This window comes from Mercenaria mercenaria, chromosome 12, assembly GCF_021730395.1.
Source record: "Mercenaria mercenaria strain notata chromosome 12, MADL_Memer_1, whole genome shotgun sequence".
Classification (NCBI taxonomy): Eukaryota; Metazoa; Mollusca; class Bivalvia; order Venerida; family Veneridae; genus Mercenaria; species Mercenaria mercenaria.
This window is the reverse complement of record NC_069372.1, coordinates 80,817,333-80,889,421: the sequence shown is the minus strand read 5'-3', so window position 1 is coordinate 80,889,421 and position 72,089 is coordinate 80,817,333. Positions and strand designations below refer to the sequence as shown.

Genomic DNA, 72,089 nt, shown 5'->3' with positions numbered 1-72,089 from the left:
ATATTTACAAATGGTTCTTACAGTTACACTGATATTAATAATTATATAAGGGAAACATTAATAAGTAATGATGATTATGAATTTGATAAATCAGACATTGCTCCAATAAGTTTGGAATTTGATTTAAGTAGTTTTAAGATTTTGATTTCAATTAAAGATAATTTTATGTTAGATTTAAGAATGTCAAATTTCCATACATTGCTTGGATTTGAGAAAAAAGCATTGAGAAATACTGAATGGGGAACTACAACACCAAATATAACTAACTCTGTGGATTCAATTTATATTCATTGTGATCTTATTGATAATTCACTTGTTGATGGTAATTTCAGTGATAATATCTATGCTTTAAGTACTGCAGATTTAACAAGAGCTTATCCGTTTACAAAAGAACCACAAAGAGTTGGATATTCTGAAATTAATAAAAATATTATAAATTCAATAAGAATATATATTACAGATATATTTGGTAGAATAATTAATTTTAATGAGATTGAGACAAGTTTTACATTAATATTAAAAGAAATTAATTAAAATTTAGTTTTATATAATGTATAAGAAAGTTTATGATAAAAATAAAGGAATATTTATTTATGTTGATGCTCACACAGGAGAAGAAAATATATATGGTTTGGGTATCTTTGACACTTTAACGAAATTGTTTTCAAGTGGAGTTGCATCTTCAATTAGCACAGCTGGAATAAAAGCTCTGGAAACAGCAGGAAAAGCCGCGTTAGAAAGTGGAACAACAAAGGTTGGAATGGAAGTTGGAAATTTAGCTGCTAATAAAATTGTTGAAAAATTTAAAAAGAAACCTGCTCCGGCAGTTGGTGATTTAATTGTTAAGGAATTACAAGAAAAGAATAACAGTAAAAATAATAAGGAGGAGGATATTAATATGAGAATAAATAGAATATTGTCAGGATCGGGGACGCGTAAACGTATTAACAGATTAATTTATAAAAAAATAAAATATTATATAATATATACATGTTTAGAACAAAACAATATTGTGAAAGATACGAACTAACTCCTATTCAATTAGATACAGCTTTAATATCTGTCTTGGGAAATAATGTTAAGCAACAAAAAAACGGATATCACTTTACAATTAATGATAGAAGCTCATATAATTTATGAAAGATTTACAAAAGTAAGATGGTCATACCTTCGGGAAATGATAACACAATCAACCGATACACAACAGACGAATATAACCTTTAGAATAACAGCTGGTGTAACAAAACCACAACATGTGTTTGTTTATTTACAACGACCTAATAAAAGTAATGCACAAAGACAGAATCCGCATTTATTAGATACATTTAAAGCTAATGCAGCAGATGGTGATTGTACATTAGAATCTTGTCGTCTTGAAGTTGGTAATGGTGTTTTTTATCCCGAAACAGAATACACAAGTATATCAAGAATATATGATGATGTGATTAATTATTATTATAAACAAAATAATAAGACCACTGGAAGTCTGCTAAATAGATCAAACTTTTATAGTTTATTTGGATTTGTTCATTTTAATTTGGAATATAAAAAGGAAGTAATAACAGAAGATCCTAAGCATATTACATTAACAGCTAAGTTAAATGTTGCACCAGCAGCTAATATTCGTGTTTATGCAATTGTATTGTATGTGGAAACAGTTGAAATAAATACTGTTGGAAATGAACTTGTTATTGTTTAAATAAAATAAAATAAAATTAAAATAAATATAAAGTATATAATGACATCAAATTATATTGAATATATGGTTAACCTAACAGATGGGCAAAAGAAAAACTTAGCAAAAGCTTATAGTAATAAAACTCCATATAATTTTAGATTAAAATATGAACAACTGCATGGAAACTTTCCTTTACTTTTGACAAAGACACAGATTAATCAAATTAAAAAGTCTATTAGAAATAATAAGGGGTTAGAAATTACAATTTCAAAAAAACAATTGCCCAGTCAAGGCCAAAATGGTGGATTTTTAGGAGCTTTAGCTGGTTTGTTAGGAAAAACAATTCTTCCAATGGCAGCAAAAATAGCTCCAACAATATTAGCCCCTCTAGGTATCGGTGCTTTATCAGGACTTGCCAGTACTGGTGTCAGTAAGTTACTTGGGAATGGTATGATATCAGTAGCCAATGATAAGAGAAATATGATATCACCATATCTTACGCCTAATCAAAGAAAGCAACTAGTAGGATCTGGAGTGATTAAATTAACACAAAAACAGAGACAAAATGGCGGCTTTTTGGGTATGCTGGCTGCTAGTCTAGGAATACCTTTGATTACATCTTTGTTAAGTGGGAAAGGATTACAGATTGATTCCCAACGGAGGCTGTACAGGCGAATTCCTATAGTAAAAAAAAAAAATAAAATTTATATTCAAACCAATTTCTAACTTTGAAATTGAACAATGGGTTAAAAAATTAAAAATTAAAAATTTTAGGGGTGTATTTAGTAGAAATAATTTACCAAGAGTGAAACTCCCGGAGACCGCAGGTTTACCAAAATCAAAGTCGAATAATGAATGTGGAATTATAAATTTGGACGACTCTGTTGGGCCTGGAACACATTGGGTTTGTTACTTAAATACTTTATACTTTGATCCATTTGGACTTCCTCCGCCGAAGGAGGTTATTGAATATATACCAAATGTAAAGTACAACAATGTTCAATATCAAAACAAAACAAGTACACTCTGTGGATATTATTGTTTATTTTTCATTAAAATGTTACAAGATAAAGTACCGTTGTATGATTTATTGTATAGAATACTAAAAGTTAACAATCAAAGAGTAAATGAACAAACAATTAAAAATTATTTTAAACTATTTTAAGTGCGGAGTTTAAATATAGAATCTCTTAAATTTTCCTTCTGGATTTTATTTTTAAATATATGTTTTCTTCATTTGGTTAAACAAAAGATTTTAATAAATTATTTATTAAAATCTTTTGTTTTTTTAATTGGTCGACTTTGGATTTTTTAGAAGAGGGTGGCTAACTAAAATTGAAAAAAGTGTGCCAGAAACGCCATTTCTTATACTACTAAGATCTGTCCCTTTATTGGTTTGCCACAGACCAAAAGAATAACTGGTGTCTTTAACATAAATAGAAGCACTCACACTGGACACCCTGAAAAGGAATTATGTTGTTTGCATTAATGTTTCTTTATTAGTTTTATGGAAACATTTTAGAATGTCATTTCTTAAAAATGTTTTTAGTAGTTTAACCAAATGCCCTTTTATGGAAAAATATCTTAACTCTTGACATTAAATTATTTAAAAAAATCTGATATTGATTGATTACTTTGCATGTATTACATTAATTGTATTTTGAAAATGATGTACTTGAACATATATAAATGGAATAGACACTTGTCAGTCTTTGAATGTTTGTAAAGAGCACATATTTTGCAGTTCTCATTAGATTTGGTTACCAGTTTACAGCATAATCATACATGGAAGCTTATTACTCACAAACATTATGCAGATCTAATTGTATATTGTCCACCATAGATATTTGGTTTTACATCTTTAATGAGAACATAAAGCAAAATAATGGTTCAATTAGTATAACTGATTTTATGAGACTGTTGAAATATTACAATTCTTTTTCACTCGTAAAACTGTAGAAAATTCCTACATTTGTAAAGTTACCTATATTGAGTTAGGTATTTACTGAAGCCAATATCTACTAACTGGCCAATGATTGAAGTGAAAATCTGGATCCTAGCTGACCTTTTGATTACTTTAATAAATAAAGTAGATTTATTTGTGTATTTTGATAAATTTTGGAAAGAATTAGGAGATATATCTGAAAGTGCAGATTGTATTTACTGAGTATTTACTGGCACTGAAATGTGCATGATCAATGTTTTTCTGAATAAAATTAGTCAAGTCTTAAATTTACATTATCTATAGGTGTCTGGTCATTGTCTTGATAGTTTGAAAGAATTATATACATCTAAAGTTGTATCTAGCAAAATATTGACCAAACTGTTCTGCAGATCATTTGATTTAATTTGATTGTTAAAGGAAGGATGTGTCTCTTGGTCCAGAAATAACATATTTTAAAATATTCACCAAAACATCTGCTGGATAGAAATGGCTAGGATTTTTGTATTTTAAATCCCGATAATTGAGCATTGTAATTTTGTTACATGCTTAAGTTACAGAAACGTTCATTTTACTATTGCATATTGAAAGTATTTAAGCCTAATAAACTTTCCTAGATTGTTATTACTTGAACATACACCTTGCACGTGATTCAAACTTGAAGTATTGTACTTACGGAGCATACTACTGTTTTTGTCATAGTTTCAAAACAGCCATATTCTGATATATATATATATATATATATATATTTAAATATGATTATATTTTTTAGTCTTGGATATACACTGTTATTTGTTCATAATTTTGAATTGTATTTAAAATGTTCAAATTAAATCAATGATTTTGCTTTTACTATCATTTGTTTCCATGGCAACAAAGTGATTTCCTAAGGTAAAAGGCCACTGTCTTTACACAAGTTTACACACATAGAATTTTTGGTTATTTTATCAAAAAATTTCATTTAATATATATGGCTTTAAAGTTACTGCAAAAAATAAATAAGTATGATTAAGGTTGCTTTTTAATGCAAAATAATTGTTGTAACCATGGCAACATGAAAAAAAAATGACAGTCATGATTAGTAACCATACGATACCTTAAGGGTCAGTAACAGTTGGTTATGAGTATTTCCAACTGCTTTTAAACTCAAAATTAGTTCACCCAAAAGAAAGAAACGTCCATACAAGGCTGTTGAGAACTGACCTTTTGACAGTGCTTTAAGTTTCATAGATCATTATTATGGCTGTATCTTTCTTAATTCTGACCAGAATATGCTTTAATTGCCTTAGATACATTGACAGCTTGCAGATGAACTTTTCTTGTTTAAAAAAGAGTATACATTAACGATATTTATTTCATAGATGAATATCTTTTTAAACATGTTGATATGGTAAAGAACGTTTTAGAGTCATAAGCACGACGCATAAATGGCGAAGTAGCTCTTATACTCTTTCTGTCTCCAGACACTAAAAGCCTAAATCCGAGCCACAGAACATGCATTGCTGCATTGAATGTTCCAATCATATTATCACAGAGATCTAATTTGCTTTAATTATATAATATTTTTTTCGCCGCTGTTGAAAGAGCTATTTGTTTGAGTAATCACTTGAACACGGACTTCGGTTCATTTTTATGATTACTTCGTTTCATATTGTTAATTACTGTACAAGTTGTCCAAATTGCCATCGTGGAGACAATAAATTTGTTTCGCTTTAGAAACATCAGTCTTTTAGAAAAGAGATACACCTTTGTACTGACATGATATTAGGTCTAAATTGTTATGTACATATCATTCCCCATTATGTTTAACCAGACCCATTTCAATTGACAGTCTTCTTCGTGAAACTGGCTGGATTTTTTTGTCAGATAGAAGAAATATGCAAATATTAATTGTCAGATAGAAGAAATACGCAAAACTTAATCCTAGTATTTAAATGTAATCGTGTTGAATTGCCAAGCTATTTGAATGACTGGTTGCACTTTAGGCGGACAGGGGACTTTTATTTATTGATTATATATTTTCTAAACGTAGGTTTTCTTTTTTCCATATTTGTGTTTCTTTTTCGTTTTTGAAACAATTTACCCTTTGTAATTATCTAAACTCTCTAAATCATTTACATTACTAAATGATGCTTATTTTGTTAAACTTAATGTGACAAATGGGTCGGGCCAACCATTAATGTTGGCAAAACTTGTGGCCCAACCCTTTTGCTTTTATTAAGTTGTATTAATCATACTGTTATTAATTTGTTAAAAAAAAAGCATGTCCTTTTCATTGTATGATTTGTGTATTTGTATTTCAATACGATTAAATAAAAATTAATAAGAAAGCCATTTTTTTCTATTTAAATGTAACTTCGACATATTCCAATATGTACACGAAGGCACAGAAGGCACGGCATGGATGTCACTTGCAACTTTCCCGCCAAAATGTGTATTGACTAGCTTTAGTTATTTGAGACCTTAAGGAAATGTGTCCATATTAATGATAACAAGCGGACTGTGGTTATTGTATATAATGTATGTAGCACTGTTTCAATAAATGCATTTTTGAAAGAATTATTTTCAGTCAAGACTCAAGAACATCTTAATTTTAAGTTAAGGAAGGCGTAATGAGCGGTAATTTCAAAAACAAGTTCCATCCTTGGTAGCATGTTTAAATAATAACAAAAGCTAATCTTCATCCGATGTACAATTACTAAAAACGTCAAATGCACACTTTTTACGCAATTGGCGCCGAAAAATCACTTTTTAGCCTAGCCCTAAATAGGTTTGGCGTTGCCGTTTGGGGCGTCAAATCAATCCAGAAAGTACTTACTTTTCATTTAATATAACAGACCCAATGAAATCTATACGCTGATGTAATTTTCATATATAAGTTGTCCCATAGTCTTTTTTTAAATACTTAATTCATTATAAAGATTTATTTTACTGTAAAATGAGCGGGAAAAATATGGGAATCTCCAACTTCAGTTTCGCTGTGTTGTCTTAGATTTCCCCTACCCCTTTCTCACGCGCAGATTTTGGGTATTTCAGAAATAACTGTTTGTATTTTAGACAAAAATAAGTTAATCACAAAAAAAGTTTACAACAACTTAAATTTCATTTTAAGCGTATTCTAATTTTGTAAGCCGTTTTCAGATTTCTTTCCGATTTTTATTGTATATCTGAAATCAGAATGCATGTGACACATAACTTAGTCGTAATGAAAAAAAGATACTTCTTGTTAAACATTTTACTGCTAGTTCTCTCTTCGATAGAATTTTAGTTTTCTGAATAATTTTCTGTAATGTTTTTGAATAAACAAGATTATAAAATATCTTGACGACCGGGTTCATTTTCACGCTACGGTACAGTTTTAGCAAGGTCATTTTCCCACGTTTTCAACCAAGGTCACATTAGCTGTTTGTAAAATTTATTTGCAGCTTTTATTTAACGACTTGTTGCATTATTAGATCCGTATTTGGTTTAAGCCAATTTCAGAAATAGTTAAATTCCAAATCCCCTCGGAATCCGGAGATGCTAGGAGCTCCTGCAAACTTTGTCTGATATTTATTGTGCGAGTGCATCGAAAGATAAGAAAGGTATATTTTATTATGTTTCACTCAGAAAAAGAGATAAATAACATATGCGATCGTAGCGAGCGAGAAAATGCATATTTTGCACTTTTTCACGACCATTACATAGGTGCAGGACAAAGTGAAATGGTACATCTTTTATTAAAGAAAGTTGAGAAACTGTATAGAGAAATCAGAAGTCACATAAAACTTTTGCCGAATAAGTGTTCTCTATGAATTTTACAGCAATTTCAAGACTGCAAATTCGTCCGGATGATATGAGGCAAAAACATGTTATTGAACAGGTATAAATTTTGATTTAGGCTACGCTTTTCGACAAACAACGCCCAGAAAGAAATGTACACTCACGCTTCCCGGTGACATATCGACATGTACTTATTAATTAAAGTTTTCATGCATAATAAACGGGGGTTTCCTGTATTTTACCAGTGTCAAAAGCTCCATCTTACACAATTTACACCCTGGGGTATTAATAGGGCATTTTTCCGTTTGCCGAGCATTTTAATAATTTTATTCACCAAGTTTAATAAATTCTATGTGAAAAGTCACACATGTAATAATCCAGTGAATTTTTTTTATGATATAAGTGGTACCAAATATCGGACCATTTCATAATTGCAAACGGTCTTTCACGATTTTCATATTGCGTCCGCCGGACACATTCACATTTGGTATGAAACATAAAAAAGCATTATTTCATAAAGACTGTCATCCTAAGCCTACTGGTAGTAATCGTACAGCGCATGTACATTGAGAAACACCGTTCTATGATTGGAGGGCAAAATTTTCTGCCCTAGCAAGAAGGGGCTAAAATCTGGAAGTCCGATTAATCTGTCTGTGGCACAATAAAATTTGAAAGTTTGGCGAGAAAATCAAGATTTGTTACATTCATCACCCTATATTATCGACCCTAAACATTAATTCATAGTGCTTTTGGGTATGAAACGTTGTCCAATTAGGTACGAGTCTGGAATTAATCATTTAAATGGTGCCCTCATTTGTTTTGGAATAAAAATATAAATGTCAGTTTTAGATACTTGTAGATCTTTATACACCAATCTATTCACATTCAATCGTTCACATGCAATCGTTAAACTTCCATACCTCATGTTTTTATTTCGATGTAAATGAGATGTGAAACCAAATATTGTAGTCCTGTTTGGCGTCATATAAACTATACTGTGTTGGTGCGCCGTAAAACCCAAATAAAATAAATAAATCAATCAATCGTTAAACGACGTCTCCTATACTATAAACGACGTCGACGTCAAAGCTTTATTATACTAGTGTGTATTATCACTTTTATGTAATGGCTTTATTACACTCCCACGACGTCAAACATGTGATAAATAAAAATAATAATAAAATCAATTGAATGGCTTTCTATACAGAAGTAATTTTTACAGCAGCTTATTAAAATTGAAAAAATATAATAAAATCACTGTTTGGAGATCAGATGCAAAGACCAAGTGATATAATTATACACATCTGAACAACAAACAATGATTTCATTCTAGAGCAAATCAATAATTAGATATATAATTTCGATACTAAAATGTACCAAGGACTCTTAAGTAAATCCTGGACGGCATTCAGTAAGTATTAGCATGTTTTCCGCTGGCTTTTTATCTAGCGCGCTGCTATGTGTGTTATAACTGTGACGTCAGAAACACGTATTGTTTTAAAATAACAAACAGTATTCAGCCTTCTTTGTTTAATATGAAAATGAATTAAGTAGTGTTATAATAACTGATATTTCAATGAAAAATTTCTTTTCAGATATGTATTAGGACTTTTGGCTTACCTGCTTGAAGCAGGTGTTTTCAAAAAAAGTGAAATCATCCTTCCTTATGGTAGGACACACGCATGTGGATATTGATCACATTTTCAGCAGGTGCTTATATTTCATCCAGTCAATGCAGATAGGCAGAACAGCTTCCAATGTACTGAAAATTTAATTTAATGAAACATCAATGAAATTGAACTGTTACATCAATAGAAATTGTATGGAATTCTTAATGAAATAATTGGACTAAAATGCAAGCCAGGATTTCGTACCAAGAATGAAACAAGAGGTCAAAGTGGGCCTAAGTCGATCACCTTAGGCCGACTTTTACCTAATTAGTTCTTGCTTGTGACAAAGTATTGAATTTAAAAAAGAATTAAAAAATAATAATAATAAATTAAAAGACTTAAAAGTATTTCTATTTTCAGCTGTAGTGGCCCCTAAAAGGGGCCAAGTGCCTTCATTTGAACAAACACTTGAGAGGACCATATAATTATGCTACATACTAACTTTGATGAAGGTCCATCAGGCAGTTCACGATAAGAAGTTGTTTAAAAGGAATTTCTATTGTTAGCTCTTGTGGCACCTAATAGGGGCAAAGTGCCCCGTTTGAACAAACTTGATAGAAAACCCCAGGATGCTACAGACCAAATTTGGCGTTATTCTGACCAGTAGTTTCAGAGGAGAAGATGTTTAAGTAAAAATGTTGATGACGAACGACGTACGACAGACGCCAGACTATCCACCCTATACTAATAGCGTACCATGAACCTACAGTTCAGGTGAGCTAAAAAAAGATCATGTATGCAAATTTAATTTAAAATTACATACCTATAAATTTAACACTGTTCTGCGCATGTGTGACACATGCAACTGAATTATTTAAACGAAAAGGAATCTGGTATTTTCTTGAAAAAAGCAGGATGGAGTTATGTTTCTTGCTGATTAGTGTCAAATATTGATGGTGAACAAGTGTTCCAAGTTGAAAAGGAATAGCTTTGACAGTTTAGTTGATCTAAAGATGAAACTTAACCATTCTTCAAAAAATCAGATGAACTAGAATATATTGCTTCATGCACGTCAAAATTGCAGCCTGGACAACCTCTAAAATGCCCTTTGACCTCAAACTGCGACCTTGACCTTTGAGATAGGAACATGGATTTTGCGCATTGAGGTTAACTTCTAAGCCAAATATAAACAAAATTGCTTTATGAATGTCAAAAGTGTGCTAAAGACAAACAAATCTGGATGCACGCATGCACAAAAATACACCAAACAGCCGTTTGGACATCAATGTCTTCCCGTCTGCAAGTCGACTCGACAAAAACACAATTTTAAAAAGAAAAAACAACCAAGAGATCACAGAGTGATCTTTGCGCACACCTTTGAGCCATTTTTGAACGTTCCAAATTTCAAGACAAGCTTAAGGTCAAAATCAAGGTCAAAGTTCATTTCCGTACACAAAACTGTGCATGGGGTCCATGCATGTGGTATAAATTTGAAAGCTGTAGCTTGAGAAATGTGAAAGTAGGACACCTGATCAATCTCAAGGTCAAAGTTTATTTCGGTACACAAAACTATGCATGTAGTCCAAATTTGAAGACTGTAGCTTGAGAAATGTGGAAGGAGGTCACTAGGTCAATGTCAAGGTCAAAGTTCGTTTCGGTACAAAAACCTATGCACGTGGTCCAAATTTGAAGGCTGTAGCTACAGAAATGTGAAAGTAGGTCACTAGGTCAATCTCAAGGTCAAAGTTCATTTTAGTACACAAAACTATGCATGTGGTCCAAATTGGAAGTCACTAGGTCAAGATCAATGTCAACTAATGTAAAGATTCATCTAGCCAGATAGATATAAGTCTATGTAAACCATGTGACCCCCAGGGCAGGGCCATATTTGACCTTATTGAAATAATTTGAACAACCTTAGTAGAGGACCACTAGATAAAGTCACATACAACATAGTAAATCCCTAGACCCTGTGGTTTTGGACAAGAAGATTTTCAAAGTTTTTCCCTATATAAGTCTTAGGTGTTAAGTGCTGTGTGGCGGCTGTAAAAAGTCGCCCCGACTTCATCTCAGTGTTGTTACATTTTCTGGTCCTTCGGGATCTTTGATTTCAACTCGTTTAGATTTGAAGATTAAATACTGCTTAAGCCGGTGCTAGGGGCGTGGACAGTGTTGCAATTTCCATTACTGCTCATGAACAGACTCAATCAAACCGAGTCTGCAATTTTCACTGTTTGCTTTGTTCTCGGCTCTTCTGAGGGATCTACTTTCCAGATTTTATTTATAAACCATGTGTCCCCCGGGGCGGGCCATATTTGACCCTAGGGAAATAATTTGGACATTCTTGGTAGAGGATCACTAGATGATTCTACAAACCAATTATCAAAGTCCTAGGCCCTGTGAATTTGGACAAGAAGATTTTCAAATTTCCCCTATATAGATTTAGGTAAATTATAAAATTATAAAAAAAACAAAGGGCCATAACTCACTGAAAAATTGTTAAACCAGTCTGATTTTCAGGGGGACATAACTAGGTTACCAATACATTATTCTGACAAAGTTTGGTCAAAATCCCCCAGTAGTTTCTTAGGAGATGCGATAACGAGAAATTGTTAACGGACGGAAGGACGATGGACCACGGACGCAGAGTAAATTGAATAGTCCACCGTCTGATGATGGTGGGCTAATAAATGAATAAAATTGTTGGTCATGATGGCCCTAGAACGTAGATCTAAATTAACAATTTTAGTAGAGGGTCACACATGGAAAATAAATGTTAAAGTTATTTGAACATCAGGCTCTTGACCATTAATTGTAAAGTATTGTTTATAATTTGTATGAAAATCAGACTATACCTCTTTTAAGGCCATGTCTTTGTCAAACTGGAACAATCTGAACAATACTGATGCATGAGTTCTTAATGGCTATCAATTTGAATATTAGCAGCAATGAAATAAATGTAATTATATATTATATGGTTGTCAAGAGAAATTATAATAGTTTAAAACTTGTTTTAAGTTTTACTGATAAACATTCAAATTAATTACATATCTGAAGTATCCCCTTAAGAAATAAAAAAAATGTTCAGTATTGTTTTCCAAGTTGCTGTGATACTATATTGCAAAAAGAAAAAGAAAATAGATTATAGTTGTTTTTTCCAACATTTTGTTTGATTTGATCGGCAAAACTTATTATGCAAAAACTATCTTTGGATTACAGAATAATAACTGATTTCAGTTGGGATTTTTTTCTTTGGATTTGGAATTTTTACTCCATACCAGGAAAAAGGGGGCATATTTAGCATTGGGAATGGTGCTGAATATCAGCCCCGTGAGACAGGTGGAAAAAGCCTTGAGCAGTTAACATAACCAGTGATGTGGGAATTCTGTGCCAGTAAAAACCTTTACACTTCAAGTAGCTGTGAACTTCCACTCATGAATCTGAGGTGTATGAGGGATGATTCCAAACACAATGTCTTTCATCAAATTGTCGATAACACTGTCGCCTGATGATTGGACTCACGACCGCACAAACCGTGCATCTGTGGATTCCGTTTTGGGCTGAGCAGGCTGGTTCAGTTTCTGGAAAATACATAATCAAAGTTCAAGAAAGCTTCAGGCAGGAAAATCCCTACTTTAGTCGTTAAAAGAAACATCAAATCAAATAATTACAGTTGATCAATGCCGAACCATAAGTTAATTGAGTCCATGAACTTTAATTAATTTAACAAAAAAAAAACATAGCAAAATGTCAATTCCACAAATTTGCATTATCACAAAAATGTACATTGTACCACGGGGTGTAAGCTAGGGTTTTCCAACACCAGTGACATCAACAGAAATCCAAGTCTGGTTACATGCCTGTATACTTAAATGAAAGATGAACTTTATTTGCAGGACTTTTGACCACAGTGGTTTATGACTTTGGTGATTGGATGAATCTTAACAATATGAAGAACCATTCCCAACCCCATGTGTTCAAGATAACAATACACAAAAATGGAAAGGCTACAATTAAATACAAGAAATGGGCCACTGACAAAGTAAGTACATGTATCCCGGCAAAAAGAAATATTTCAATTTTAAAAGGTACAAATCATTAAAACATTGTCATTTGTATGAAAGAGTTCTCAATCACACACGTCTTCCAGTTTGAATAAACAATTTAAAAAAAAATGTACTTCCTTACAATTATTTGTTAAAAGGAAATTTCAAATAAAAAAACTTATGAAAAACACAACCTACCTTAAACTGTCAGGAGTTATTCATCAGAAGGTAATGAAACAGTTGCTACGACAATGTAAGATGTGACAAAGCACTGGCCATAACTCAACAAAAATCACTGAAACGAAAAACGGCAATAAACCAATGACATCATAATGTTTTCATACTGGTTCGCGTGTCAACTGTTTGTTATTGCAGAAAAGAAAAACAGAGCTTGAATTTCTTCTTTGTTTACTTTTCACTGGCAATCATACAAATGCATGTGAGAATGAATTTTTTATTAATTTATTTCAAAATGTGTTTTAAGGTTAATAAATATGCCAATAAAAGTTACATATTTGCAGATTAATTTCACGTTGGTGTAGTCAAAGACAATTATTCAGGTGAAATATAACTGATTTTGAGGTATTGATTTTAATGACACACCACATAACTGTATTCTTTTGTATTTCCCTAATGGGAATTATATAAATGATTTGCTTGAAAAAAAAAATACACAAGCAGACAATGACATATATTAGGCCAAGACAATTTGTTTAATGTCTTTACATTTTCTTGAATTACTGTGGCAATATTTATAGAAATCAAGTGTATTTAGTTAAATTGCAATCGCAATTAGTTTATACAGTGTCATAATGTTGTCCAATCTATTAATTGATTTAATATCAATTAACTCCTTTTCAAAAAGAACAATTATAGAATCTTGAAATAAGTTGTAGGCTAGAGGTGTTGTTCAATAATACATCATTGTGTATCAGGAAAGGACGTACTGTCCAGTTTCAATGTTTGTTAAAAGTCAGGATTGTTATATATTTTGCCAGCTCATGATTTGTTTTCCTGACTTCCTAAAGTTATATCATTACACTTGTGCGAATTAGATGTTTAAAATTATGATACATTTGGAAATTGATCACCATTCAAATTAATAACCTAAAATAATGGGAAAGCCTTTATAAAAGTTAATTATAGTAAAACATCAAAATCCTACACTTGAATGCAGTCCTTTGATGCAGTGTTTTAGGATATATAGGATTTGTAACAACCTTTTCCATTTCATTAGATGAAATCTGTCCAAAGATTTAAAACAATTAGCTCTAAATGAATTTCATGTGTTCTTTCTCTTATTGCAATTTTTTCAATTTCTCATTCATTTTGTGTCACCATAATCACTTCTGCCATTTACCATAAAATTCTATAGTTCAGTGAAAACTTACAGGTTACTAGATCTAGATTTAGCACGAGTTCTGCAGCGGGAAAATTGGAAAAAAAATATGAGATCAATATTATTACATGAAATAACTGCATATTTCTAAATGCAAATCTAATGATTTTATTACATATATATACTAGGACTACTACACATGCAAGTTTAATCCACATATGATATTAATTGGTTAAAATGCAAATATTTTCAACCCAACGAGATAAATGAAACATATGGCACATAGGACATCAAGCATCTGATAAGAAATTTTATTTTTAATGTAAAATATCGACATTTAAGAATTAATTGTGACTAAATGCAATACATAATTGAGTATGTAATAACTTTTGAAATGTATGTTCAAATACCTGTTTGCAAGCCCAAAAGTAAACATTGAGGTAAAAATTTATAAATCAATTTAATTCTAAAATTAATTCTTCACGTCTAAATGCCATTGGCTTTAAACCAAATGAAATTCATGCCTATCCTCTATACCACAAAGCAATACATAAGGCCCAAAATGTTTTTTTTTCGGTAGGTTCAACCTAAAGTTTTGCCCTGAACCTAAATGTACATCTTATGGCCTTTTGAGTATTTCTTTTTTATTTAGTATTTCTTTTCAGAAAGTGTCTAGGGGTACGGATAATTCATTCAAGGGTTAGATTCACTGATTAACCTGTTATCAACAGTTTATAATCGGCATGGAACAGTATATTCATTTGGAATTCCTCGGTTATTTAGCTTTTGAAAGAGAAGGTATTTTTAAAACAATCGTATGAACGCTGGTATCTGTAAACCATTTAGATCAACGTTTTAAGAGAACACAGGTTAAGTCTTATTTGTTATTTCATTTGCAATACAATTTAAGATGTAAATATTCCTAAATCTCTAGAAAAAGGATATCCGTACCCATAGAAAACTCCTAACAGCTTGTTTAGAGATACGGATCCGTACCTCTAGAATCAGATTCTAGAGGTGCGGATCCGTACCCCTAGACACTTCCTTCTTTTAAACTTTTTAACAAAAAATTGCAGAACTGTACTATTTATGCTTTGAGCAATGTTAGTGCTGTTAGAAATCAACTTACTGATGCTCTTAAGACATAACCCCCTCACTTGTTTTTCATTTTTTTTAATTGACATAAAAACATTTTCCCAAATTCCCACATAAGAAAAAATATTAATTAAAAAAAGCTACCCTAACTTTATGAAGTTACTGGGAACAAACAATTTTCAGACCTAAATAGCGTACTGTACTGTTTTATATTTGAATTTTTACATTAGGAGTTCAATTACTGCAATGTGTACAAGATTGCAAGATTGTATTTTAGTGACGGTGAAAAGTGTAATCAAATGAATAAAAATAATAATAGATCTAGAAATTTGTTTTAAACACATTTTTTGCATCCAAACGTTAAAGGGCAAACACCTTAACCATGCACCAATCCACAACTGATCTGATCAGACGGATGTTTGCGCCCATTCTGCATTTGTTTATGTCTTGAGCTGAAAATGACATTATTCAGCACATGATACAACCCCTTGTCCAGCACTAATTTAATCTAGTAGATTTAAATTAGATCTATACATTCGTGAAAACACAGTACATGAAAAAGTGTCTACCACATCTGTGGATAACGCCACTAATTTCGTGGTGTAAATGAAATGAGGTCATACTAAATTTGATTTCATTTGACTGGCCGTTGCTATGTTACGTTGGGGTACCATATGAATCAGATAGATACACTGAGTGAAATTCTCCGGCATCTTGTCGAGCTACGACTAAGGGGAAGTAATTACAATAGAAACAATATTGAAAAAGCTACTCGTTGTCTAACCTTGGTATACACCAAATACAATAAATGTGTCGTAACTGAGATCAACTCGAATAACTTATTCTGTTAAATTCGTTAAACTCAAACAACGTAGCAGACTTTAAATATCCAGCTCTACATCTAGATATAAGTAAAACCATTTTAGTAGCTCGACCTAACGAGTTATGCTTACAATCATTTTGCTTTCAGCACTAGAACGTATCCCCAGAATACGACAAAATATAATAAAACTGCAATACCCATGTAAGGGCGTCATCCGTGGATGGCTCAGCTCTTAATATGCGTCATCCATGGATGGCGGATCTGCATAGATGCGCGACGTCTGGAAGAGTGTTATCCGTGGATGACTCAGTTACGTAAGGTAAGTAAGGAGGCTTATAGATCGCCATCCATGGATTGCTCACAATGGAAGGCGAGCAGACATGGAGAATTAATGACAGAAAACGTACGTACTTGTTTTGTTTTATTTACCTGTGCAAGTTAAAATTTATTCATAACATCACAAATAAATATATATATCTAAAAAAACCCACTTTTTTTTTTTTAAACCCATATTCTGGGTTCAGATAATTCACTGTTCATGGGAAATTACGATAACTCACTTCAATATACAATGTGGTATAGGTCTCTCTATTTCTCAATATTTTTCTCACGGCGGCCCATATCCCCAACAACCGCCATGTACTATTAATACGTAGACCTGTTTTCACGCTTAATACTGTAGGGGCGACTGCCATTCTTGATTGTAACGATTCTGTTTAACGTTTGCTAGTGTTTTTAACAATGTAAGGACTGTATGCTAGGACAACTTTTTACCGCACTAACAAATGCAGAAGCTGTAACGTTCAATTTACTTTAAATTATAAATAATTATCAATAAGAATTGATAAAACGTTCTGCGTTTTAAATTTGCAATCTCTCATCAAGCAATATGAGTTTTTCGTTTGGTATCAATCATTATTTACGGACTGACAAACACGTGTGATCTATTCAAAAGAATTTGAAACGAGACGTTCATTTCCTAGTAACAATATTGCATTAAATTTGTTTACGCTAATAAAGTTAATTTAAAAGGCTTGGAAAACGTGCAACAAGAAGACAAGATAGTTTGTATATCAGCGGCGAAGATGGATATACATTTTTGTTCACTAAAATGTTACAAATTGTACAAATATTTCTATAGATTAGAACAATTAACCATTATCATCCTTCAAAATCAATTCTAAAAATGTTTATTTATCATCAACAGTTTATAAATAAACGCACAAGTATAAACATTACTATCAACCAAAATCTGCTTTAGATTATTATTTTTATCTTGTATCAGATTATGAAAACCTGTCGAGTTTAACTGTAAGCATTTCAAAAAATATATATTATATATAACTATTATCGAATATGTTATTTACCTTAAAGTTTGTATCAAACATTATTGATAATTCCTTTTAATGCTGTTTCTAAAAAGTCAATATACAAATGTACATCTTGTTTGATCGCTTATATATTCGAGAAGTATTCACCTACTGTAGACTGCTAAGAATAGAAGCGGTTTCCTTTAAATAAAACGGTATGGATTACAAATCCCTTCTAGGATTGAATTCAAAAAGAATATGGATATTTACATTTTGTGCAAACCTTTCATTTTTATATTTCGGATATCATTTAGTCAACATCAACCCACACCCGTCATTTAAAAAGTTCAGTGAAATCAGTATGTCTGCCAACAGAAACCAGATATTTGATAACAAACAACCCTTAATTGGTGCACTTAATCGAGTCATTGATACCAATTTACCTCAAACGAAATCTATCGGAATTTTAATTCCTTCTACAACCCGAAAAATTAAAGCTCCTGCTTTACACATGCTAAGTTTAACAACTATTTGTTTACCATCCATTTATAAAACTATCGAAAAGAAGTATGTTTATAAGATTTATGTTGGAACTGAAAGAGATGATTATTTATATTCCATTAAACATAAAATTGAAACTCGTTTTCGAAACTTGAATATTTTTGAGGTGTCTGGAAAAACATTTGTAAAATGTGTAAACACTATTGCTCGGAAGGCTTATGAAGACGGTATGGATTACTTACTTCGTGTAAATGATGATACTTCATTTGAAACAAAATTCTGGACGTCTGCAGCTCTTACTGTGCTTCAAACGTACAGTCCACCAAATATAGGTGTCGTCGGTCCAACATGCAATAGTGGGAATACCGCAATATTGACCCATGATATGGTGCACCGTATGCATTTGGAAATATTCGGATTTTACTATCCTCCATACTTTGATAATTGGTGGGCTGATGACTGGATTACAAATGTGTACAAAACAGGGAGATCAACCAAACTTCCATCCTGGGTCGTGAATCATCATATCAAGTTTCATGGTACAAGATATAACGTTGATTACAAAAAGAAAAATCAACTGAAAAATATTGTTCATGATAGCAAAAGTCAACTGAAGAAATATATTTCTAGTTTCAAAATATGAACATTGAATTAATAACTTTTGATTTTTGATATTTCATGCATAATATCAAAAACAATATTTACAATATCAAAGGGAATGGAGAGGAATGACACTGAACCTTATCCAAACAACTATGATGGCGGCACTACATGAACATTTGAGTGTTTTTTTTCTGTTTTACGTGTTTTTTAAGAAAATTCTATAGAAGAACACTTGGCTATAAACCTGCTATACACTCTTTGGAACACACCAGTCTTTGTGGCTACGCAAAAGCATTGGTAATTTTCCAACAATGCTTGTCACGGGATTTGAATCGAGGAAATATGTAACTGAAATCATAGGTTCAGTGCTTAAATAGTATTTTGTTCTTTGAAATTTTCACGACTATATACACATAAGTCATAAACTCTAGGTTTCTTTTTTCTGTATATTCCCATGGCTATCTGTGACGATAATGAGCTTTTGATTTTCGTAAAATCTCAATTTAAATTTTCGTGGTAAGGTTCAATGACTGAAGTCAATGGGTAAGGTTCAGTGCTTTACAAATATATCATTGTGGGAATGCATAATTTCTCGTTTTAAGAGATAACTAGTTGAATAATTATTACAGTATGTCACAGCAGAAAGGCAACATGTATTCAACTTTCTATTATTCTGATAGCATTTACAGTGTTATCACTGGCATAGTTGTATAATTTACACTATATGTAAATAGGTTCATTAAATTTCATGAAAAGCCTTGAAATAATATAATTATTTTGAAAAAAGGTAGTCATAGTTTGAACGTTTCCTGGCATTGTAATGAAATAATGAAATGTTTGAACAAAAGTTTACTTTTTTCGTTTTAAAAATATTCTAATGTTTGCTGCTGGCACACATATCTTAATCTTTAATAGGGTTTCAGTATAGCATGAAAAGAGGTTAACACATCCGGCTATCATCGGAGATTTCTTAACAAAGTGCTACTGCCGGCAGATGAATATTTAAAAAGTGATCATCATCAAGTCGGACCTTAACGAGTTTTGAGTATATTCAAAGGGGATATATCATAAAATTAACACCCCATAGACCTCCTATAGTTACATACTATGCTATGAAAATACTGTTGACATTTTTAAAGACTCAATTAACACGTTTGCGCTCTTAACATCTTTCATAAACATAAATTATACTGAGTGAAATACTTTGTAATACGTTTCCTAAATTGTGTGTTTTTTTTATATATTTTGGAACATTCCTATGCAACAGTTGTACCAAACATACACCTAACATCTAACATATGTGTTAACGAGCATATGAGTAGTCAGCTTATTATAGGTAAAATGTTAGAAGATAAAACCCTATTCACCCAACATAGGAACAACAAATCGTTTCATTAAACAACTGCACTTTGCCACAAAAATGAATTTCGAAATTCACAAATTCGAATGTGATATGACATATAACGCGTCGATACACTAACGGTAAGGCGTCGGGTTTTTGTGCCAGAAGTATTGAGCTCTCTTACCGGTCACGTCACACCATTAGGATTAGGATTAGGGTTTAGGGTTAGGGCTTGCATAATCATATTAAGAGTTCCTTTTCCCTGTTTGTTGCGTTGGTGAAGCTAACTATCTGAAACAGCTTTAGTAGATACTAGTTTATGCTTTGTGTAGTTATCTAGACATATACAGATGAACATTTTTGTCAAGTGTTATTGCATACAAAGGATCAATTTCTGATGGACAAATAATCAAGGCTGACCAAATAAGCTGCATAAGCCGAACATAGGGAATGGAGTAAAACATTCTAAACTATTTCAAATGTGTTTAAGATTTACTTAGTAATTATATCTCTACTATACCAGGGAATGTTTTCTCTATATCTTTCAAGAAGTAGGCTGTGCTTATGTTTAGCATTTTTTGCAATGTTCGATTATTTTTGACTAGTTTGTACGCTAACATTGATAAATTAGGTCCAGTTTAATTTGTAGTCAGATTTTGCGGCTGTAAAAAGTCCTTTCCAAATTTATGTTTTGATTAATAATCTTTAAAACATTCTATTACATATGGAATATACCACTTCGAAACATACATTACATTTGTTTTATATTAAGTTTTAATAAAAAGTAAGATTGGTAGAATTATAATACAACGCTTTAATAAGTGTGAATGGGGGTGACATTAATTCAGCAAACACAAGGGATGCAGTAGCTGTACACTGGTGTACCAAACATGTATAATAAACAGCAATTACACCTATGCAATAACAAGCTATTTTACACTCATTCATTTTTAGGTCACTTTCGATCTGAAAAAACTGAAACTGAAACTGGTTTATTTGCTTAAACGCCTATTTCTACATTTAAAACATATTCAATGGCGTTTTACAATACAAGTTGAAATAAAATATTGAATATATAATATTTTTAAATAAGAATAAATAAATAAATCAAAGCAATGATAATTAAATCAAATTTATAATATTACTAACATACAATTATCACAGACAAAAATTAAATTTCTATCACTGTCACCAGCATCATTGTTTAAAACTCAGTCAAAACTTAGAATAATGCAAAGTAGTCTCTGAAGAAATGCGTTTTCAACCTTTTCCTAAAGCAGTCAATTGAAGAACTTTGTCTGATGTTCAACGGCAAATTGTTCCACAACTTTGGCCCTATAGTACTAAAGCTTCTATCACTAAAAGTTTTTCGCTTGTTGAAAGGGACGATGTAACAGTCAACTGATGACTCCGAGGATCTGAGGGAGCGCTGGGGGATTTTCGGTGTTAAGAGTTCAATCAAATATGCAGGCGCATTTCCAACATGGCAATTGAACATGTACGTCAAGATCTTAAAGTTTATTCTGGCTTTGATCGGCAGCCAGTGCAAATCGTAGAGTGCCTGCTTAGAACTGTCTCTTCTTCTACGACTCAGAACTAACTTCGCACACATATTTTGAATGCGTTGCAGTTTTGCGATGTCACAATCAGAAATACCGTATAAAATAACATTACAGTAGTCTAAATGCGAAATAACCAGCGATAGCACAAAGGTTTCAGTTGCATCCTGAGTCAAATATTTGCGAATGTTTTTGATTCGGAAAAAATTCAACATTGCCGTTCTACACTTTATTTTTATATGCTCTTTGAAAGTTAAAGTTTCGTCCAAATAGGCCCCCAAATATCTGATGTTACTCTGTCTCTTGATTTTATCACCACAAATATCTATCTCGTGAATGTTTAACTTATTCAACTGAGGGGCACTTCCAAAGGCAATATGTTCAGTTTTTGAGGATTTCATTTTTAGTTTGTTACTGTTCATCCACTCATTTGAATCTGTAGCAAACTCCTCTAGTTCACCAATGGATTTAACCTCGATGGATGGTTCGGGCTTAAAACGTGTGCTTGCGGTGTGGTCGTCGGCAAAGCCAAAGACGGAAATGGACGGGGGAACAATGTCAAAAATCGTTCCTGCGTACGTGAGATAGAGCCACGGCCATAAACAGCTTCCCTGGGGGACACTACACGTAAGCTCACGTGCTGATGACACTGTTTGATTCACACTCACGCGGCAGCTCCGTGGCCTCAGATATGAGTTCAACCAGTCCAATGCAACACCAGAGACACCATACTGACATTTCAAAACGTCCAAAAGAATATCGTGATCTACCGTATCAAAAGCTGCACTAAGGTCTAATGCTATCAATGCAGTCACTTCTTGATGTTCCATAGCGTCCAAGATGTCATTGATAAGTCTCAGTAAAGCCGATTCGCACGAATGATGTTGCCTGTATGCGGACTGATTTTTTGGAAGGAGATTATGTTCTTTTACATGTTTATTAAGTAAATACAGTGCTGCTTTCTCTATCAATTTGGACAAGAATGATAAGTTGCTCACTGGCCTATAGTTTGAGAATATAAGTTCGAGACCAGCTTTCTTTAACAGAGGTCTAACTATTGCCTGTTTCCACTGCACTGGGAAGACTCCTTGAGTCAATGAAAGATTCACTAGTCTAGTTATAATTGGGAGGAGCTCGTTTAAATATGACTTCAACACTTTTGTTGGAATAACATCAATTTCACACGACTTTGTTTGTAACTGGTTAATGAGTTGTCTAACTTCATCCTCACTAAGTTCATCAAATTTTCCAAATTCCGGCACATTTCTCATTGATGGTTTATAGTTTTCAAAATCTTTTAAGCTGTCCCGTATTTTCTGAATCTTTTCCATGAAAAAGTCAGCAAATTTGTCAGCTAGCGTATTTTCATTTTCAACAACAGGCATTGGATTCTCCGACTTGCCGCCGGTGAGATCTGTCACAAATTTGTAAAGTTTTTTGGAATCACCTTTGTATTCGAGCACTTTTTGGCTAAGAGTTCTCTGTTTTTCTAGTTTCAGTTCATGGTGATATTTATTAAGAGCAGTCTTGAAAATTTCATAGTCCTGTGGATTTTGGTACCTCCTCCACAAACGTTCGGATTTGCGCAGAATTTGTTTTAAGTGGCGGATATCCTCATTAAACCACGGTTTCGGATTTCGACAAATAATAGTTTTCTCTTTTAAAGGAGCGTGCTTGTCAATGATATTTTTCATTTCATCTTGGAAAATGTCAACATATGTCTCAATTGAATCACTTTCAATTTTCAAATCAGCAAGGTCACTAGCAAAATCTGAGTCATTTATGTCATTAAAGTTCCGGTAAGTAATAGACTTGCTGATGATGTTTTCCTTTTTCACTTTTGTAATGACTTTTACTACACGATGGTCGGATAAGAAAGGACCGGGTTCACATGAGATAAGTTCAACACCATTTGCGACCTCTGTGATCACAAGATCAAGACTCTGACCGAACACTTGTGTTGGGAAATGTACATGTTGTTGCAACCCCATAGCACATAAACAACTGTTGAATTCAGAAATAGTGTTGGTGTCGTCATGTATATGTAGATTGAAATCTCCCATGATCATGAGATTGGGGTACTTGGAAATAACGTCTTCAAGAAATTCGAAAAAGTCTTTCACAAACTGTGTAGGTGTCGCCAAAGCTGGGGGTCTATAAATGCCTACACAATTAATGGTAATGTTTTTAAAGACCATTTGCCATACTCCGTATTCAAAACTTTCGGTGGTGCCAGATACAATTTTGCGCATTTGAACACTACTTTTACAAGTCAGAGCAATACCGCCACCCTTTTGTTTCTACGATTCGCAACACTGAGTCTATAAACCATCTTGATTTAAATCTGATGTTTCGAATTGGGATTGTTTTTCATCGGAATACCAGGTTTCCGTCAAAAGTGCAAAGTCAATGTTCTCGTCACGAAGCAATTGTCCGACTAGCACATCCTTTTTGACTACTGAATGACAGTTCAATGTTAGACAGGTGACATTCTCTGTATAGTTACTGAGTGTGTTTGATCGTTTTGGATATACAAGATTTGACACATTTACAACATATTGTTTCCTTTGTATTTTGTGACTTGTGTGTATTGCAGCTCCTGATCGGTAACTTCTAAAGTTTAATATCCCCAGACCTTTTAATCTTGCCAATAATTGTTGGTCAGGTAAAATCCATTGTCTGGGTATTGATCTATATTTCATTAGTTCACTTGCACTATAGGTTTTAACCAGGCCCTTAGGATAATCCATTATGTGATAATCCATTGTGGGCACTGAGATGGTGTTCACCCAGTTATGATAAAATCCTTTGTTAAAATCCAATTGTTTTGGACACAAATACTCCAAAAATGCAATTAGTAATCCAAAAACGAATGATATATTCATAAATGTCATATATTCATGTAACTCCAGAACAAAAATGAAGTTTCTACATAGTCATTTAATCACACAAAATCCCATTTATTTAGAGAGACACAATTTAGCAGCCTTTGACATTTGGCGCTCAAAGTTCTACTACTTAAATATGTTATTCTCCACACCTAATTTAAATTATCCTCCACACCTCATTCCTTGTTGTACCCATCGCCAGAATTATTTCAGATTTCAGAGAAGAGGGATCATTCTTTCCTGTAAAAACTGAGTGCCAATCAAAGAAGCTATTGGTACGATTATGTAAATCCTTTGCTATGGCATAGCTGATAATTGCTGTTTATTATACACGAGTATAGAATAGATAATACTATGATAATGAGGTCTTTCTTAATCTTAATCAGCGCTGATGTCTTATATTTTAGTTTGCCCGTATTGATGTTTGTATATAATGTATGTCTTGCATAATACTTTTAAATGCCAGCTATTTATTATGTGCCATGTTAAGTCGGTTTTGAAAGTTCACTAGAGCTTATGTTATTTGTTATATTTGCACCGACATTATAAATAAAATTTACTTGACTTGACTTTACTTGGTAAGTGGCACTCAAACCTGACGCTCTACCACTAATGTTTCGAAGCACTACATTGCTAATAGATTATGTCACATCACATTCCAAAGGGTGAATCTCGTAATTTATTTGTGTAGTAAAGTTAGTTGTTTAATGATTTTTTTTGTCGTCTTTGTGTCACTTGATAGTGTTTGCACCCAAACGTGATGCTCTATCACTTATGTTTCGAAGCGCTACATGGAAAATGGATTGTGCCACATATCATTCGATACTTTATTTGTGTAGTAAAGTATAGTCGTATAATGAAAAGGTGTATTGTACCTAAAATGGGAGAACATGGCTTTATACCCGAAGATTATGCCGTAACATCTATAAGGTATTGACCTGTGTGCTTTCTTTCATCTTAAACACTTCTGTGAGCTATTGCATTATGCAATATAAAATCACAATTATCAAGGATGTACGAGCACTTCTTTCAGGATATCCGCCATTTTGAAAAAATGTTTCTTTAAATATTTCTTTCATGTTGTATGACCTAAATCAGAATAATTGTGGGGAGTACTTAAATTGTATATCTGAAAATATACTAAATAGGTATTTTACAAATCTAAAAACTATGTTGTCAGATGATGAAACACATCAATTCAGTTATTGAGGAATTTGAAACTGATGTGTAACAGTATTATTAGTTTTCAAAAGATTAGAAGAAAGGGTAAACTAAAGAAATGCAATGTGTAGTTTGATATAGAATGTACGCAAGCAAAACGTACTACTAGAAAGCTTATGAAAAGGTTCAGAAAACGCAGGTGTGATGAGAATTTGAATGCTTATTTACAAAGTAAATGTAGATATAAAAATGTGTGTAGACATAAACGAAATGTTGTTCAACATAAAATTCTTAAAAAAATGTCGAATCCTCTGAAACTAACCCCGAAAATTCTGTAGTGAAATGAAATGGATATTAAATAAACTTAAATCAGAAAATATTATTTCATTGGACAAATGATATAATAACTTAAGTCATTTATTTTCGAATACTGTAGTAAACTAGAGTTGCTTTGTCTCCCACAACTGCCTAATCATCTAAATAGTAAGTCAGTCTTTATATACTGTTTACTCACTACAAATATACCTTTGAAGAGTAAAAAGGCTGAATTTTGGTAATTCAAGGGCCATAATTCTGAAGTGCCTCGGGCGATTTGGCTAGTTATCGAACTTGGCCGAGGACTTATAGTCAAACACATTCTGTTCAAGTTTGGTGAAGATCGGATGAGAAATGTTCGACGAATGCAAGTACGTGGAAACTTTTTACAGCCGCCTCACAGCACTTAAAGGTTGCTGTTGTGATAGTTAATAAAATCTGTAAAAAAGATCCTTTGGAAGCATAGAAATCAACCAAGCAGAATAAAAGTAGTCTCGGTTTGATTGAGTCTGTTCATGAGATGTAATGAAATGTGAACACCTCTCGCGCCCCCTAGCACCGGCTTAGGCGAAACTCTATTACACATCAATTGAATAGATTCCATGATCTCAAAGGACAAGAAAATAAAACAACAGGGGATACTTTTTTCATGTTTCAGCTCTAATATAGGTTAGAGACCACCAATTGTTTTCTAATAGACTTCTATTATAGCCTTTTGGACTGTATGGCTTATCATCAATCAAAACATGTATAATTAATCATATTTTTTTTCAAGACCTATCCTGCCAAAGTGGATACAGTGGAACTTTTCTAATCCGAACAGGCTCGGACCAGAAAAACATCGGATTAGAGGGGTTTTCGGATTAGAAAGGTTTCTATTCTAGACCGAAAATTTATGTTGTTTGTTATACATGTTGTGTATATCCATCTACTTGAGACAGGATTAATAAACATAATTATTTTATAAGCTCCATATAGATATGTTTAGCGTGATGTCAATTTTCATGTCAATTTACCTTTTCAATATTGTCACAAACTGACATACGGGCCTCATTGTATCTGTAGTGTGAAAGCAGGTATTGCATCATCTTTTTGTAAATTTTTGAGTTATTGAGATAAATGTCTGATTTTTTTGCATAAAATACTTCTCATGCTTTTCTGTATTTCATAACTTAAATTACCATGTAAATTTTATTAAATTCGGTTCAGTAATAAGAAAGTTAGTATTTTATAATCTTCAGTAATTTATGATTTTATTCCTAAAACCACTATAACGGGCCGAAAATAGTCAATTTGAATCCGCGCCAAAGTAGTCAGATTTCCCAGCTATATCGTGATTCCCGTGGAAATACAAATAGTCAGAGTAAACGCATTAGCCGTGAGTCCCATGAAATTTAGCATTTGACGTGACATTACCCTACAAATGGACTGGTCTAGATATGCCTAGCGCACACCACATTTCGACATTAAACGAATCTACGTCAAATTTATTTTTCTTGTCTATAATATTTCATCATAAACTGTTCATATCTTTTCCATACTTTAACTTTAGACTTGTAAGTAATTAATTTTAGAAATAATGGAAGTAATAAGTGACGTATTTTAATCACGTGACGTATGAACTTAGTAGCACTCATATTTGGTATAAGTAGCACGTATAATTTCTGGGAGCCTACGGAGGTATGGTGTACCCAAAGGAGCAGTTTTATGCCCCGACTTATTTGTTTTGCTACGGTGCTTACCATATGTTATATATTATAGCTTCTTCCACAAGACGACTTTGACCTTGTGATGCTGTCACGACCGGAAGTACAATACCCGAGGTTCATTTGTCTTCACTCGCCTGGATGTGATTTTCCCAGCGCAGAGCTTTCGCCCCATGGTTGTATCGTAAACCGCAAAGACGATGACTTTTGTGATCCACTGAAGTCAGCTCAGGGATCCAATCACCTACCATCATAGGGAGCCAAAACGGAGTCAACGTATTCACGGTTTAAAAGGACTTTACTTGAAGATATGTTGTATTTGTGTGCTACTTAAAGGTCGAAATTAATGGAAACAACTGTGCCACGTCACGTTAAAACGGAACTGTCAGTGTTAGAACTTTATATCTAGAGATACTGAGCTCAGTTTTTCTTTCTTTCTTTCTTTCTTATAATCAGATTTTTATTTTCATTGATCATTTAGTCATTGTAAGTAATCATTTTCTGTAAATAAATTTGTAAATATTGTAATGGGTGTTGATTTGTTCTGATGGTTATTGTCCCCGGTACGTTCATCCTGTCACAAATATCAGTTATGAATATTGATTTTATTATATCTACATTCACAGAAGGTATCTAAAAAGAGAATATTTTACGTTTCCGGTTATTCTAATGATCCGGTTAAGTACCACTTACAGAGAATCAAATACCTGCTTTAAATGACGACAAAAATATGAGTGGAAAGTACAAAACAAATAATTTTATAAGTATCTCTTACATTGGCAGTACTTATCACAAGTATATCTATTCTTATGAATTCTGTTCAAATAAATTACTCGCATATTTTACGCATGTGGTAATTGCATGCATCTACAAAGCAAACTTTTGACATGACTTGTGATTACCAGTGTTAGTGAGCCTTTTGTTTGTTGTCATCTTCTTTAAGAGAAAAACTGTAAACAGACTCAAAAGTGTCAAAAATGAGCAAGATTAAGATCAGAATAATTGATAATTATGAAAAGGTTTGGATTATAAGGGTAAATTGTAAAGTAATTTGATACAAAAATCTCATAAGTTTGCTTGTTTAATTGTTTTTTGGTTAAATGCCGTTTTTCAACTGTAGTTCAGTTATGTAATGGCGGGAAGTTAATCTAACCAGTGTTCCTGGATTCTGTCTTCCATCAAATCTTCATGGAGAACATACGCCTCGCCCGAGGATCGAACTCATGCGATCCGCAGATATGTGCTCTCCCTATTGAACTAAGTGGGCGGCTCATATTTATGTAGTAGTCGCTTCAACATCACTGTATGTGCGTGTGTGAAAATACTACTGACATCTTTTTTAAAAACAACCATGAGTAATATGAAATATGTACAGGACAAATAAAAACAATGAAAAAGCATAAACATGTCACATTTACTATTATGAGACAATGAATTATGTTTCATGTGCTATTTAACTGGCCAAGCAACATTTACGTCTACTTCCTTTCCGTGGTGTATTGAAATAAAACTCAAGGACAAAAATAAAACGAAACATTTCATTGTGATTCATTTTTTTTTTTCAAAATTATTGTGATATTATCGTTAATGTTTTTTTTATGATACAAAATAAATGCAAACACGAAATTTCAAATGTTGACAAACTGCTTTTAAATACCAAAACAAAATGTCTGAGAAACACATTTTTCTCATTGAATTATCCCTTGACGTGACCTAATGTTAAAAAAAACTTGAATCATTAAACGGTGGTCGTGAAGTCACATTTTGTCCACTTTGTTCCAAGATTTCTTATCTTAGTTATATACATGAGTAGAACTATTGTAAGGCGATACTGTTGCTTTAATGCCTTCCACACACGTGTAGCGGTTCTCGTATCGGGTGGCCTCGATAGCTCAATTGGTAGAGCGTTGGCACAGTAAGCCGAAGGTTCGAGGTTCGAATCCCGGTCGAGGCTGCACATTTTCCCTGAGACTGTTACATTTGGGGGCTCGTCCGGGATGCTTACCCTTGGAGCCCATGCAGGGCGAAGCAGTTTAGCTGGGTGTGCATCTTAATTCGGTTAACAGTCTGCGGCAGACATTGGCCAGGAGTGCCAATGTCTCGCAATAAGAGAGAAGGTGTGTAGCGGTCCTCGTATCGGGTGGCCTCGGTAGGTAGCTCGATTGGTAAAGCGTTGGCACGGTAAGCCGAAGGTCCGAGGTTCGAATCCCGGTTGAGGCTGCACATCTTTCCTGAGACTGTTACACACGCAAAAACCTTCCGAATAGACCTGCTTGTAAATTCGCGGATAACAGAAGTTAGGGGAGACTACTTTCATGCCATTATATAAATATTGCATTCCTGAGAGGGTGATATAAAAATGGTCTATATTCATATTTCGAGGGTTGGACATTTTTCGTATTACCCTCTTAGGAATGCAATATTTATATAATGGCATAAAAGTGTAGTCTCCCCTAACTTCTGTTATCCGCGAATTTACCAGCAGGTCTATTCGGAAGGTTTTTGCGTGTGTAACAGTCACCCGATACGAGAACCGCTACACGTGTGTGGAAGGCATTTTATCATACCGAAAACAGATGAAGATAATGCGTTAAAAGATTTATTGAAATAATTATTAAAGGTTGATAATTAACATCCGATGAACTAAAACGGAACCGACAGCAATAACATTCGAAAAACGGCGATAAATTTCTTATTTCTGAACGAAACATATAAGTGTGGACACTTCTTTTCTTAGTAAGATCATTTCCTATCTGATGATCATACTTTCAGTTTGCGATCTGATGAAAATAGTTTTCGAAATTTTTGGCAAGGAGAGAAAATCATTTAAAAAATTGTCAGGGTTCACACATGCATGAATACTAGAACAAATTTCAATCCTATGATATATATAAGCGCATCGTCAAATCTTTTATCAATGCGAAAGTATCATATCACCCAACATAATATCTCACGCAGAATACCAAAATAGTGCTACTGCGCACGTGATATTAAATTTCGGATCATATCAAATGCGCAGAAAAGAAAATAACGATTTGGGGCATGATATGTTAAATCACTGGGGACTATGAAATATTATTCAAGTTAAAGTAATGGGAAATTTTCACAGCGCATTTATATGATGTATAATGATAACAACAGAATTTACAGTTTCTCACTGCAGGAGGTCTCTCGCTCTTTTATTAAATCAGAAAGATTTTAGCTCATCTGAGCACATTATTGCTATCTTTAAAGTTTCCCTTCATATCTTTAGAAACTTTATTGCAGTGATACTAATATGACTTTGAAGCACTTACGCAGATAATTAACTACATTGTGCCAGTCGCCAATGTAGCTATAATGAGTATGAACAAACTTTTCACAAAAACAACTTCAATTCTTTGAGACACAACTGCTTCAGATTTAGAGTAGAGTATTCTAAATAGATGAGAAAAGACTCGAAAGTAGTTTTATATATAGCGCAGCCAAAACAGTTTGACCTCATTTGACCCCTTGCCGCTGGTTAAAAATGACCAATGCCGGCCAATTCAAAACCCACAGGTTTTAAACCCAGTAAAAAGTTTTAAATACATATGATATAGATGAGTTTACAGAATAAAATATCTTATCTGAAAGACAGAAGATTTACTGATAATATAAATCCTCATTATGTTACAGCAAAAAAATGGAAGATTGATGATAAAAGCAAAATGTTAACCTTGTGGAAGAATGAAATCAAAGTTTGTTAAAAGTACAGGAGGTACTTTAGATATTCATAAAGCAATGCTACCTTTATTACCTAAGAAAGGTTTAACACTCCCAGGATATTTTATTATTATTATTATTATACCAGATTTATATAGCGCCCTTTTCATGATCAATTTCACGTTCAAAGGCGCTTTACATAGTTCAAATGCAGCCACACAGGGCGCATAATTCATCCTCTACTAGTACAGACACAGAGCGATCTGACCAGAGGGACAGAGTGAGACAAAGCCCCCACGACAGAGAGATCAGAAATCAGATACAGGCTTGTCCGGCTAACTTAGCCTAGCTCGTTGCGAATAGACAGCCTGGTTCTTTAACGTGCCCAGTGTATAGCACTGATACACGCAAGGATTGCCTGGGTTCCTGACCAGTACACCTCTAGTTAGGTGGGAAACACTGAAAAGCGTTTCTGAAAATTCCCGAGTAGCTGCCGGGGATCGAACCCCCGACCTCAGGATTGGAAGGCCAGTGTGCAAACCACTGAGCTATCCGTCCACCTATAACTATTGTGGGCCAGGAAATCCTTTAGATAATGGACCTCCTGTTAATGAACTAGATGCAGTATGTATGAACCATGATTTTTGCTACGACAGCGGTGTAAAAAAGGGTATATGTGATAAGCAAATGATTTCCAATTTAAATAACACTAAATCAAAAACATTTGGAGAAAAGATTGCAAAACATTTAGTTGTAAAACCTGCAATTAAAACAAAATACAAACTTGGTCTTGGACAAAAACAAAAGTCAAAAAACGGGAAAAGGGGGTAGAGTATTTACTCGGACGTAAGTCCTCGGAAGCTGCACGCTTACTCAAAAACACCCCCGAAAAAACTGCAGAGCCGGTAACTCTGAGCTACCGCTGGAGTGATGAATTAGCAGGAGAATTACATTAACCAATTAAACGAAAATTTACGAAACGAAGAGTGATTGTCCGTGACATTGATGATACTTGGTCTGCTGATTTAGTTGATATGCAAGCTTTTTCAAAATATAATAAAGGTGTAAAGTATTTATTAACCGTTATTGATATATTCAGCAAATATGCGTGGGTTATTCCATTAAAGAATAAAATTGGAGAATCTGTTACTGAAGCATTTGATAAAATAATTTTAAAAGGTAGAACACCCACAAATGTATGGGTAGATGAAGGAAAAGAATTTTATAATAAAACGTTTGAATAATTTTTGAATAAAAATAAATTTAACATGTATCATACATTTAATGAAGGAAAAGTTGTAGTAATTGAAAGATTTAATAGAAATTTAAAAAGAATAATGTGGAAATATTTTACAGCAAATAATACTTACACTTATTTAGATAATTTACAGGATATGGTTGACAAATATAACAAAAGAAAACATTCTTGTATAAAAATAACACCGACATAAGCCAGTAAAAACTTAAATAAAGGTACTGTTTACTTGAATTTATATGGTAATTTAAAGATACCAAAAAGTAAACCAAAGTTTAAAATTGGTTATCGAGTCCGCTTAAGCAAACTTAAACGACATTTTTAAAAAGGATATACACCAAACTGGACAGAGGAGATATTTATAATTTATGGAATTAATAACACAAACCCCAGAACATACACTATAAAAGATTTAAATAATGAAATGATTCAAGGTTCATTTTATGAGCAAGAACTTTTACCTACTAAACAAGAGGTTTTTAGAATAGAAAAAGTCATTAGACGGGACTATAAGAAAAAACAAGCTTTAGTAAAATGGAAAGGTTATAATGAAACATTTAATAGCTGGCTACCATTTAGTAAATTGGGAAAAAAATTAATTTAAAATTTAATTTAAAAAATATATTATATAAATGAGTAATAAAAATCTAATTTCTAATGGAAAAGAAACAATAGATCAATTAATTATTCACTTGACTAAGCTTGCTGCTGCTTACAGAAAAAGTTATAAGTTTTGTGGAAGAGTAAATACTAAATACAGGATTACAAATTACAGCAGGTATCTTTGGTTGCTCAGCTGCATAAGCACTTGTTCCAGCTATTCCTATATTTGTAGCAGTTGCTGGCGCTGTTCCATCAGTAATTACTATATTTATTAATAGATTAAAAGTTGACGACAAAAAAGCTATTTTAAAATTACACCATCACAAAATAAAACAGCTTATAACAAAAGCACGGATTGGAAAAGTAAATAAAGCAGATCAAAAAAAACAAAAAAAAAACCAACAAACTACAAACTATTCAATGCCTCTTGAAATATATATGAAGGAATTTAAACTTAACGGATATAAAAATAAAAAAGAAGAAGAGTTATATTAAGGAGGTAGGTTACCTTGATATTTGTAAGTGCGCATGTCCAACCGGAAGCTAACGTGACGATTTACGACGACGTTTACGACAAACTAAATGTGTTTGTATATCCATTCTTCTGGAAATAAATCTTGAACCTGCCTCCGATCTTATGTTTAATGGTTTAATAATGCAGAAATAATGAATGAATTGCCGCAGAAACGCTTCAAAACATTGTTGCCCTAAAATGACGCCACTGACGTCATGATGTTACGTGTCAGTTACCGCGCAAAATTAACACCTTTTATTTTGAAAGTACGTTATTCTATGCTTTTTCTTTATTTGAACTATTTTTAAACAGCCATTATTTGCTGAAATACTTTTTATTAGTCTTTTGTTCTGAAAAATGATCAATACTTTGCTTCTTTTATGTAATTATATTGAAATGTTATGCGGAATGTAAGAAAATGGATGATGGTAACTGATGTGATTGGGAATATAGCTGGGTGAAAGGTTACTTATTACGGTCATGTACAAATAAAAATTGGGCAGTTTGATTTGTTATACCTATTTCCCAGTTTCCGTTGATAATTTGTTACTTAAATACTAAAACTAAGCTCTAAAATTGTTCAAATTTCAGTATAAAATTGTGGTGTCTTGAATTAAATTGATGTTACCATGGAAACGAAGCCCGTGACCTATATGTCTAATTGTAAAATTCAAAAGCGTTGATACTGGTCTATTTAAGGAACACAGCTTTGGCTTTTTATTTTCATTTCAACAATATGCATGAGAACAATAGCAGCATGTAGAACGATTTTTCAATAAAAATGTCAGACGACGGGCACTGCTGTAAGTATTATAAGCTGTGAAATTTGTTAAATTAACTGCAATTCATACGAAAATATTACTAACGTTAGAAATAAGATGTTTTAAAGCTACATTAACAAGAAAGATAATTTTATATAATATTTTTTTATAAGAAATTACGATAAAAAGCAACATATAAGCTATTTTAAACATCTCTGTTGCCATGGTTACTCTAAACTTTAAGAAAAACATAGTACCATGTAAAGTTCTTGGTATTTTGCTAATCATATTACCCAAATATTCCATGTTGGTCAATAACAGAATGGCACTGAAGCCGTCGAAAAACCCGTTTTCATACATAATTGTTGAAAAATGAGAGAAAATGCGTTACCATGGAAACACGAGCCCCGCGACATATACATTTTAAGCTTTTATTAGAAAGCTAATGCGCATACCAGTAAAACTATTAATTATGCAGACTTCTACGGATAACAATGAAACAAAAATACACTGAAAAGTGTTAAATATCCGTATTTTCCTTCTTCTTTCTATATAAAATACCTTAAGAGGGTCATGTACTTCAAACCTGGATAAAAATTGTACTTGAAGGGACAGAGATAAACGGAACTGAGATTATAGCAGTTAAAACATTAAATTACACGAAATACAAAAAATCACTGCGGTTCAACTAATTTGAATTTACCCTGGTAACAAGGTAACCTACCTCCTTAAATATTTTTTTCTATAAGTATTTTATATAAATGAGAAAAATTATATCAGTCGAAGTTAATATTGCATCAGGAAAAAGTACGTTTTTAGATATTATTAAAGAATATAATCCTAATTTTAATATAATTCTAGAACCAATTCATGAATGGCAAAATGCTATGGACCCGAGTGGAAATTCATATAAACTTTTTAAACTTGCTGCTCAAGAACCACTAAATATTTATTTCCTTTCGAACTAGCAACTTTAAACAGCCATATAAAAATGTTATCTTCTGCTAAACAGTTTGATGGTGTTTCTGTCCTCGAACGATGTTATTTAACCAACAGTAACGTTTTTACAAAACAATATCACGACAATGGTGTTTTAAATGACTCCGAGTGGGCGTTATATAATTGTTTCTTAACTGATCATATTATAAAAAAATACGAACAAAACCCCAATTGATGGATTTGTTTATGTTAAAACCGACCCAGAAATATGTCTTAAAAGACTTCAAAAAAGAAACAGTACGGAAGAAAACAAAGTTAGTTTAGATTATTTAAAAACATAACATAAATTACACGAAGAATGGTTAGGTCGAATGGCAAACATAAAAATATTAGCAATTGATAACAATTTAGATAAAACAACCTCAAAAACCTATTCGAAAGATATAGATAATATAAACAAATTTCTCAAAAGAGTGTTATTTCTTTACGTGCGTTTTTTAAAGATTTTTTCTTTAAGTATATTATATAGATGGTTAATAGAAAGGTAGATAGAATGATTATGCCAAAATTATCAAGCACTTTAGGAGAAATAACAAATCCAGACAAAGATTCATATAAAAAAGAAGAAATGTTATTAACTCTAAACATGATAAAATAGTTAGTGAAGAATATAAAAAACATGTAATTGATAAATTAAAAAATGAAATAGATCCATATTGTCCTAAACCAAATAATCACCGAATCAATCCTAAAAAAAATATTCCAACCGATTGTGATACTAATGAAGAAAAAATATATAAAAGCATTTACGCAGCATTTAAAGACCTTGATATTAATTCTGGATTGATAAAATGTGTTGTGAAGGGAAAAAACAGAGTAAAAAGTGGAATATCAAAAACTAATAGAAAAAGATATAAATTTAAATATTTTATATTTTATCTTAAACTTTATTTTTTTAATCCTTTTTTACTTAACGCTTTTATTTCTAAATATAATATATAGATGGCTGTTAGAGAAATTGAGAAATCTACAAAGCAATATTATAAGAAATTTGAAATTAAAATTACATATAGACAAGATCAGAAAAATCAATTATATTTAAATATAGAAGACTCATTTAGTATTCTTAAATCTGAACTTAAAACTTAAAAAAGGTATAAAAATAAATGTTGTTTTAAAAATAACTTTTGCAAAAATGGATAAAACTGATACAATATATAAATCAGCTTTTTATCAATCAAAGGCTTTAGAAATTATTAACACAAACGAAATAAAAAACATTTTACGTCAAGCTTTTGATGAAATAATAAATAGAATTGGTAATTGAATTTCAGAAGGAACTGGCTGGAGAAAAGACTCAGTTGATGCTCATTATATAAATAGATATAAATATAATCCGTTAGCTGCTTCTAGTTATTTAGAATTACCAAAACCATTACAAAACTCAATGAAAGGCTTAATAAATATAAAGAATGTTGATAACGAATGTTTTAGATGGTGTCATTTAGCTTACAAATTTCCTCTTAAAGAAATATAAAAAAAACATATAGAAAAACTTAATTTTAGAGGAATAAAATTTCCTGTTACAATAAATCAAATACCTAAAATAGAAACTCAAAATGATATTTCATTTAATATATTTGGTTATGAAGAACCTGCAGATATTTATCCATTATACATATCAAAATATCAATATGAAGAACACTGTGACATGTTGCTAATTAATAATAACGAAATAACTGATGATGACTGTAAGTCCTCAAGGACTGTAGTCCAACATTATGTTTGGATAAAAGACTTTAATAGATGAATGTTTATAAAAACAAAATATCAACATAAAAACATTTTTGCAAATCATGTTTACAAACTTTTTCTCAAGAAAGAATATTGAATGAACATATACCAAATTGTTTAGCTATTAATGGTGTTCAAGCTGTAAAAATGACAAACGAGTGAAGTAAGATTTATTTTAAAAAATATCATAAAGGTTTAGCAGTACCTTTTGTAATTTATGCTGATTTTGAAACTGAAAAAATATCAAATGCTTTACCATCACCTGAATCTGCATTTACTGAACCATATCAAAAACATATAGATTGTGGTTACGGTTATAAAGTTGTTTGTTGTTATGATAACAGTTATACTAAACCAACTCAGATTTATAGAGGTCCTAATGCAGTTTATAAATTTATTGAAAAAATGCTTGAGGAAGAGGAATATTGTATGGAAATATTTAAAGAACATTTTAACAAAGAATTAAAAATGTCTAAGTTTTGTCATATCTGTGAAAAAGGATATAAAGAAAATGAAACTAAAGTAAGAGACGAAAAACAAAGTTTTCCGAATGGACCGAAGTTCCGTGACCACTGTCACATAACAGGAAAATTTAGAGGAAGTGCTCATCAAGACTGTAATATTAATTTTAGACTAACACACAAAATTCCTGTTATTTTTCATAATTTAAGAGGTTATGATTCCCACTTTATTATGCAACAAATAGGAAAATTTTAAAAAAAAATGTAATTACTAACAATATGGAAAGATATATGGCATTTATGGTAAGTGATTTGATTTTTATAGATAGTTTTCAATTTATGTCTCAATCATTGGATAACTTAGTAAAAAATATTCCAGAATTTAAATATTTATCTCAAGAATTTGATAAAAGTAAACTTGCGAAGCTGGAACCTTCGGTTGCACTTGAATTATTTAAAACAAAAGGTATTTATGGTAACAGGTAACTTGACCCTTGTCATTATTTTAGTAGTCCTGGGTTAGCTTGGGATGCAATGTTAAAAATGACTGGAATAAATCTGGATTTAATAACTGATATTGATATGTATATTTTTTATTGAAAGGGACTGAAAGAAGGAATAAGTTATATTTCAAACCGTTACAGCAAAGCAAACAATAAATATATAAAAGATTATAATCCTAAATTAGAAACTAAATACATTATGTACATCGACGCCAATAACCTTTACGGTTGGGCTATGTGTCAACATTTACCCTCTGGAAATTTTAGGTTTATATCCGAAAAACAATTCAACACCTTAATTAAAAAAGGTAAAACTAACTTTATAATTGAATGGGATCTTGAATATCCAAAAGAATTACATGCTACGCATAATGATTATCTTTTACCTCCTGAAAAAATTAAAATACCAGACGGATGGCTTTCAAATTATAGCAAAAATATTAAAACAGAATTTGAATAGGAAAAAGTAATGTAAAGAAGTTGGTTCCAACTTTAATGAAGAAACAAAATTATATAGTTCATTATAAAAACCTTGCACAGAATATTCACTTTTGATGAGAGTCCTTGGGTAAAAGGATATATTGATTTTAATACTCAAAAAAGATCTGAAGCAAAAAATTCATTTGAAAAAGACTTTTTTAAGTTATTGAACAACTCGGTATTCGGTAATACGATGGAGAATTTACGTAAAAGAATTAATATTAAATTAACACATGATGAAAATCTTTTATTAAAATATTAAAATATATAGCAAAACCTTTATTTGTTAGTTCAACAATGTTTAATAAGAATTTATTTGATATTCATAGAATAAAAGAAAGTTTGTTATTAAACAGACCTTGTTATGTTGGAATGTGCATTCTGGATTTATCAAAATATTTAATGTATGATTTTCATTATAATTACATTAAAGAAAAGTATAAAGCTTTTATTCACTGACAAGATTCATTATGTTATGAAATAAAAACCAAAGATGCATATAAGGATTTTTATAGGGACAAATATTTATTTGATAATAGTGACTATAACCCAAAATCAGAGTTTTATTTTGATTACAACAAAAAAGTAATTCGAAAATTCAAAGATGAAGCTGCCGGCATTCCCATTGTTGATTTTGCAATTTTGTTTGATTGTTACATTATTACCATTTTGAACTAAACCAGGACTAGCATTTACAACTTTCCATTGAAATAATCCACTATCGGTATCTTCTGTTGCAAATGTTAAAAACAATGGAGGTTTTCTTATTATTTGCCTTTCTATTTTACTTACTTTTTCATTTATATTATTGAATATTCCCATTATATAAAAACACTGTATTTAATTAAAGTTTTAAAACTTTAGTTTTAATTAACTAAATAGAATCTGACATAACTTTCTGGTTCTATAGTAAATATATAAATTTTAAAATTTGTATGAAAATAAAACGTCGCTCCTTTTTTAAAATTATTTTCAATTTTTTTCTTGAAATCCATTTTTAACTTCAGGTGATATATGCTCATATCCGCTCGTATGATCATCCCGCCATTCAAAAATAAAATGAGCTTCATCAGATAAATCAAAGTAACCAGAGCGATCAGTGAAATCAGAGTAATCAGTAATAATATTCATTTTAATTATGTAATCCCCATCTTGTTTGATTATGTAATTATTATTGTGGGGGGTTGCGGGTGAACTCTGTATTTAATGAAACAAACTCACGTCTGATTCATACAAATGTATTCTGTGAACTATATCCGTTACAAAACAATACATGGTAAATGACGTCTAACGTCACGCATAAGTTGGCGTCAACATAACGTCAATGTAATTTCGCGCTATTTCCGACATTCTGGGGCCCGCGAAAAGTGAAAGTACTAAAAGTTCCATTTCTTAAATATATTAAAACAATTATAAAACACTTATCAATATATAACGTTCGTTTCCTGAATTTTTGGTCATTGTCTCTAAATCACATATTTCACGAAATTGAAGAACACTCTAAAATTAAAGCACTGTTCATTTTTCATCGATCTCGTATTTTCTACTTATCTACTTATTTAAAGTCTCTCGTTTTCATTGATATCCAAAGGGTAAAGTCTTACGATTGGTCTGGTAGTATGCCCACTTCCGGTACGGATTTTTGCTGCCCTGATCAGTCCGTCTCGTCCGGGTACAAGTTCCTCCACCACAGCCAGTTTCCATAGCAACCGAGAACTGTCATCGTGCACCTGCACGACATCTCCAATACGTATCGTCTGCTCGTTACGACCACTTTCTGTATGACGTTCACGTAGTGATGTGAGGTAATCTGACTTCCATCTCGCCCACCAACGATTAATCAGCTCACGCTGGACTCGAACTCGTTTTGTTATTAATTGTTGATTGCTGATTATGGTGCTAGGATCTGTCGCATATGGTATCGCTGTAATTCTCCGTCCAGTTAATAAGTGTGATGGGATAATCAGCTCTGGATCTGTGTTTTCTGATGTGACGTATGTGAGAGGTCTGTCGTTGAGGATAGCTTCTACCTCAGTAAGTGTCGTCTGTAACGCCTCAAAGGTAACGAATGCTTGACCTAACACTTTCTTTAGGGATGTCTTTACGAGCCCAACCATTCTCTCCCACCATCCTCCAAACCATGGTGCTCGAGTTGGAATGAATTTCCACTCGGTTCCGGATCTGTTTATATGATTTCTCAAGGTTTGGGACTGGAACATGGTCTTCAATGTGTTAGATGCTGCGTGGAATGTTGCAGCGTTGTCTGATATGATCATTCTAAGTAGTGAACGTCTGCTGACAAAGCGTCTAAAGGCTTGTATAAATGAATTTTCGGTGAGGTCATGCACAAGTTCAAGGTGAATAGCTCTGGTAGCTGCACAGGTAAACAAACATACGTAAGCCTTCGATTCTAATCCGGTTTCTGACTTCACAAACAGCGCACCACTGTAGTCGACCCCTGTGATAGTAAATGGTGGCGAACTTTCTACTCTGTAAGCTGGTAACGGTGGTGGGTCTGGAGCACTGTAAGGTGGTGAGTTGATCTTCCGACATATTATACATCTCCGTAGTAGAGATTTGATACATTGTCGTATCGTCGGTATCCAATAACGTTGTCGTAAGTGGCATATAGTTGCACTGATACCCGAATGCAGCTGTTTCTGGTGTGCATCAAGTACGATAAGTCGCGTAAGTGGGTGTTTCGCTGGTAATAAGATGGGAAATCGGGTGTATTCATCAAGGGGTGCATTGTGTATACGACCTCCACATCTGATGTAGCCCTCTCTATCAATGTAAAGTCGTAATTGTCGTACCAGCGGTAGTCGTGATTTTCCAGATCGAAGGTTTTCAATAACTTCATTGTAGACTGTAGACTGACACTGTCGAATCAAGTTCATTTCTGCTTCTTTTAGCTCCGTAACAGTGAAAGCTTCAACCATTCTATCTTGGTGTTGTGTTCTACAGTTGTCAAGAAATCTTCGGACGTAGGCCGTAACTCGAAGTAGCTTCTGGAGATTGTTGAATCTGCTTACGTCAATCGTATCTGGAACCTGAGGTGTTGGTTGTCGCGAAATACGGGTATGCTGGTCATCTTCGGGTTGTATTGTAGATAGCACAGTGGTGTCTTGAACTTTACATTTTGGCCACTTTATCTCGTCGGTTAACCAAGGCGGACCTGTAAACCATAGTTTGTTGTCTTGGTATTGACTTGCCGATATTCCACGGGTAAGTAGATCTGCGGGATTGTTCTGTGTGGGACAATATCGCCAACTTCCGGTTCCGGTCTGATTTCTGATTTCTTCAACTCGTCTCCGTATAAATCGGTTGGTTTTTTTCCGGGTTACTCAACCAGTGTAAAACAATCTGGCTATCTGACCAGTAATCTATCTTGTCTATACCTAGTGCTTTTCGTAGATGTTGGGAAAGTCGAGCTCCTATGACAGCCGCCATAAGTTCAAGTTTTGGTAGGGTGAGGGGTTTCAATGGTGCGACTCTGTTCTTAGCCATTACTAATGATGAGTGATTTCTTCTGCAAAAATAAGCTGTTGCACCGTAAGACTGAGTACTTGCGTCGACGAATATATGAAGTTTTGTGTCGTCTGCTGCATCTTGATTGTCGTCTGTTTCGGCAAAGTAAGATCTCTGGAATTGGGTTTTCATTGCTGTGTTCAAGTCTGTTGCTATCTGTAACCACCTCTGTTGGTAGGATCTTGGTAGCATTGTGTCCCAATCGAACTTGTCTTTCCAAATATCTTGAAGTAATATCTTGACTTTCACTGTGATTGGGGTTAGAAAACCAAGTGGATCGTAAATCCGGGATGGGCTCTGCAGTATGTATCTCTTGGTCGTAATTGCGCTTGTCTCTATTGGTCTTTCTTGGTATGTCATGATATCTGTCTCTGGTTCCCAGCGTAATCCTAATAGTTTGGTTACTTCGTCTTTGTCTTGAATGTTAAGTTGTCTCGCTGTATCTCTCAGTTTGTGACTGTTATAATTCCATGACCTAAGTGTGAATCCTGCTTCTGACATGAGATCACGTGATTGATGGAAGTAACTGATGACATCTGTTTCTTTGTCAAGGCTGGATAAGAAGTTGTCTACATATAAGTCACTCTGTAGTCTATTACTGACCCATGTATTTGCGTTTCTCTGTAGATGTTTCAAGAGTGTTGCGTTCCAAATGAATGGAGAACATACCGCGCTAAAAAGTACAGATTTAAACCGATATGTCTTTTGTGCACTCTCTGGATTGGTTAGGTCTGAAAGCCAAAGAAATCTCGTCATGTCTCGGTCATTTTCGTGTAATCCAATGTGAAGAAAAGCCTTCTCTATGTCGGTGACTACGGCGTACTGTTTGAGTCTGAATCTAACTAGTATGGCTGTAAGATCGTTGAGCTCTGGGGGTGTCGACTGCAAACAATCGTTCAAACTCGGATGATTCCGTGACATGCGACAACTACAGTCGTAGACAATGCGTACAGGTGTTGTAGATGATTCTTTCTTCACAGCGTGATGTGGAATGTAGTGGACACTGTTGTGGGGTTGGTCTGTATCTGAAACTTCTTCTATGAAACCTCTGCTTTCTTGATCCCTGATAATATCTCCATAATGTTTCAATGTCACAGGGTCTTGACGTAATCTACTGACCAATGTCTCAGTTCGGCGTTTCACGATGCCGTAGTTAGTGGAAAGGGCGGGGTGGTCTAATTTCCAGGGTAATTTCGCTACATACTTGTCTCCAGTAAACATAATTGACGTGTCTTGATACTCTGGCATGTAACTCCTCTCTGGGATTTCATCTTCGCTCTGTTGAATGCCAAGGCTCTCAAGTTTCCAAAAATTTTCTAGGTCAGTATCTTGGGGTGACTGCGTGATAACATTCAATGTTAAACTAGTAGTGGCTCTGCTAGATGACGCATGAAAAGGGACGGGACCGGACAGAAGATAGCCAATCTTGGAAGCGACTGCTGTAGGTCCTGGACCTCGGATGATTTCGTCTTCAACGATTCTCCAATAGTAATCTGCACCAATGAGAAGTTGAACCTCGAACGTTGTGTCTTCTGTCAGCGGATGCGCTAATTTGAGACCCTTTAAGTGCTGTAAGTGGGAAACATTTTTGATGTATTTCTGAAACGGTACTGCTATAGTTGGCACTATCAGCACATTAATCGGTATTTTCTCTTTGGTGGACGTAATCAAAAACACTGTGGCAGTGTCTAGGTGGCGCACTTCATTCTTCGAATTTCCAAAACTCGCCAAGTGCAAAGTGTCAGTTCCCGTGGATGTAAGTCTAAGTTTGTCTGCATGCTCTCTCGTGATAAATGATCTTTGAGAACCCTCATCGAAAAGAATGTTAGTATCTGCTGAAATGATACCGCATGTTACGGGAGATATCGCTGTCTTAAGTAGCACGTGCGGCGTTTGTTGCCCACATGTCGTCTGCTCAAACGTGATATGATCGTAAGTATGCAACGCTGCAGTCTGATGTTGTAGCTGGTTGTCACTGACTGCAGATGCTGAAGACGTCTGTATTGGCGGTTGAACTTGAGATGAGGTCTGACATATACTGGTATGGTGTCTTTTCTGACAGTTTCTACATCTTTTCTGAGACTTACAGTTAGATACTTGGTGTGTTCCCAAACAGTTAAAACATAGACGTTTGTTTTTCACCACTGCGATTCTGGATTCGTAGTCCCTCATAACGTTACAATCATTAACAAAGTGCGTATTGCTTGAACAAAATATACATACCTTAGCGTTTGTAAAACGTTGTTGTTGTTGTTGTTGTGTACGTGGATGTGGATGCACGTGATTCTTATCCCTATCCTGTCGTGCACGTGGTCTAAAGCCTGAACCAGTTAACAATGACATCGTGGCTGGTGTTTCATGCAAGTACAAGTTACTGTTGACCTGCCCTGCTTCTAATACGTTGATTTCTTCGTAGATAGCGCGGCGCATCTCATGTAATTCTAGATTTCTGCCTTTATGTTCACGTGCCAAGTTCTTACGTATTTCTACCGGAAGTTTGTCAAATATCAAAGGCACTAAGAACGTCCCAAATGAACCCTCATGCTGATCAAGTGACTCAAGTCCCCGGATGTATGTTTCTAGCTTGTCATAATAACCTCTCAGGCTTGGAAGTGTGTTGCTAGGCGACGGAAGATGTAGAAGAGACTGTATGTAAGCATGCACTATCTTATGTTTCTGTCCGTTTCTGTTCATGTAATAATTCAACTGCATTACTGTAGTTAGCGTTCGTTAGGGCAAATCCATCTATTTTCCGAGCTGCTTCATCCTCCAGTTGTGAACGTAAATAATTAAATTTTTGCACATCTGTTAAATTCTGGTTTGAATGCACTGCTGAACTGAATGAATCCCAAAAAGCTTGCCATTCTAAGATGTTTCCGTTGAAGTTAGGTAATGAGAATTTTGGAAGGCGGGAATATTGCGTCGAACTCGCACTATTTCTATCCTGTACAATTATCGTCTGCTGTTCACCAGGTGTTGATGAATTATTTCTCTGACTTTGATTTTGTGACGACTTTTCACGACTTTCACTGAATTCTTGGAATTCACGAAGTTTGATCTGTATCGCTAATGAATATTCTTCACTGGTAATGATTTCTTCTTCAATCTCGCCAATTTCTGTCTGTTCAAGTATTTTCTCATTCAGTGATACAAGATTCTCGAATTTGCCAGTCACAGATTCTAATATAGCACGAAATTCCGACATCGACGAACTATCTTTTGCATTTTCGATTTTCTGGAGTTGAATTTCTATAACTTTGCGTTGTCCCTCTCGATCGTAATTTGTCTATCTTCATTGTTGCTTTGGTCACGGCACCAAAATGTGGGGGGTTGCGGGTAAACTCTGTATTTAATGAAACAAACTCACGTCTGATTCATACAAATGTATTCTGTGAACTATATCCGTTACAAAACAATACATGGTAAGTGACGTCTAACGTCACGCATAAGTTGGCGTCAACATACCGTCAATGTAATTTCGCGCTATTTCCGACAATTATTATTACTATATTTATGATCTATTTCAATAAAACTTTTATAATCTGTAATCTTATTAATTCGTATTCTAAATAGTTTAAAAACATTGAGGTATTAAATACCGTGTGTTGTAACTGTTTATCTTCAATATCAAATTTTCTTTTAGAATAATTACTTACATGTAGTTGTCTGCTATTGTAATATTCAAAGAGAAACACTTCACGTCTTACTTTTTCTAGTTCTTCTTTTCATTAAGTTTAAGATTTACATCAGCCAAATCATCAACTCGTTTTGTTATAGCAACCTCAGAAGCAGATAAATTGTCAACAACATTCTTTGTTCTAGCTAATCGTGATTCTTGTTTTAAAAAGACATTTTTTAGTTTTGTAATTTCTTCTGCATTAGTAGAAATTGCTTGAGTATTAGTAGAAATTGCTTGAGTATTAGCAGTAATTAATACTCCTTGTTTAACTGATTTTTCAACTACAAAGTTTAGTTCATTTTTATTTTCTTCAACTTTAGCATTAAGCTGCGCTGTATCTTTTTGTAACAGATTTGTAAGTGTATTTAAGTCTGCGTACTTTAAATTGTGACGTGTGTCGACATTACTAATCAAGATTCGAAGTTGATTCTTAAAATTTTCTATTTTAGAATAAAGCTCCTTTTTAAGATTATCTAATGCTGTGTCATGGTCATCACCTCTTTGTGAAGCTGTCTTTTCAAGTTCAGATTTATATTCTGCAAGTTTCTTTGAAAATGTATCGAACAAATCTTGATGCTTATTTTTAGCTTCAGTATTTAGTTTATTTATTTCTGTTCTGATTTCTAACTGATACATATTTTGTAACTTTTTCTTCAATAATCTTGTTTTTTAGTTCTTCATGTTTAATCATAGTATTATTTAATTCTTGAACTTGATTGTATAAGTTTTCAAAATTTCTTCTAAATACTTTTTTTTATGTTGTCATCTGTCAAATCAGATTTCTCTTCAAGTTCTTTAATAGAATCAACCATAGCTTTCATTTCTATTTCGAGTTTACCTTGTAATTGAACTATTAATAATGAATTGTTTTTTAAGTCTTTTGTTAAATCTTCAATATTCTCAACTTGTGCTTCTAGTGTCTGTTTTATACTTTTGATATCTTCAAGTTTATAGTCGTCTATTACACGTTGAACTTTTTTATACATAAACCGTCTTGAAACTGCATCATTGGGTTTATCTGGATTTCCTAGATTAATTATTTCATTACCTGCCATATCTAATGATCTGTTCATTGTGTTATCAATTTCCTTATTTTTATGAAGATATGAGTCCATGTCCTTTCTAAGCTTTTTAAATTGTTTTCTATCAACATAATCACTTAAATCAATATCAAATTTAACTTTACTTATACTTTCAGGTTTACTTATTTCTTCTATATTATTAAAAACTCCCATTATATTATTCCCCATCTTCCTTGGTTTGTCAACATATAAGAAATCATATTTTTGTATTATTGCATTAGCAAAAGAGTTGTAATCTATATTTTGTTCTTTACAAATCGTATCATTTTCTCTTCTACTTGGACTTTCAAACAAAATATAATGTGAACAGTTAATACGAATATCTTTTCGTGTTTTATAGTAAGACTGACTTAAATAAATAACAGAACAGTTTTTGTGACGTCCTTGAATAAAGTATTTTGTTATTTCATTCTGAACCTTTTTTCTTCACATAGAAAATCATCAAATATTACTACTTTTTGTTTTTCTGGTTCAAGGCTATCGCAAGGTTCAATTTGGTTGGGATCAGCCGAATATTCAAGAATTTTATTTGGATCTAATTCAATTTCATCTGCAATTTCATTTAAGTTATTTATTAAATCCTAATATTTAGATTGTTCAAGGCTTTTAGCATAAAGGTATAATTTATCATAAAACATAAGAGGTTTTCGAAGTATATGCATTAATGTGTTTGTTTTTCCTGATCCGGAAGATCCACATATTAACATTCTAAAACATGAATCTGGCATAAAAGGATAAATTTGCTCAAAGTTATTAGATTTATCACCTTTTGTATCATAATTAGGAATTTTCATTACATAATAATCTTACATTATCTTACATTATCTTACCTTATCTTACATTATCTTATATTATTATATAAATGCTAGTAAAAGTTAAAGAAATTAGAGAAATAAACAACCTAGTTGAACAAAAAGTAAAAGCTAAAAGAGAAGAAATAAAAAGAGAAAAAATAAGAAAAGCTACTAGTCAAGAAATTTATATTGAAATTCATAAACCAATTACAGAAGGAATAGAAAGTCAAAAAGAAGAATTGTCAAAAAAAAATAATTAAAAACTTTACCTGCAATAAAACAACAATTAGAGTCACTAGGCGATGAAATAAAAGATATACAAACATATCAAGGTTTACCACAGCTATTCCAAGAGTCGCAACCAATTACATGGTCTCCTGAAGAACTGGCAAGGGAATATAAAAAATACAGAGAAATAAACAAAGAATCTACCGAAGAAATAAAAAAAGAAACAATGGAAAATTATAAAAGAGAATTGGGTCCGCATTATGATAAGTATCCTGAAGATCATATGGGTTCATATTTGTGGTTCAATTAATGCCGGAAATAATAATGAAGAACTAAAAAATGAAGGTAGCATCATTGATGAACTATTAAAAATGAGTGAATTGTTACCAGAAAAACATGAAATGTTATATAAAAAAGTTATTTTTCTTGAATTTAAATTTGAATTATATATAAAATGGAACAAAAAATAGTATTAAGTTCTGAAGCTGTTAAAAACGATAATAAAATTACTCCAAGCGATTTTACAGTCAGATTCAGCCGTTCTTTAATTTTAGATAAAAATAAAACTTATGGTGTTGGTTTGGATAGTATTAACACTATGACATACTCTTGGCATAATATTAGTGATGAATATGACAATAAAAGAATTTGTTATAATAATGTTAAAAAAATGGAAAGATATTATATTTCAAAATGGCTTTTACAGTTATACAGACATCAATAGTTATATAAGGGAAACACTGATAAGTAATGGTGATTTTGAATTTGATAAATCTGACATTGCTCCAATCAATTTGGAATTTGATTTAAGTAGTTTTAAGTTATTAATTTTAATTCATGATAATTTTATATTGGATTTAAGAATGTCACATTTTCATACACTGCTTGGATTTGAGATAAAACCTTTGAGAAATACTGAATGGGAAACTACAACACCAAATATAACTAACTCTGTGACATTGTGATCTTATTGATAATTCACTTGTTGATGGTAATTTTAGTGACATTATCTATGCTTTAAGTACTGCAGATTTAACAAGAGCTTATCCATTTACAAAAGAACCCAACAGAGTCGGATATTCTGAAATTAATAAAAATATTATAAATTCAATAAGAATATATATTACAGACGTATTGGTAGAATAATTAATTTTAATGGGGTTGAAACAAGTTTTACACTTATTTTAAAAGAAATTAATTAATATATAATGTACAAGAAAGTTTATGATAAAAATAAAGGAATATTTATTTATGTTGATGCTCAGACCGGAGAAGAAATTATATATGGTAAGCCTTTGGCTTCCGGAGATTCCATCTCTGGCACAGAAATGTTTGACATTTAACAAAATTATTTTCATCTTCTGTTGCATCTGCTGGGAAAAAAGCTCTGGAAACTGCAGGAAAAACTGCAGCTGCAAGCACCCGGGGACTGTTACAGTCCACTCTTGAAAGTGGAACAAAAAAGATTGGAGCGGAAGTCGGAAATTAAGCTGCTTATAAAATTACAGAAAAAATTAAAGGTTTCAAAAAGTCTGTTCCTCAAGTCAAGCCTTAGGCTCGTACTGACGTTGGTGAATTAATTGTCAAGAAAATACAAGAAAAAACAATAGTAAAAATAATGATGAGGATATTAATATAAGATTAAATAAATCATTGTCAGGATCTGGAGCGAACTTTGGACCCCTGTCGCCTGCGGTAGCTTTAGCTCAGCGTAAACGTACTAACAGATTAATTTGTAAAAAATAAAATAATATATAATATACATATTTAGAATAAAACAGTATTGTGAAAGATACGAACTAACTCCTATTCAATTAGATACAGCTTTAATATCCATCTTGGGAAATAATGGTAACAGCAAAAAGGTGGGTATCACTTTACAATTAATGATAAAAGTTCATATTTTGATTGGTTTAATGGTTATTTTGAAGTAAGTTTTAAAGTTAATAAACTTGCTAATGGTAATAATTATGGTGGTGATGATCAAATTGCTTTAATTAATAATGCAGCTTCAATAATTGATCAGTTAATAGTTAAACAAAATGGATAAATTGTCTATGATTGAAATAATTTATATAAGGTAATAAATGTAAAAAGAAATAGTTGAACTATCTAAGGATTATGCAGAATCAACTGGAACAAACGAATTTATTTATTTAGATACTACTGATGTTGCTGAAAGTAGGGATGACCAAACTGGATATAATAAAGGTTTTGCTTATAGGAAGTTATCAATCCAGGGTGGTAATAATGTAAATGCTAAAATTCGATTAAATAATTATTCATTTTTTCAAAGTTTGAAACAAAACATGTTACCCCCAAGTCAAATACAAATAACATTACAATTAACAAATGATGATGAATTAATTTACAGAGCTAATGCTGATGATGCAGGTAGGGTAATTGTAACTAAATTCATTTTGTAGGTTCCACGTTTAATTTTTAATCCATATGGACTTAATTTAATTTCTGAAAGATATATGAAAGCAACAAGTTGGAAATACATTCGTGAAATGATAACACAATGAACAGATACACAACAGGTTAATACGACTTTTAGAATAACAGCTGGTGTAACAAAACCCGAACATGTGTTTGTTTATTTACAACGACCTGAAAAAAGTAATTCACAATAACATAATCCACATTTATTAGATACATTTAAAGCTAATGCAGCAGATAATGATTGCAAGCTGGAATCTTGCCGTCTTGAAGTTGGTAATGGTGTTTTTTTTTATCCAGAAACGGAATACACAAGTATATCAAGAATTTATGATGATGTTCTTAATTATTATTATAAACAAAATAATAAAACTACCTGAAGTCTTTTAAATACATTAAATTTTCAAAATTTGTTTGGATTTATTCATTTTAACTTAGAATTTAAAAAGGAAGGTATAACAGAAGATCCTAAGCATATTACATTACACTTACGTTTAAATAAAGTCCCCACTGCAATATATCGTATTAATGCAATTGTACTGTATGAAGAAACAGTTAAAATAAATATTATTGGAAATGAACTTGTTATTGTGTAAATAAAATATAAATGTAATATATAATGGTATCAAATTATATTGAATAGCAAGTACACCTAACAGATGGACAAAAGAAAAACTTAGCGAAAACTTACAATGACAAAATTCCACATACTTTTAGATTAAAACATGAACAATTACGTGGAATCTTCCCTTTACTTTTAACAAAAACACAAATTAATCAAATCAAAAATCTATTAAAAACAAAAATGGATTAGAAATTTCAATGCTGATAATGCTTCTCACAGGTAGGTATATATAATAAGTGTACAGGAAAACAATTTACTTTCTTTTCATTGCATTATTCATCTGTTTTGGTCCTTTAATCAAATTTTATTGCACTTTGCAACTATTCATTTATTCTTTCAAACATATACAAATATTCCGTTATTGTACTATAATCAATACAGACACTGCTTATATGCATTTAGAAAACATTGCTGTAAAATCATTCTGAAATCAATCATGTAGTTTCAAAGAATATTTTCAAAGTTTCCTTTATTAGCCATATACATATAGGGAAAATATAGGGAAAACTATTTCTGCCATCTGGCTGACATATTTTTTAACAAACAAAATTATTGAAGGAATTAGGTAGAGGGTTACCCACTGAACATGTCTGTGAAACTATATCAAAATCGGGTGAGCTCTTTCTAAGATGAGGATCTTTTTAAATGTTTCGTTTTGGCTGGCTGTACAGAGTCCATGGCAAAACAAGAATTCTGTAGGAATGATCTAGATGTGAAGGATTCTGAAAGGGCATATCCGAAGAAACATTCCTATGAAGTCTGTTTGAAACTGGCAAAGTGGTTTAGAAGGCAATGTCCTTTAAAAAAATTGTAGACAATGACAGATGGGCGATGGACATCCAACTATCCAAGTACATTATGAGCACTTTTTGTTCAGGTGAGCTAAAACAACAGGAAGAACCTCTTTCTAATATTTTGACAGGTTTCTGACAGCAATTCTATGATTTTTATTTATGTACAAATGTCTGTTGCCATTTCCAAAACTATAGCATACAAGGGTTGTTCAAAAAATGTTTAGGCTTTGTCTCAAGCTTTAATATACGTCAATGAACCAAAACAAAAGAAAAACATCATAATATGCAATATTTCCACTGACTTCAATTCACTTAAGGCTTATAAAACTGTAAGAAGATACCAAGACTGCGGATTAAAAACCCCTACACACCTTTTCACGAAATCACACTTTGAAACACACTAAAGAAGAACTTCTTTGTAATAACAGATCAAAATATCCATGATTTATCGCTTAGCTGTAATTATGTTGTGACTGAATTGTATTTTTGTCCATCAGTGCTTTGAGAATGTTAGATTTTGTCAAAATGTTTTAATCATCAAATTTTCCGGGCAGCTTGAAGTCCTTTCTGAATTTTATCTCAACTACTGTTTTTTTTCAGATGCAGTAAAAAACTCCTCTGCTTCATGCCTGAAATATAAATGATAAACAGTTGAAGCACACCGTTATATGAAAACTTGACAACCTTGTGGAAATTGATTTTTTTTTACATTCATTCATATTCTGAAAGGAATTAGGCAGCTGAGTCATGTTATGACACAGTGTAATACTTTTGTGTGTAAAAACATGGCATAACCAAACGCAAAACAGACAATTTACACAATGGATACTATATTTGATTCTGAACAGACCATTTACACAATGGATACTATTTTGGATTCTGACCAAGTTTCATGAAAATCAAATATAAATATGACTTGTGTTGTATACCTGCTAATTTTGTTTTCATGAAATTTGACGTAGTGTTTGAAGGGACTCATTTTCTTGTTTAAATGGGCACCACCTGATTGAACTTAATCGATATCTTACTGCCACAGTGTCCTTTATGGTAGTTATAACATGGCTTAATATCTGTTCTGACTGGATCTACAACTGAACTTGGCTGAAAACAAAATGTCGTAAATATTCTTGTTAAAATCTTTACGTGCTTGTCTAGACCAGTGGTTAAAATCCCTGATTTGTAATCACTAATCCTCATACTGTTTTTTAGATCATGGGTTCCAGCCCTACTACTGACCAGACTCATCATGTATACTGCCGAAAATAGACATGAATTCCATAACAACAAGAAGCAAATTCAGTGCATTTATATCCACCGCTGAATGAGTTGTTTATGTGAATGAGGGGACTAATGTGCTAATTAATAAATATATAAGGTTTGCTGATTTAAATAAAATACTTTTGAATGATGACCATTTTCATCTTTTTTAAAACCATATCAAGGGGAAAATTTCTGTTTCTACTGTGTCAAGTGGAACGCAATGTCCTGATAAATAATTAAGTGAGGTTTGATGATTCTGGCTAAAACAAAATCTGATTAGAATTTATTTTCCATAGTGAAGGACAGATGCAGAAACAGATAATACAAAAGCAAATCCCTCCCTCCACCTTTGACAAGGAATAATAACAATATAAGTAAGATTGTAAGGTAACAGTTATCAGTGTGTTAACATGATTGTATTTTCACAGGACATGGACAAATTTTAGTTTTATAGGGCCCTACTCCAGCCTGAGATCTCACTGTCATACACAATGGGTGTAACTATGATATGGTTCAGCGAATATACTTTGTTCTATTTATAGTATGCTTTAGTAAAACATGCCCCAATTTCTTGTCTAAATGAACCCCAAAACAAGCTTTTTTGGAAATGTGCGGACATAAACATCACAAACAAGCTTTACTTATTATTAATATTATTATACCAGATTTAAATAGCGCACGGTGTATAGCACCGATACATGCAAAGCTGTCTTTCCTGGGAACAACCAGTACAGGTCTCTTAGTTAGGTGTAAGACACTCATAAATTTCCAGTGCCTCGGCCGGGATTCGAACCCCGGACCTCTGGACTGACAGTCAAGCGTGTACACAGTTACCACTAGACCACTGACCCTTGTTACCACTTGACCACTGGCTTTGTCATGGCCGTTTCATGGGAGTTAAAAGAAGGCTTTATCAAATCATGGGCATTAACTTCACATGATATCCATAACTCAACTCATTTGTTTTTGTTTTTCTTTGCTTTGTGTTTAACGCCGTTTTTCAACAGTATTTTAGTTGTGTTACATTGTAACCATTGTTTCTCTACCTGTACAAACCTGTCCTTTGCAAGTAACTGCAAACTTCCCCACATAAATCAGAGGCGGATGATGAATAATTTGAGACACATTGTTTTTTATCAAATCCTGACGGAGAACATACACCTCGCCCAAAGACCAAACTTAAAACGTTGCAATACATAGATCTGCACTCTCCCTATTGAGCTTAGCGGACGGTCTGTAACTTAACCTTTGACCTTTTGACTATAAAAAATATTATTATATCATGATGAAATCAGTATGAAGATTACATGCTCAGATGTGCTTATAAAGTCACATACCCAATTTAGAAGCTTATTTATTATCACATCAATTACTGATGAGTTGCTCTTTCTTTCCTGCTTTATCTCATTGACCATGTTCTTTTTTTGTCAGGTTGTTCAGTTTTTGCAAAAGTGTAAGGTTCATGAGAGGCCGTCTGTTTTCTTTACTTGCATTAATTACTGCTTGTACAAAGGTATTTCAATCATTAGCTTGATGAATACGTTATATTTTGAAATTTTACTAGGAATACGTCCATACTGAGATGCCCACCGCACCCCCAATTAGATGTTTGGGATTTTAAATAGATCAAAAGCTTTAAACTAACCGAACCACAAATACTTTAAGCGTAATTATTCATTTGCTCAAGAAAACACATTTGCATATACAGTCACCATAAACTATTACATTAAAGAAACCATTCATATTTCAAAATTTAAAGATGGTCCTCCCTGAAATTATGACAGATTACTGTTTAAAAAAAAGAAAACAAGAAATGATGCATAATATATCTATGAATGTGAAGGAAAGTGTATGGCAATCAGAATCTTGATAAAAATAGAATCAAGTTTTAAATTAGACGGAGAAGAAATGTTAAAACAGCGAAAACTCTACAAAGCATGCCAATATAAGAGGAAGGGAAAGAAAAAAATAAAGGGGTTTAGTATGGCAGAGGTGACGGAATGTGTGCGTTGTTGGGGTGATAATACGTGTGTGTTGTTTAGAGGGAGAAGGTGTGGGGGGGGGGGGGGGGGGATGAGAGGGTTAGAGTAATGAGGAGCACTCTCCATATTTTCCAATAACGACCCATCAATATTCCATGTTTAAGTCAATACCTAGTATAGTTTCAAGTTGTGCTCTTGGCACAAAATACAAAGGACACATTTGACATTTGAATTCAACTTGTGACTTTGATGTTCAAGCGCTCTGCATATCATCTCGTCGCCAACTACCTATATACCAACTTTAAGTCAATATTTTTCATGGTTATAAAGTTAAACTCTGGACACAAAATGACAGATTTGCCCTTCGTGTGACCTTGACCTTTGACTAACTGACCCAGTTTAAAAGAGCTCCTATTTGCATTCATTTAGAAGAGGACCATATAATGATGCTGCAGACAAAGTTTGATGAAGATCTATCTAGTGCTTCATTAGAAGCTTTTTGAAGTCATTTCTATTTTCAGTTCTAATGTCCCTAAAGGGGTCAAGTGGAAACATTTAAGCAAACATAGTGCTTTGCAAGAATGCTACAGACTAAACTAAGTGCAATTTTGACCCGTGGCTTCACAGGAAAAGATGTTTATATAAACTGTGGATGATGGACAATGAATGCCTGACAATTGACCTATGCTCAAAACTCACCCGGAATCTTTCGTTCAAAAGAGCTAAAATTCTCTGAAACAAGATGCTGCTCTACTCAGTGCTGGATGCAGACATAACTAAACTGGTTATAATTGATCTTATTTGAACATTTTGATATTTTTTATAAATATCTTTACTTTTGTCCAATATTTGAATGAATTTTAATTTTGATCATCAATCAGGTTTTATAAACCGAACAAAAGCTTTTGTGCAAAATGTTAACAGCTTGTGTACAAAATGTAAACACACTTGTGCACAGTATAGTGACTGCTTCTATAGAAGTAGTGTCTGGTACTTTCTTCCATATAATGGAATAAAGGCTTTAAAGATGATTTTGATAAAAATCTGAATCCTGATAAACAGTGGGGTAAAGAGTAGAAAATCTCTCGCCAGATAATTCAATGACAAGCAACACCGACTGCTTACAACCCGCCCGGTTAGCTCAGTAGGGAGAGCGTCGGTCTACAGATCGCGGGGTCGCGAGTTCGATCCCCGGGCGGGGCGTATGTTCTCCGTGACGATTTGATGAAAGACATTGTGTCTCAAATCATTCGTCCTCCACCTCATGTGGGGAAGTTGGCAGTTACTTGCGGAGAACAGGTTAGTACTGGTATAGAATCCAGGAACACTGGTTAGGTTAACTGCCCGCCGTTACATGACTGAAATACTGTTGAAAAACGGCGTTAAACCCAAAACAAACAAACAAACAAATACAATAAGAATATTATTCCTTTCAAGTAAATAATTCCCACAAAAAGCTCCTCAATTTGTAAGTGTGTTCTAGTTTAGCACCTTTTATGTTAATTTTTAAGTCCTAATAACGACAGTGTTACTTGTAGCAGTGAGCACAAAGCCACGCTTTATAGTGCTGCCTCACTGGCAAATCATGCAAAGACTTGTGACATGATATCTCATCCAGTCACATTTTACAACAGATTGACCAGTCTTTGAACTATCCTCTTAATGCTTTGGTATGACATAGCCAGGAAGCAAACCAAGGCCTTCCACATTTGAAGAGGGTGCTCTACCACTCTGCTACCAAAGAAGATCCCCGTCATTGTGTCATTTCTTTACATCTGTTACTTCACGTAGTACAGTTTGTAACTAGAAGGTGTTTTTGTCACTAAAACATATGTCTACCCCCTTATGTATACCTTTAGCACTGGCAGCCATTTTGTGCAGCGAAGCGGAACGTGTCGGCAATATCCACAACTAGGCTTAGTTAATCAGGGCTGTTATATTTCGATTTTCTCAGATTGTTCAGCACGACTTTTATGTCGTGTTACTGGTACTGTTTAGTTTCTCAGCATGAACATTTCGGCCTGGGTGGTTTCAATACTCCCGCTTTCATAGCTTTGGGTATTGTTTAATCACTCCTTGGATATGGTGCCTGCTTTTTATAATTTTGTCTTTTGGCAGTTCCTGTGATGTGCAGGCTCCATAACCTCAGATCCCCTTTCGAAATTCCAGTTTGTTTAGTTCTGCTCATTGTTTTCTAGTTAGGGCAAACCCATTATTTTAACTGGAGACCAAACGCCGCTTTTCATGGAATTACACACTAGTGTAGCATTGAAGGTTCCCTGTGCACCGCCGTATGAACACATCTGCGGATGTCTCTAAATAGTTTTTTTGTACTTTTAGCATGTGTAAATGTTGAGTTCTGCTCAACCCGGGGCTAGAGGGCAAGGACGGTAGCATGCATTTCCACTACCGTCCATGAACAGGCTCAATCAAACCGAGCCTGCAACATTTTCGTTTTTGTTGTGTTGAGCGACCTGTGGAGTTTCCCCTTTTTCTATTTTAGTGTTCACTGATCTCAGTGTTGTTATATTTTCTGGTCCTTCGGGATCATTGATTTCAACTCATTTGGATTTGAAGATTGAATACTGCTTAAGCCGGTGCTAGGGGGTGCGGGCAGTGTTGCATTTTCCATTACTGCTCGTGAACAGACTCAATGAAACCGGGTCTGCAATTTTCACTGTTTGCCTTGTTCTCGGTGCTTCCGAAAGATCTACCTTTTCAGATTTTAGTACTGATCACTCCTGTGAAGTTTCATCGAAATCTGTCCAGCAGTTTGACCTGTGAAAGCCGGGCAAGATTTTTCTATCTCTAGCTCTGTCGGCCATTTTGTGGAGAGAAACGGAACCTGTCGGCGATATGCACAACTAGGCATGGTCTGATCACTCCTGTGAAGTTTTGTCGAAATCCGGCCAGCAGTTTGAACTGTGAAAGCCGGACAAGATTTTTCTATTTTTAGCTCTTGTGGCCATTTTGTGCAGCAAAGCGGAACGTGACTGCGATATGCAGAACACGGCTTAGTACTATCACTCCTGTGAAGTTTCGTTGAAATCTGGCCAGCAGTTTGACCTGTGAAAGCCTGACAAGCTTAATGCGGAGGGACGGAGGGCAGACGGCTGGACGACAAAGGCAAAAAACAATATGTCTCAAAACAAATTCAAATTCATAATTACCATCAAATTAAAAAAGGAAGACTAACCATCTTAACTCTTTTCAAATCATCCCCTATCTTTGAGATCACCACACTTTCTGGTTTTGCATTTAGAAACTCTGAAAGTAAAGCATGATAAGAAAATACATTAATAAACTTAAAATCTAAAACAAAACTGCTCTATGTGCTGAAGTCAAGAAGCTTTCATTATTTCACAAAATCACTGGATACAAAGTCTTCTATGCAGAGTAGCCCTTAAATATCATCTGACACATTCAGATATGTTTCACATAGTTGGAAAATAAATACATAATAACGGCAAGATATAGAATCATAGTAAGTGGAAGTGGGTGAACAACTAATGACATAGTTTACACCACAGACAAACATTATAAATAATGTGGAAAACTTCTTTGTAGTAAATATAGTTTTTACAATATTTTTGCAGGGGACTTTTCTGTTGTAATAAGTTTAGTTCAAACAATACTTTTGAAGGTTTGCATACATGGTATAAGGGAAATAGCTTCTGCCTCTGACCCCTAGTGACCTTGTTTAAATATTTATCATGAAGTGTTTTTGCACAGTTTTTACAGATAATCTCTTGAAATTTCACCACCACTTGATGAATTTTATGTAGTTTTCTACTTGGCATTCACTTCAACCAGTGTACTTAATGTCGCACATGCATTTGAACTGAAGAACTATATTGTCTGCAATGGTTTCTGCTTTCAGTTTACAATGTTTATGTTTAAACTTAGTGGTTTCTGAGATGTCATCAGAATAAAGTAGCATACCAATATATTGCAATATAGACCTATTTTTCTCTTCAAACTAAAACATGTTTCACCAGTGCAATTTCACAAAGTAAATCTGAAAGTTTCACCTTTGTTGAACTAAGCACTAAAATTTGATAGCTTTCAATCTTACACATTGTAACGGTCAAATCTGAGCAGAAAAAATATCGCGTACTTTTTAGATGAAAGAAAACCGCAAAATTCTATAAAGAATTTGTTTTGTGAGATTTTTATCCTAATTAAAAAGCAGCATGTTTCCTATTTATATATCTATCCAAATTAAGAGCTACTTCAAATTTGATTACAATATTACTGTTCAAATCTTATGAAAATTATTCATACTACAAAAAGAGCATCGAAACGCGTCGTCTGCTCATACGAAAAACTAAAATGTGAACTAAGAAAACTCCTGTAGCTGTCAAATTAGCCCTTTTTAAGCAGCCTAGTATGCGGCAAATATGAGAATGAATAGCCTTGTAATTAAAAATGAAAAAAAAAAAATACTTTTGTATTTAAATGTGCCATGTACTTTTCAGTGATCATTCATAAATGGCTACCCTAGGTAAAAATGAGCCAGCCAGCTCTGAAAAGTCTAATATGTGAGCTTACTAAAGTGCTTATGAGTCTATTTCACTCAAATCTTACAGTTTAATGACATTCAGTGCACTCTGTACATAAAACTTGAACACCATTACTATTTACACTGTACATAATCTTAAGTTGTGTATCACAGCCGAGCTTCCTGGCAAAAACAGCCTCTCTCTACATAAAGAACTCTCTATATAAAGAATGATTTAAATGTACATCACTGCCTGCTGAATGTTCCAAACTGGATAAATTTTTGTAAATACCTTAATATATCAACTTGAGAAACTACAACTGGTTTTCCTAATTTTTCCAGTGACTAGTGTGAATTCAAGTGACCATTCGGGGAACTGGACTAGTGTGAGAACGAAAGGCCTGCAGCCGAAAAACGTCTGAAAAATGATTGAAGCTGGTCATAATATCTCAGATTAAATACTTAAACAGTTTAAAATGTCAAATGCATGTATGTGTAAAATATGTCTCAAAACAATCTGACTGCAAGGAAAGTGTGAAATGTAAAAAAGTGCCACTCACAACAACATTTCTATGAACATTTATATCACTATCTCCTTTCCCCTCACTGAAACTGTTATAATGTAATTTAAAACCTCAAAACCAAGTATATATAAGACTGTGCCATAACAAACAGTTTAAATACTAAAACTATCAATCACAAAGCCTGTTTATTATTCTTTGCCTTATTGGCTTCTAGATCTTAAGAAATGTTTACTGTTATCAGGTAAAATTAGCTACAATCTAAACTGAATATTCTCACAGAGAATACAGCGTAGTGTTCTAACTATTGTGAACAAAATCCTGTCCAATTTTAAGGTAATTGATTATAGATGTAATCCCACTTCCAAACTTGCTTCAACACCGCCTCGGTAGTCTAGTGGTAGAGTGCATGTTTCGAGTGCGGGAGGTTGTGGGTTCGATCCTTGGCCATGTCATACCGTAAAAAATGGTTCTAGTAGCTTCCTCGCTTGGCGCTAAGCATTAAGAGGATAGTACTAGGACTGGTCAGCCCAGTGTCAGTTTAATGCGACTGGGTGGGGTATTATGTCACGTGTCTACGGCATGTTATTTAAGTTAGGCAGCACTATAAAATTGGGCATTGTGCTCAATGCTCCAAGTAGACACCGTCATTTATACGACTGAAAAATTGTTGAAAAGACGTTAAACCCGAACACACACACACACACACACACACACACAAACACACGCACACACACAGACAGACAGACAGACACACACACACACACTCCACATTTGCTTCACAAAGTAGTCATTATGGCAAAAATAGCTGAAATAATGTTGTTCTACTATAATTCTACTTTCTAGCTTTTTTCGCTTGTCGTTTCAATTTAACACATATATTAAGGTTTACAATATCACAGAAAAGTATCTAATTTTTATTTAAAACATCTAAAAGCAAGTATGTACCATTCACAGCACCGAATAAATGTCTTCGGATAAATCTGAGAAGCTATAGACTTATATATATATAAAGGCCAATTCCTATCTATGCGTCAAACTTCTCATTGTCCTAGCGCTTTTTTTCCCAGTTTTTGGATACTGAAATGTAAGTAATCTAACAGAATAAGTAATAAAATACAACTCAGGACCTCAGATATGATGATTATACTCAATTATTTTATAAGGCAGCCAATATGCAAGTCTAGTGTGTGACCATCTGCCAGTTTCTCTTCAAAATCAATAAAAATATACCAATTTCAGGCCCAAGACTGTTCAGTTTTCAAGTCCTTGAACTTATTTCTTTTGCACAAATTACATTATTCCTCTATTCAGAGTGTGTGTATTGTGTAACTTCAAGCAATCAAGATAGCAATTTCATGTAAATAAGAGAAAAAATACATATCCGACCCTAGGTCTGATCTCTTCGGTGCAACTTAAGTTTCTAAAATAAATCAAGAACATATCATACTTTGGCATTTGTAATACACCATTTTGTTTTCTGCCTACCTGTTTCAAACATAAAACTTATAAAAATGCATTTCATGAATAAAAACCTGCACATTTAGAAACTTTCCAGAAATATGTAAACTGAAAATGAGTAGATTTCTTTTACACTTTTCAAGTGGATATATACATTTTACCCAGACTGAAGCAATTCCAGCAAATGTAATGATTAATCCAAGTATTTACCAGATTTCTGTGTTTACAAGCCATTTACTGTTCAAATAACAGCCATTTAGAATGAAAAATAACAAAAATATTGACAATTGACCTGGAGTTATGTGTCCAAAGCAGGCCTTAGAGACCACTGTTATTTTACTATATGTTCTATATAGACACAATTTTGCATGCACACCAAACCCCATAAAACACCTGCACTCAACAGAACTATTCAAGAGAAAAAATCCAGCCAAAATAAACATAGGGTTGACCGACTCTTTTTTCCCATCATTTTGAACCAAATCACTTGCATATGAAGAATACCTTCTAAATGGAATATGAACCAATGGTTCACTTTTAGTATCTCTCTATTTAAACACTACTGAAGGGAAGTTAGGTTAACTGGAGCAGTAACTTTTATCCAAAGTAAAGAAATTAATCTCCATACTAAGATTAAACCAAACGCTTTTTTAAAATGTCATTTTGCTTATCAAGCTTCAAGTCACAAATAATATAACCATGAATCGAACTTCTAGCAGCAATTTTATATTTTTGTACTATAACTCTGTATTTTACAGTTTTTATTTCATTATAGGAATTGTAACGCCATACTGATTTGTTTGTTTGTTTTGGATTTAACGCTATTTTAAAACAGTTTTTTTAGTTGTATACGGCCAGTGTTCCTGGATACGGTACCAGTACAAACCTGTTCTCCATTAGTATATTTATTTATTTATTTTGTTGGGTTTAACTTCATAATTTTGGCGACTTTCCAGTTTTGATGGCGGAGGAAGACCCCAGATGGTGTCCCTCCGTGCATTATTTCATCATGAGCGTGCACCTGGGTAGAACCACAGACCTTCCAAAAGCCAGCTGGATGGCTTCCTCACATAAAGAGTTCAACGCCCCGAGTGAGGCTCGAACCTAAATCGATGAGGGGCAAGTGATTTGAAGTCAGCGACCTTAACCATTCGGCCACGGAGGCCCCAGACCTTTAAGATAGGAACCTGGGGTTTGCGCATGTAAGTCTGTCTCATTTTCATTTGAGGTAAACATTAATGCCAAATATAAACAAGGTTCCTCTATGCATGTCTGGACAATATCTGACATGACCTTGGACCCCCAAGTGTGACCGTGATCTTTCAGATTGGAGCATGGGGATTGTGCATAACATTTTGTCTCATTAAAGTTAACATTCATGCCAAATATAAAAAGATGGCTCCATGCATATCAAAGTAATGGTCGAGACAAAGAAATCCAGATTGATGCATGCACCTTATGTACACTAACCAAACAGCCATTTGGACGACTATGTCTTCGCTCCTGCAAGCAGGCCCGACAATAAATCAGTATCCACCCAAAAATTGTAGAACATTAACTTTTAAATGAATGTTAAACAGTGCTTCAACCTGTCTTATTTTGCTTAATGTTTTCTTCTGTTAATTACTGCCATTCTTTTGTGTAGATCATTTATTTAATTAATATATTAATTCTAATTTTTAAGTTGTTTAAATGAGCCAGTTTCAGGGTATGTCTTTCTTATACGTGGCCTACAACAGAAGGATTACAACCATAGTGAATCTCTGTTTCCATGTAAATTCTGAAGCATCACACTTTATCAGAGATGGAGAAATAGGGATGTGTTTCTTACCGAGATAAGTGTGAACGAATCTTGTTGTTAACAGGCCTCTCTTCTCTGCACTCTAGTCAACTTCACTGGATTTTCTTCTTTGGGACCTTTTCATTATTCTGCAAGATATGTGCAAACGATTGTAACTCATTATCCAGCATATTATGTACACATATCAAATACACATTGCAGAGTTATAGTAAGTTATCACACATAAAATTGCACTGGACAGTACAGATCATTATAATGACAAAAAACATGACAATGCGAGTAAATGCACCAAACATACTTGGTTACATTATCACTGAAGTTCAGTTTTAATTTTTGTCTAGGGCTAATTCGGGTCTTAATGCCCTTATCAACAAGAGGGCCAAGATGGCCCTAGTTCGCTCACCTTAGAAACACCATTACAGTGTAAACATGTTTGACCTAGTGATTTCATGGAGACAAACATACTGACCAATTTTTACTAAGATTGGACCAGAAATAATCCCTCTTGAGTGTAAACAAGCGTTTTCTTTGATTAGACCTGGTGACCTAGTTTTTGACCCCATATAACCTAGATTCGCGCTTGTCCAAGATTCCTTAAAAGCAAACATTCTAACAAAGTTTCAGGAAGATTGGAGCAAAAAGTGGCCTCTAGAGTGTATATTCTTTTTCTTTGATTGGATCTAGTGATCAAGTTTTTGGCCCCACGTGACCCAGATTCTAGATAATCCAAGGCTTTATGAAAAAAACAAAACATTCTGACCAAGTTTTATGAAGATATAAAAAAAATGTGGCCCCTAGAGTGTAAACGCGCTTATTCTTTGATTTGACCTGGTGACCTAGTTTTTTTCTCCAGGTGACCCAGATAAAAATTCTTCTGAAATTTTATGCAGAAATATATTATGACAAGATTTTATACACTTCAAATGAAAAATGCAGACCCTATTGCATCCTCAAAGATTTTTTGTTTTATTTTAACAGTTGACATAGTTTTTAAACCCCTATGACCGAGATTCGAAACTGTGCTAGAAATCACAAAGGTAAACATTTTGACCAAATTTCACGACGATATGGTCATAAACGTGGCCTCCAGAGTGTTATCAAGTTTTTCCTCTGATTTGACCGGATGACCTAGTTTTTGACCCCACAAGACATAGATTCAAACTTGACCTAGAAATCATCAGGACAAATATTCTGACCAATTCTAATGTGTTTCAAACTTAAACTGTAACCTTTAGAGTGTTGACATGATTTTCCTTTGATCTGGCCTACTTACCTAGTTTTTGATCCCACATAATCCTGTTTCAAACTTGACCTAGAGATCATCAAGACAAACATTCTGACCAAGTTTTGTAAAGATTGAATTAAAACTATGACCATGAGTGTGTTCACAAACTTTTCCTCTGATTTGATCGTGTGACCTAGTTTTCGACCACATGACCCAGATTCGAACTTGACCTAGAGGTCATCAAGACAAATATTCTGATCAGCTCTCATGAGTTTCAACATAAATTGTGATCTCTAGAGTGTTAAAAATACTTTCCATTGATCTGGCCTAAATACCTAGTTTTTGACCCTACATAACCTAGTTTCAAACTTGACCTGAAGATCGTCAAGGCAAACTTTCTGACTAAGTTTCATAAAGATTGAGTCACAACAGTGGCCGCTAGAGTGTTCACAAGCTTTTACTTTGATGTAACTGGCTGACCTAGATTTTTACCCCACATGACCCAGATTCGAACTTGACCTAGACGTCATCAAGACAAACATTTTGACCAATATGATTTTTAAACTTAAACTGTGGTGTCTAAAGGTTTAACAAGATATCCCTTTGATCTGGCATACTGACCCAGTCTTTAACCCCACATGACCCAGTTTCGAACTTGACTCAGAAATCATCAAGGCAAACATTCTGACCAAGTTTCATAAAGACTGAGTCACAACTGTGGCCTCTAGAGTGTTCACAAGCTTTTAATTTGATTTGACCGGGGACCTAGTTTTTAAACCGACATGACCAAGATTCATACTTAAACTAGAAAACATCAAGACAAACATTCTGACTAAGTTTCATAAAGATTGGGTCACGACTGTGGCTTCTAGAGTGTTCAGAAACTTTTCCTTTGATCTAGCCTACTGACCTAGTTTTCGACCTCACATAACCCAGGTTCAAACTTGACCTAGAAATTATCAAGACAAACTTTCTTACTAAGTTTCATAACGATTGGGTCACAACTGTGGCCTCTAGAGTGTTCACAAGGCAAATGTTGGTGGACAACGGACGTCGTCGCACGACGGACGCTGGACAATGATCGGTCACAATACCTCACCTTGAGCACTTTGTGCTCAGGTGAGCTAACAAAACTGAACTCCATTTATGATTCTAAATGAGTGTACATCTCCACCTTTTGTATTTTGTGGACAACAACGTTAACAAGAGCTGTCCGTAAGACAGTCAATGATCGACTATTCGAATTGTTGTCCCAGAAGCAGGAATTTTACCATAAATGTTAAAGTATCTATAGAGATCCAAACAAGTATCTGCATTATTTTTGAGATAGTATCTTACATGCACATGCAAAATTAGAACCAGGATTTTCTAAGTCCAAAAGGGGGCATAATTTGGTCAAAATACAGCTCAGAGTTATGGGGCTTGACCCTGTGCGGTTGGTTATCGAACTAGAAAAAAGGAAATTTCAGGCTATATGCCTTTAAATATTTATAATTATATATACTTGCATGCAAAACTTTAACTAGAATTTTCTAAGTCCAAAAGGGGGCATAATTTGCCCAGTATACATGTTAGTTTTGGGACTGTGAGGTTGGTAATTGACTTTCAAAAAGAACAATTTAATTTCAAACCTAAATAGTAGCTATAAGTACTTGCACGCAAAACTAAACAGGACTTTCTTAGTCCGAACGGGGGCATTATTTGGCCAAATTGCATGTCAAAGTTATTGGACTAGATGCCATCACAAATTTTTAAAACCCTGAAGACACATTTGAAGTTTCAATCCGATGTCTGCATCAGTTTTGGAAAGTGACTTGCATGCAAAACTTTAACCAGGATTTAAGTCGAAAAGGTGGCATAATTTGGTCCAAATATATACATGTATAAATACTTGCATGCAAAACTTTAATCAAGATGTGACGCTGAGGCCACATTTAAAAAAGTCTTTGTTTGCTGTCTCCCGACCCTATATCTGATCATTTATATCAGATCATTTCTTACAGAATACTTCTTCTGTAAAATAAGACAAATCTTATATCAAAGGATGAAATTAAATAATACAATTTAAACTTTCTTACTTAATATTTTGCTTACTTGAAATATGCGGCACTTGTCATATCGCAACTTAAAAAATGGCCAACATTGTCTAATAAATACTTTTGGGGAGCAGCATTTTAAGCGAGTAGGTAGGGAGACAGCAAACAAACATATGTTTACTTTTGGCCAAATGCCAGGATGAGTAGAATAGCTTGACCATTCTTTTAATAGTCGAGCAAAAATCACATGGTTATCAATATGTGAGATGAAATGTAGGTCATCATACTGGATGCAGTTAGTGAACAGGTCAGATTTTAATGGACACCTTGGAGGATATTAGTGAATTCTTGTGGATTTTTTATTACACAAATAACCTTTCAGTCTGCAAGAAGTAATTGTTACTTATTAGACTAACTAGAGCTCTCGCGAGTGGGCGACTTGAGCGACATAGTCGATCGTGTTCAGTCAATTAGCGCCGCAGTTACGTCTTTGACACTTTGTGTTAAAATTGCCAACAAGTTCGAGTGCAAAAAAAAGAACAACAGTGTTTTATAAAGACATTGCTGATTAAACATGCGATTAATTGGAATATTGTACACATATTTTGTTATCTATGGTAAAAGAACGGCATGTAATGTATTAACTACGTTAAATTGACTTCCATCGATGAATTGATTTGAATATGTATTCCTAGGTTACACAGTTTACTTTCAGTTTTGCTCGAGTGAGATTGTTCACCGATGTGGTGACTCGGTGTTAATAATAAACACTTTCATCCTGCATTCATACAAAATAGTTATAACCAAAAATAGGCAGGTTAGATTTACAGCATCGGTTTGAATTTTTGAAAACGACTTTTTTTCGGAATTTTGTAATGAAACAATAACCACTTAAGGGAAATGATGTAACTAAGAAAATGAATGGTCACATCAATGCTTTTTATCTAGAAACAAGAAAATTATAGCCACCTTTTGAATCACTCAACAGCGTTAAGGTAGAAAAAAAATCTCCCCACTTCTCCCTAAATCAGCTATTTTTCCCAAAACAATGAAGCTAGACCGCTGCTAATATATATAATTCAATTAATTTTAATTCCATAGTATACAATTGATCAGCAATGCGAGAACAGGTACCTTCAGACATCATGTTAAGGGCGTTTCAAAAACTCATCATTTAGGGAAAACCGATTGATCTTGTAGGGGTTAAAGATTAATGAAATAAATATATTGCCCCAGAAATGATGCCATTTCCTGATGTTTTCGAAATGGTATCTGAATAAAATAGAACAAAGTGTTCATTTGTGGCCATGAGGTTTTACTTTGCTGAGTCAAAACCTCATGGCCACTTTTTCCAGTCCTGGAGATTTTGGCCGACATTTTGAAGAATGGTTACTATCAAGTATGTAGAATAATGTTGAAACTAGTGAATGGAAAACAAATCATGTAAATGTTATTATTTTCAACCTGTTAAGTTTCCAGACGAAACAAGAGTGCCAGAATATCACAATATACGCCCATCATAGCAAATTCCATTACTCTAGCAACTGTATTTGCAAATGGAATTTTAATTTTGTGGTTTTGTAGTAATTATTGTAATTCTTTTTTTTTTCTAAACCCACAAAAAAGCTCCTTACCAAGTAGAGATACCTTAAAATACACTTAAATATGAAAGTAACATCTATGTTGTACTGCAGAAAAAGTGGTTTTGTTTTTTTCTTACGGGCAATTTCAAAAAAGTTCTTTATAATAACAACTAAGGGAGTTAGTCTTAACAAAAAATAGAAAATAAACATTCTAAGTCCACACAAAAATCCTTACCAGGTAGAGACAGGTCAAAATACACCTCAAAATTGGATGTAACATGCAAGTTGTACTACAGCAAAGTGGTCTCGATTTTTCCCTACGACTAGTAATGGAAAAGTTACAATATAAGCTATCTATAGTAACAACAAAGGAAAGTAATTCTGAAAAAGGGACTTGCGCATGACATTCCGCCTCATGATGGTGTATAACTGATGTGCCAAGTTACATCAAATTTCCTCCATGCATGAAGAAGTAATGCTCCGGACAAAGCCATTTTTTTATCTGACATTTGGTCTCCATGTGTGAGCTTGGCCTTAGACCTAGGGACCTGGTTCTTATGCATTACACTTTATCTCATGGTTGTAAGCATTTGTGCCAAGTTATATCAAATTCCCTCCATGCATGAAGAAGAAATGCTCCGGAAAAAGTCTTTTTTTCTGACATTTGGTCTCTATGTGTGAGCTTGGCCTGAGACCTAGGGACATTGTTCTTGCACAAGACAATCAGTCTCATGATGGTGAACAATTGTGCAAAGTTACATCAACATCCCTCCATGTATGATCTAGATATGCTCCGGACAAAGTCATTCTTGAATTTGACCTTTGACCTCTAAGTGTGACCTTGTCCTTAGACCTAGGGGCTATATATGCACAGTTGATTTGGTGATGATAACTAAGAAATGTACATCTTGTATTGTTTTTTTTTTTTAATAGTTATATCACTATTTTATCGGTCCGGGTACCAAATATTAATTTACGGAAACATAAAGAATATTCATGAATGCCAGGATAATGCTTACAGACAATACAACATAAGAATGATTACAAGTAGAATAATCATGCAAAGTTAAGAGGATGTGTCTAGCCATCCAGTAACTGGAAACCTAAAGCCTGCATTCTAGCCATCAGGTAACCGGACGCCTAGCCTATCCGCTAGGGTTTTTCTAGCCGTCCAGGTAATCAATTTATTTAGAATAGTATAATAAATGAATTTAATTTATTATATTCAGGGTCTTCCCTGATGCACAAAACCATGCGTTTTGGTGCATTTTTGTCTGAAATGACCAAAAACAATTGTTACTTTGCACCATCAATGGCGCAGTTGTAATAACTTAGTCCAATTTAACCAACGAAGAATTAAAGTCTCATTTTCAGAAAATGTGTTTTTTTTTTCGTAACTAGAAATAGAGTCTTATTTTAGCAAACCAATCAAAAGTAGCAAATTGGTCAGCTGACCGGAATTATTCGATTACTTTCGGATTTTATTGCTGCTAATACTTGTGCGAGATATTGCAAACACACAAACATATCGCAGAATTCTTCAGCGGTGAATCGGATTCGAATGTTCAATCCTTTTGTGAAAGGATGCACCGATTTTAGGTGCGAAAGTTACTTGAAAATGAAACATTTACTTTCATCAAAAATTTCATTATTTGTACAAAAAATATGAAATTTATGGATTTTAAACTTTTTTTTTTTTTTATTGTTTGGTTCTATAATTGGTCAGTCTAAATAGTCCTAAAGAATTAACTTTTTAGCAGCTGCAAGAGAATTTGCCACTCTTAAAAAGAGATAAAAAGTAAACTAACAATCTAAGTGTGTCAACCTTACAGTACCTGCTTTAAGACAAGACTAATATTTTATATGCGAAATGTCAGATCAAATCAGACAATACTAGTATAATAATAATCATAGGATCTTCCTAACAAACCAATTATATAGATAAAGTATACAACATTACATATGCATTACTTTAAGTAAAATGTCCCCCCTGAAATTTCAAATGACCCCTAAATTCTGACCTTAGGGTTTACATATGTCCCCCATTTTGAAAAGTCTATGAAAAACCCTGATATTTTGTTTGCAAAACATAGCAATGTTTACCAGTAAAAAAATACCAGGCTTAATTTAGACAAAATTTGATACAATTTCAATTTCTGTTTCTCAACAACAGGTAAAGCTAAATAAACTTTAGCCAAATGAAAAATCTATTAGTCAAATCTTATTACTTTTAATCAAAAATTGTAGCCAACATTGCAGATGGAGTAGGCAAAAAAAGAATCTGAGACTTTACAAAAGACATTGTGGGAGCCGCAGATGCTTGAAACATACTATGTATATTATTATATAATGCATATATATTTAAAAAATAAATATTTATTTTAAACTAACTACATTATGTAACACAACACACTGGATAGATAGCTCATGCAACTGTGTTAACTGGTTGGAAGATATGAGAAGTGTTATTGTTAACAACTTTTCTTATTTTGAAACAATATTTTCTGAGACTGACAACTTAAACAAGTGCATACAAACATTACATGTACTACTGTAGTTCAACTAATTGCACTCAAGTGATGAATATCGTTATATTTTTTTGACTGGTCAATATCCCCCTCCTTTAGGTAGTCAACGTGAAATAACAGAAAGTAATATAGGTCTACCTGAGGTCTCGTTATTTAGACTAACTGCAGAAGAAGGCAAATGGTGGAACAACACGATTCCATGTCCTTTTAAGAACTTTCTACTCGGAATATGGATCATTACTTTTTTCACAATTCTCGGCAAATAACAAAAAAAAAAATAAAATAACATGACCTTTATTAAACTTAATGACAAAAAATATCATTTTCAACTTACTGTACGTCCATGCACTTCAGAGAACTAGGCCCTTCATTATTTTTTTGCAGGCTTCCAATATCAATTATCGCATAATCCGACAACTAATATGTTCGGTTTTCTTTAATAACCCATTCAATCATCTTTAAACAAACATATAATTGAGTCACACGTGTCAATTAAACACAATAATTTACAAGCTGTATATTCGCATCTTCAGATGTGTAACAGATTTCAAATTTTAATAACCCGGATAATGTATTGTAGACTGGTATTGATTTTATTTTGCCTACGGAAATGTGCCTTGTCGTACATCCGGTAAAGATTAGAAAACCATTCTGCGATTGTAAACAAAGTGGTTGCGAAGAAAAAATGATTCACCAAGTGTTTTCGCCAAAAGTGATCTTTTATGTCAAATTATTACGATTCTCGCCAATGGCGAGCGACAGCGCAAGCCCTGTCCATATGTCAAATATTTTTCATAGAAACAACAACACAAATGAAACGCCTTTAAACAATGAATGTATACATATACTTTATACTTTAACTCCCTGAGGCCGATCTCGTAACAGTTACCTGATGCGGCGAGATAAGAATTACCACCTGACATCGAAGAACATTATTTGATCCCATCATAATCACACTCGCATGCACTTGGGTGTAAATTAAGTTGAACAAATAGTTTAATATCCAGTTTCGTCCGTTACTTATGTCCGTGTAACAAGTTATATCAAAATAGAATAATATTTTCACTTCGAAATATTCACATTTGTTACATATATATTACGTTTAATAAATACTTGAACATTTCTGATCTTCTTACCTTTTTCACATTATAAAGACATTAAATTCCAATAAATAGACATTAGCATAAGTTAAAATTTACATTGTTTTTTTGTATGAATATCGACAGTTAATTTTGAAGTATAATTTATTTATAAACATGTACACGAACGTTGTGTGACACGCGCTGAGAGCATGTGTAAAGTACAGTGAAGTTGTAATATTTACATCCATCTTTGAAGAATTATT

At 33.5% G+C, this 72,089-nt stretch overlaps 3 protein-coding genes and 1 non-coding gene across 4 annotated transcripts; 1 reads left to right on the top strand and 3 right to left on the bottom strand.

Annotated features, from left to right (window-relative positions):
* Nucleotides 1-29,561: 29,561 nt before the first annotated feature.
* Nucleotides 29,562-29,634, top strand: Trnat-agu (transfer RNA threonine (anticodon AGU)). The gene has a single exon. It is a non-coding gene; the product is annotated as a tRNA-Thr (tRNA).
* Nucleotides 29,635-40,233: 10,599 nt separating this feature from the next.
* LOC123533514 (uncharacterized) lies at nucleotides 40,234-41,613 on the bottom strand. The gene has a single exon (XM_045315165.2). It carries the CDS (start codon nucleotides 41,611-41,613, stop codon nucleotides 40,234-40,236), a length of 1,380 nt encoding a protein of 459 aa, XP_045171100.2.
* A 361-nt stretch (nucleotides 41,614-41,974) lies between these two features.
* On the bottom strand, nucleotides 41,975-44,632 carry LOC123533513 (uncharacterized). Its single transcript, XM_045315164.2, has one exon. The coding sequence runs from the start codon at nucleotides 44,630-44,632 to the stop codon at nucleotides 41,975-41,977; it is 2,658 nt and encodes an 885-aa protein (XP_045171099.2).
* Nucleotides 44,633-44,870: 238 nt separating this feature from the next.
* LOC128547613 (uncharacterized) lies at nucleotides 44,871-45,407 on the bottom strand. The gene has a single exon (XM_053520668.1). It carries the CDS (start codon nucleotides 45,405-45,407, stop codon nucleotides 44,871-44,873), a length of 537 nt encoding a protein of 178 aa, XP_053376643.1.
* Between the last annotated feature and the right edge of the window lie 26,682 nt (nucleotides 45,408-72,089).

Coding starts and splice junctions, on each gene's coding strand:
- LOC123533514 (XM_045315165.2), bottom strand. CDS start 41,613: ATGGTTGAAGCTTTCACTGTTACGGAGCTAAAAGAAGCAGAAATGAAC.
- LOC123533513 (XM_045315164.2), bottom strand. CDS start 44,632: ATGCGCCGCGCTATCTACGAAGAAATCAACGTATTAGAAGCAGGGCAG.
- LOC128547613 (XM_053520668.1), bottom strand. CDS start 45,407: ATGTCGGAATTTCGTGCTATATTAGAATCTGTGACTGGCAAATTCGAG.